General features: G+C 40.1%; 7 protein-coding genes across 15 annotated transcripts in view; 4 read left to right on the top strand and 3 right to left on the bottom strand.

The window, feature by feature from the left end:
• Positions 1 to 13,732, bottom strand: part of LOC311265554 (uncharacterized protein) — a 19,624-nt gene extending 5,892 nt beyond the window's left edge. The window contains exons 1-6 of one of the 4 annotated variants that reach the window (XM_084367328.1): positions 13,354 to 13,732; positions 3,842 to 4,067; positions 3,299 to 3,356; positions 3,044 to 3,122; positions 1,491 to 1,954; positions 334 to 447 (exon numbers count right to left, since the gene is read on the bottom strand). In XM_084367328.1, coding sequence (XP_084223454.1) covers positions 334 to 447; positions 1,491 to 1,954; positions 3,044 to 3,122; positions 3,299 to 3,356; positions 3,842 to 3,975 — 849 coding nt within the window. In that variant the 5' untranslated portion in view covers positions 3,976 to 4,067; positions 13,354 to 13,732. The remainder of the gene's footprint in view (positions 1 to 333; positions 448 to 1,490; positions 1,955 to 3,043; positions 3,123 to 3,298; positions 3,357 to 3,841; positions 4,068 to 13,353) is intronic. The other 3 variants (XM_084367329.1, XM_084367331.1, XM_084367330.1) reach the window with 3 other exon arrangements.
• Positions 13,733 to 16,220: 2,488 nt separating this feature from the next.
• On the top strand, positions 16,221 to 23,407 carry nkain5 (sodium/potassium transporting ATPase interacting 5). 2 transcript variants are annotated; one of them, XM_084366289.1, is made up of 7 exons: positions 16,221 to 16,432; positions 17,475 to 17,612; positions 19,236 to 19,316; positions 21,172 to 21,372; positions 22,468 to 22,528; positions 22,748 to 22,813; positions 22,914 to 23,407. In XM_084366289.1, the coding sequence occupies exons 1-6, from the start codon at positions 16,379 to 16,381 to the stop codon at positions 22,804 to 22,806; spliced, it is 594 nt and encodes a 197-aa protein (XP_084222415.1). In that variant the 5' UTR covers positions 16,221 to 16,378; the 3' UTR covers positions 22,807 to 22,813; positions 22,914 to 23,407. The 2 variants fall into 2 exon arrangements, with proteins under 2 accessions (XP_084222415.1, XP_084222416.1); XM_084366290.1 differs by lacking the exon at positions 22,748 to 22,813.
• Positions 23,408 to 23,890: 483 nt separating this feature from the next.
• Positions 23,891 to 31,320, top strand: ythdf1 (YTH N6-methyladenosine RNA binding protein F1). Its single transcript, XM_084367398.1, has 6 exons — positions 23,891 to 24,288; positions 24,693 to 24,720; positions 26,027 to 26,121; positions 26,213 to 27,877; positions 28,617 to 28,661; positions 29,783 to 31,320. The coding sequence occupies exons 1-6, from the start codon at positions 24,259 to 24,261 to the stop codon at positions 29,795 to 29,797; spliced, it is 1,878 nt and encodes a 625-aa protein (XP_084223524.1). The 5' UTR covers positions 23,891 to 24,258; the 3' UTR covers positions 29,798 to 31,320.
• A 6,428-nt stretch (positions 31,321 to 37,748) lies between these two features.
• LOC311265565 (voltage-gated purine nucleotide uniporter SLC17A9-like) lies at positions 37,749 to 48,025 on the bottom strand. Its single transcript, XM_084367358.1, has 13 exons — positions 46,480 to 48,025; positions 44,557 to 44,754; positions 43,890 to 44,029; positions 42,494 to 42,593; positions 42,279 to 42,403; positions 41,543 to 41,630; positions 41,351 to 41,447; positions 41,090 to 41,177; positions 40,964 to 40,998; positions 40,229 to 40,344; positions 39,459 to 39,514; positions 39,340 to 39,369; positions 37,749 to 38,733 (listed from the first exon to the last, which is right to left on the bottom strand). Exons 1-13 carry the CDS (start codon positions 46,596 to 46,598, stop codon positions 38,564 to 38,566), a joined length of 1,362 nt encoding a protein of 453 aa, XP_084223484.1. The 5' UTR covers positions 46,599 to 48,025; the 3' UTR covers positions 37,749 to 38,563.
• Positions 48,026 to 48,292: 267 nt separating this feature from the next.
• Positions 48,293 to 55,861, bottom strand: LOC311265566 (glucose-induced degradation protein 8-B homolog). 3 transcript variants are annotated; one of them, XM_084367359.1, is made up of 5 exons: positions 55,763 to 55,861; positions 51,146 to 51,273; positions 50,828 to 51,024; positions 50,313 to 50,510; positions 48,293 to 48,573 (listed from the first exon to the last, which is right to left on the bottom strand). In XM_084367359.1, exons 1-5 carry the CDS (start codon positions 55,858 to 55,860, stop codon positions 48,400 to 48,402), a joined length of 795 nt encoding a protein of 264 aa, XP_084223485.1. In that variant the 5' UTR covers position 55,861; the 3' UTR covers positions 48,293 to 48,399. The 3 variants fall into 3 exon arrangements, with proteins under 3 accessions (XP_084223485.1, XP_084223487.1, XP_084223486.1); XM_084367361.1 differs by lacking the exon at positions 55,763 to 55,861 and adding an exon at positions 54,115 to 54,188; XM_084367360.1 differs by lacking the exon at positions 55,763 to 55,861 and adding an exon at positions 51,612 to 51,765.
• A 76-nt stretch (positions 55,862 to 55,937) lies between these two features.
• On the top strand, positions 55,938 to 61,750 carry dnajc5aa (DnaJ (Hsp40) homolog, subfamily C, member 5aa). Its single transcript, XM_084367362.1, has 5 exons — positions 55,938 to 56,091; positions 56,967 to 57,089; positions 57,194 to 57,407; positions 57,502 to 57,673; positions 58,900 to 61,750. Exons 2-5 carry the CDS (start codon positions 56,980 to 56,982, stop codon positions 59,001 to 59,003), a joined length of 600 nt encoding a protein of 199 aa, XP_084223488.1. The 5' UTR covers positions 55,938 to 56,091; positions 56,967 to 56,979; the 3' UTR covers positions 59,004 to 61,750.
• Positions 61,751 to 63,495: 1,745 nt separating this feature from the next.
• LOC311264796 (tumor protein D54-like) lies at positions 63,496 to 68,226 on the top strand. Of its 3 annotated transcripts, none has more exons than XM_084365902.1 (9): positions 63,496 to 63,598; positions 64,053 to 64,171; positions 64,282 to 64,430; positions 64,706 to 64,753; positions 65,667 to 65,768; positions 66,668 to 66,694; positions 67,513 to 67,548; positions 67,689 to 67,737; positions 67,817 to 68,226. In XM_084365902.1, exons 1-9 carry the CDS (start codon positions 63,586 to 63,588, stop codon positions 67,898 to 67,900), a joined length of 627 nt encoding a protein of 208 aa, XP_084222028.1. In that variant the 5' UTR covers positions 63,496 to 63,585; the 3' UTR covers positions 67,901 to 68,226. The 3 variants fall into 3 exon arrangements, with proteins under 3 accessions (XP_084222028.1, XP_084222029.1, XP_084222030.1); XM_084365903.1 differs by having other exon boundaries at positions 63,497 to 63,598; positions 64,056 to 64,171; XM_084365904.1 differs by lacking the exon at positions 63,496 to 63,598 and adding an exon at positions 63,780 to 63,837 and having other exon boundaries at positions 64,056 to 64,171.
• Positions 68,227 to 69,397: the final 1,171 nt, after the last annotated feature.

The following is a 69,397-nucleotide window of genomic DNA, read 5'->3' as shown; positions in this document are numbered from 1 at the left end:
GTTTTAGACAAAAAAAAAATGGATCGGGTGACTATATGAAAAGTCAGAAGGTCAACTTTCATCGTGTGGGGTTTTATATGACTATATGTACCAAATTTCATGTTTCGACCTCATGGTGACATTAGAGGCGAGATCAGGGGATCATCCCAAAGTGTTTCAGTCCACAGACCAAGGTGGTTGACCAACATGATTGACTGACAGACATCGTCATCCATTTTACACTTTTAGGGCCTTCCTGGCAAGTCAGTGCATGAGGCATTGATTTAGTCTTGATCTTTGCTTTGTATGATCTCACCTCAGACCTCTGGAGAAAAACTAACTACACGACTTAGCTGTTAACTTTCTCTCCCCTCCAGTCATCACTTCCGTCTGCCCAAAAAACTGAATCCTGTTCACCTCTACACGATGATGCTGTCCAGGCTGATCAGGAAGATGTGAAGCTATTGCCTTTGAATGACATCAAATACAAAATGAATGGTTCTCAATTAAATTACATGGCACATATCACATGTTTTCTGTCCTGTTATCTAATCTCTTTCCATGAAAATAATCTAATCTAAAGACTTAATCTAATCCTTACCCACCCATAAAATAATCTCTCAATGACCTGTCACCTCAAAAGTTGCTTACACATATATAAATAGCACAACAGATCATATTCACACAGCAGCCTCTGACAACATTATTCCTCAGGGTGGGAAGCTCAAAGGTTGTAGTGCTGTGTTCAACTTTTAAATTGTGTAAACGTAGGGAATCAGATTTTTTTTTTTTCATTTTACTACTTCCTGATTGATCAGCAACTAAAAAGACAATGGAAAGGGAAAATCCGGAGGGACATCGAGCCATGTTTTGAGATAAAACAACATATTTGCTGACCCGTTAGCTTCTGTTAGCTAACATTAGCATTCAACCTCTACTTAGCTAATGTTAACTTTGCATTATAATATGACAGGAAAGGTTTATTAACTCAAAAATAACAGACATCTCAGAGACATTTATTTGAACCTAGTAGTGAAACACAGTCAAACGCTAATTTTAGCTACAAAGTGGTTGAATGCTAACGTTAGCTAATGGGTCATCAAATATGTTGTTTTATCTTGAAACAGGCCCAATGTCCCTCCAGATTTTCACTATGGCCATCTTTTCAGTTGTTTATCAATCAGGAAGCAGTGATATGATGACAATTTGTCAGATTTCACACGTTCAACCAACTTGAAACCAAGAAAACAGCAGGATAACATGATCGCAGCATTTAAGCTTCCCGCCCTGAGCATGACGTGAAAAGAAAATGGCCGCTATGTGAAAATGGTCTATGTTTAAACCAAACTTGTCTCAAACAAGAACTTTAACTAAAACAATCTTCACATGAGGTCTATTTATTAGATTTCAGCTGCATCTCGTGGTCTTCCTGCAGATGCAGCTGAACTTTTAAGCTAAAAAACTGTTTTGTAAACATCATCAGATTTAAAAACAAAAGTTCCTCTACCAACCTTTGGGAATGATGGGACATTGAAGGCATCCACGTTCCTGCGGGGCAACTTCGTGCTGTGAGGGTGTGGTGGAGGAGGGGCGGGATGCGACGGCGGGGCGTGTCTCGGAGGCGGCGCCGGCGGCTCCCCCATATCCGTCCCGCTGTCCCTCTTTTGGGGCGCCTTGTCTGCCTTCCTCAGCTTCCTGACGCAGGCGTACTCGGCCGTCTCTGGTTGGTGAGGTGGAGACATGACCTGGGCCTCTGGTTCGGGGAGCCCTCCTTCCACGTCCCCGTCTGGGTCGGGAGGAGCCGGGGTGTTGGCAGGGACGGCCGGAGGGGCCGGAGTGTCCGTCTGCCCAGCTCTGCCTACCATGGCGTAGAGGGCATCGTCAGTACGTGTGGTGGAAGAGCGTCGACCCACCTCAGAGTAAGTGTGCTCTCCATCCTCTCCAGTCCCAGAGGGGATCTGGGGAAGCTGCCTGCCTTGAGAACGGAGGTCAGAGTTAGACCGGCAGCTGAGCAGCAGCAGAAGGTCCATGCTTGCTGGACGTTTCTTTTTAGTTGCCTCTGCAAGGCACATACAGGACGCCCACCAGAAAACAGAATTCGCACACGTTTACTCTCTCGTACTGGACAATTCAACAAAGATGTTTGAACGTGGATAAATCTCTCGCTGGTAAAATAAAATCTGGAGCCGACAGTAAACTGGGAGCTGACGTGGATGTTTGAGAAAACGCGTCCAAATTGACTTCATTCCACTGCAGTGGAAGCAGGACAAATATGAAGCAGGACATATGCTTATATTTCTTCAAACGCTCTCAGGCTACTGTCACAGTGCCCACAAACACAGTTCCCTGTTGACTGTCAGTGATGGCGCTCCAGGACTCGTCTTGGCTCTCTGATTTCTGTCTTTGAGAGAGAGATGCATGTTCATAAATCTGAGCCTGAACAGTCCAGTGGAATAAGGCTGAGCTGTGAATGTGATGTGAATTCTGTTTTAGGGTAAATTTCTCTTCTAAAGCGTCCTTAAATTTTAATATAGAAAAGGTTTTGCATAAATTTAGGGCCGGATTAGAGACGGATCGCGTAGAGAAAAATGCGTGGTGACACTTTTATTGTTTGAAGATGATTTCCCTAAATGTTTATTTGTATTTTTAGGGGTTGTTTTTGTTGACTGGCATTAATGAAAGAGGATGAAGCACAATCAGAACATGTTCCATTTATGCATTTGCTTGTCATGCTATTGATCTGCTGCAAAATTAACCAATTAATTCTCCATTTCAGCCATTTCACAGACACATATATTGATTCTGTTGTGTAAAAACCATGTATCTCAACTGTTTTTTTTAAAAATTTTCATGCTTTCAAATGAGCTGAGAGATTACAAACTTTCGACTCCTGTGACTCAAAAATCTTTTTATTCCGACGGTGTCAAAAGTGCTTCGTCATGCAGCTGAAACAGGCCCCGTCTGTTCAGACTCATTAGGTATAGATACAAGGTTTTCACCAGAGTGGAGTGAGGTAGCGTTCAGAGCACACAGGTCAGGATTTGTATGTGAAGGATGCACTCACTTTTGCCATTGCAGTTCATCTTGTTCATCTCAGTGTCTGATTTGCTGATGGACCGCAGCTTCGACTGCCTGAGTATACCCTGACAACACACACACACACACACACACACACACACACAAAAGGCCGGTTAAACACTAATTAAGACTGAAGAGGTGTCCTCTGAATGATATTGTTCCCCGATGAATCGAGCTACTCCAGCTACCTCTGCAGCAACACAAAAACAAAACGTGGAGGAGAGCGTCGCCAGATACCTACCATGTCCATGAGACGGTGTTTTCCACCCTCGCCGGGAACATTGTGTGTCTTCCCCTTCCTGTGGTAAACACAACCGCTCTGTCACACAGGTTGACACTTACTACAGTGATGCACTTCTGTGTGTTTGAGTCATCGTCCATGTGTGTCTGAGTCATCTTGTGACTGTGTGTGTGTGCGTGAGAAGGACATACGGAGTATCTTTGCATGTGTGCGTGCCAGTGGTAGCGAGTAACTGAGCACGTTTACTTAAGAGTACTTTACCTAAGTACAATTTTGAGGTTACTTTACTTGAGTATTTTCATTTAATGCTACTTTACTGTATACCTCTAAACCACAACATTACAAAATCATATATCAATCTTAATTTTTGCTTTACAATTATAAATCCACTCCTTTTAATTGTAATTGAGTATTTTCACATACTTTTATAAGTACTTTTTCTTAAGTAAAGGATTTCCACTTCTGTTGTGTGCATGTGTAGATAGTCAAAGTATGCATGTGTGTGTTTGTGGTCATACATGTGTGCACAGTGCCTGCTCTCACCTCTGGCAGCCCACGCAGAGCACCACGATGAGGATCGTGACAACAAAGGCTGAGGCAGCAGCGATAGCACCCAGCAGCAGGACCTTGCCGTAGGGAGGAGCCGTGAAGTTCAGCCCGTCCTGCATGGAGGCCATGTGGGAGCGCTGGCGCTCACTTGCTCTCACACACTCACACTCACACCCTTACAACTCATGCACGCAGGGAAGTGCCACGGTGTCACTGGGATCTGCGGGCAAAGAGTGGTGCTTAATTACAAAATTATCTAACCTTTACAAAACATTAAGTAGGTTAACAAAGCAGCGGAACCAGAAGGAAAATATTCACAGTGGAGAGAGCAGAGGGGAAGCAGCAGTTTGTAAAGAGGAAACGTGAGAATTCCCATCCAGCGCTGAAGCAGTGAAGTGAACAGACATTCAGCCTCCGGCATGTGCTTCTGCTTTACCTTGTCTGAGGGATTACTGAGCTTTGTGTGTTACACTTACATAGACATCAACATTATATCTGTTCACCAACAAAGATTTTCAGGTATCTAGGTCTACACAGCATGAATGTGAGCCTGCACCGAAGGTAATCCAACAGTTATACATTGAACAGCTGAAAATAACCAGAAAACGTATATATGAAAACACAGAGAATCTCCTGCTCATCTGTTTGTCAGGTAGCTGCTACAATTCATGTGAGTAAATACAAATCTCCTGTGGTTTTAACCAGTCAAATAAGAACAAACATACATATTGAGGAGGTACAGTGAGTCACAGAGAAGCTGAACATGCCGGCAGCCAGAGTGGCCTGAACCACTGAAGGAGACGAGTATGAAAGCAGAGCGAGCCGACAGAAACATATTTCTTGCTTCTTCTCTACTCCATGCTGCTTGCCAGACAATTTCACATTTGGCAGTGTAATATGTTTCAAATAAACAATAAAAACAAAGAGCTGTAACAGAAAGACCAAACAACAAGCCCGTTCTAATCTCTGTCAAATCATGCCATCTGTCTACTGCGACTGTGTGTTTTCATGTGTGTTTATGTGCGTGTCGCTTGTCCATCAGCGACAGCGAGACTGAACGGCAGACTGCAGGAGTCGTGCTGAAGTGAAGTTTCGATACGAAACTGTGAGTTTATGTCTGATCCAAATGTCTCTCATGTGTTTGTTCAGTTTTAAACAACATATTCAGACGAAACTCTTCCTCCCTCCTCCTCGCTAATGATTAAACCTGAGACTTTAAACAACGGGCTTTAGGAATGGATTCCACATAGATCCTTCGCTTCCAGGCAGAATTAATTCTTCAAATAACAATTTGTCTGTAGCCTGGCGAACAATGTGTATCTTCTCTGACTGTTTGCATGGACACCTCAAGTCCACCGAAAGCTACCACATTATTGGGCGTTTCTGTCTTCATACGGACAGACATATCAGTCTGAAGCAGCTCAAATGACTTGCTGGTACGTTCTTCTTCATTCTAGCTTCTTCTACACTAAAATAATCGGCTCATGACCTTGTGATTTAAGTAAGGGATAGTGCCCGACGAGGCGTCCATTATCAGAAATTAATGGACTATGTGGAGGCCAGAACTGTGCAACGCAGCAAAAGACCGTTGCCTCCCACTTATACCATGGCCACTTGCCAAAGAAAACACCATTATTTTTTTATTTTCATGCATTTTGGCGATCAAAGTCTTTCACAAGCAATTACTCCATTTCCCTGCCAACATCTGAGATTTTACTTAAAGCTGGAACAATCACTATTATGTTGATGAAGGTTCTCGGTCATCCAGGTCATGGTAATTCTAAGTGCTAGGCAACTGGATGTGTTTCAGTTTCCTGAAGACGTTTTCACTTCTCATCCAAGATTCAGTTCTAACTAACTGGAGGGGAGTTGCAGGGTTTTAAACCCTGCGTGGGAGTGTCCGTACAGAGTCCTTAAGGACACGTGTGAGCTCTGAGTTTGGACTCTGGGTCGTTGTGGCCCTAACGACTCTGAAATGATGAGAGGTGAAACATCTCCAAGAAACTGAAACACGTCCAGTTGTAGGATCATATCAATATCAATATCAATCAATATCAAGATTTGCATGAACAAATGACAGAATCGAGTCTTCACCCAGACCATGGCATAATTAAACTTAAAGTGGGGTTCGTTAACATGCAGATTGAAAAGGCTAATATGCTAGCCTTAGCAGGTTTAACGTTCACCATTTTAATTTAGCATGTTACCATTTTACTAATAAGTACAAAAAATAAATCTGAGGCCATAAAAAATAATGGACAAATATTTCAGATGAAAAGTGATAGATCGTACTCGCTAGCGAAGGAGATGTTAAATGCTAACGTTATCTTATGGCTATTCTAATATTTTGTTTTTCCTTGAAATACGGCCTGATGTCCTTCCAGATTTTCAATATTAATTATCTTTTCATTTGCTAATCATTCAGAAAGTGGGATGAAATTTTAATAAATTTGTCATATTCTTTACGTTTATGCGACTCGCAACCTGGAACACAACAGCGTAACATTATCCTAGCGTTTGAGCGTTTGGGGAAAATGGCCGCCGTTTGAATATGGTTGATTGATCACCTAGCTGGTAAGCTTTTTAAATGTCTGTTTAAATTCATGTGAAATAGTTGAGGTGATATTTTAGTCTGAACCAAAGTTGTGGACTGGCAGACAGTCCGACATCTATAGAGCCAGGCTGCTAGCATGTCGGTCTGTGGTCTGTTTACCACAGCCGACATACACAGAAGTGCTCAAAGCTGCGTTGTGAAAAACCTCACTGGTCTTGCTCTAATGCACTTTGGCACAAAACATTACATAGTCACTCTGATCTGACTTCTCTGGTAAACTTCAAGGTGTTTTTTTACCAAGGATTTTACTGTGTTGACCACAGACAGAGGAGGGAAATAAAGAAACTAGCTTCTTCAAAGGAAAAAAAGTCCTTTGGAATTTTTTCACTGAAGGAAATTCTCTGTTATTGTTAACAATAGTTAAATCTGAAGGTCCATCTGCACACATAAAGAAAGCAGGTACGTGTCCCACATGGTGTGTCTTTAAAAAATGGTGCCATCACTCAAGCCTCAGTGAGTGACATGAGAGTCCAACTAAAATCTCATTAAGATCCTTTTTTGTTTGTATTGCTAAAAATCTTTATTAAAAGGAGTAAAGATCCTTGGGGAAATATCAGAAATGATCCTTTCTGTCTCAGATGGTTGGAGGTGGTGTCAGTGTCTGTGTTGGCTTGACAGCAGCTGGCAGGCTGAGCACCAGCAGGGGAACTAGAGACAAAGTAAACAAACTTGTGCTGAAGCCTTCATGTCGTGGGAAGATATTTGTAGTCATGTCTCATCTAAAATAAGTTATTACAGAAGTGGTTTAGTCTAGGGGTGTATCTTTAGCAGCATGGACACTACTGATTGACCATACATATATTATAGGAATATTATAAGAAGACTATAGACAGCAGTGTGTCTATATGACCCTCTGGCTTAATCCGTGACTACACTTTACAAGGTGGCGAGTATGTAGGCGAGTAAATATTATAAATCCAAGACCAAACTGACACAAGGGTGGGACCGAGAAAAAAAGACGTAATTACAGATCCATCTGCTTCTTCAGCATCATGGACAACGCATTAGATTAGGCTACTGATTTTTCAGAGCCTTGCTCAGGGTCTTAGATTCTGTTAAAACCTCAGTCAGAGGATCAATCAATCAGGTTATTCAACTAAACAACCCCTCTGCCTCTGTACTCTCTCTGAGACTAGGGGATCAAGGGGCATTAAGCTAACAAGGGGGGTGGCATCCCCATCCCCTACTGGTGGTACTGAAGAGTTTGGACCACATGTGATATTTGCAGACACATTTATAGGCTGTTTAATATTTAGCTAATTGGCTATCTAGCCTGCAAACTGATGTTAGCAGTGCACTTTTCTCAGGGAGGAGAAGGGAAGAGAACAGAGAGAACCAGGGTCTCTGGTGAGTGCTGAATCTAGTGAGGGATGACCTGAAATCAAACACACAGATGCAGTAGGAAGTAGCAACGTGCAACCATAAAACGCGCCGTTATCTTGAATAAACTTGTGGATTTCTCTGGGTTTGAACATTGTTGGAAACATTTGGGATAAAAAGGTCTAGTACCTACTTATTTCAGAAGGGGGCGTGGTCTGATTTAGCTATAATTTCCCCGTTTAGAGCAATAAAATCCCCACTGCTAGAATTTAATCCTCTACGCTGACTGAAGCTTTACCCATCTGGAACTTTTTCCTCAATCTTTTATTTTCTTCTTTGTGGATGTTTCTTCTCCCGTCTATAATATTTGACTGCATGACTTTACTATTTTATGTATTTGCTTTTCTATTATAACAGACAGAGTAGGGATGGGACGGTTTATCAGGCTCTGCACGGGAAAAGGTTTCGCAGACTTTGGGGTAATTTGCATTTCTTTTTTGTAGATCCAGCTTTGAACCCAGCTGTTCTCTGCATGAAATCCAATATGCACCAAATTTCACACCCAGACGTCTCAGTGGTTCTTTGCACGCTGCTCGTAGTTTTCTTTGTAAGTTCGGGGCGTCCTGACCAGAAGACAACTGCTTTGTTTCCAAATTCAAATTAGCGCCATGCTAATTATTATTAATATGATCTATCAATAAGTCATATTTTCATACACTGGATATCCAACATAATTACATCCTTCTTTGAGCATGTCTTCGGGAAGTGACAGCAGCAGTGAACATGTTTTCCCAGCATGTCTATCAAAACTGTTTTGGTGTATTTTACCAGGAGCCAGCAAACATTTCCCAGACTATGGCCTGCTTTTAATGCCACTAATTTATCTAACTGTGCTCCGACTTCACTTCCTGAGCGAGTAGTCTGAAATATTACGTTGGATTTAAAGAACCATATGCAACTGTGAGGCAATGATAATTTAAATTACAGTAGCAACAGTGTCAGTGTAATTATATCTGTGCTGATTTGACAACAGAGCTGAGGAGCGGAGAAGGAAAGGGTAATGAGAGAGAAGAGAGGGGAAAGGTGTAGGTGTGGAGGAAAAGAAAGGAGAGCGAGGAGGGGAGGAAGACGTGCGTGGGAGTTCTCGTGGCAGGTGTTTGAAGACGCTGAAAGCAGATGATGAGAAGAAGCTGTCACATTTCCCAACAAGGTTTTCCCGGCCTTCTTCCTCTGCCTTCCCTGTCTCAATGAGTGTGTCCACGCCTCCCCACCCATTCTTCTTCTCTCCCTCTATCCCCCTGCCTCCGCCTGCGGTGTTTCAGCCAGAGTGACGCCTCAGCACTGCAGTGTAATCTCTGGCCCTAGAGCTGCCTCGTCAGAGCCAACCAATTGGACGTAGCGCTCAGAGCAAGAGCAAGAAATGGTCCTCCCCCGGCTGCTTTTCTGCTAAACAAAGCCCCCCTCTACCTCAGCTACAGAGAGCCCCCACCACCACCACCACCACCTCCGCCTGTGGTGCTCAGCGTGCTCGTTACAAACTACCAGCGAATACCTGCAGGTGCAGATTTGCCAGGTGTTGCCCTGACCATGTATCACAGACCAGAAGGCTACTTACACTGAGAGGGACGAGGAAACTTGAGCATCATCGATCATTAATATCTGCTTTCTTCAGTGATTCACATGCAGCGTATGTTCAATTAAAGCAAAGTAAAAGTTCATTCTTTACCTTTAGGAACGGTGTACGCACCAAATATCAGCAGATGAAGACCGTAAGATGTGTCTGAAAGCTCTTAAAGCTTGAAAGTAGACCTTCGAGTTTACGTTATTTTGCTGCATCTGGAAAAGAAATTCCTTCACTACCTCCAGGTTATGTTTTCAAGCTTGTCCGTTTGTTTGTTGGTTTGTCAGCAGGATTACGCAAAAACGACTGAATGGATTTCCACAAAACTTGGATGGAGGATGTGTGGATCCACCTCACTTTTCATTGCAAAACATAGTGTTTTCCAACATTTTTGTTGATTTCTCAGGGAGTAATACGTGAATCCTGATGAAAAAAGTCAGGTTTGATGCAGATACGAGATCTGGTGATCAGTGATGGGTGGGCTGGAGTGATACAGGGTGATGGAGTTTGATATTGAATTAGACTTGATTGAATTACAGGGGACTGTTGAGCCTTGGCAGAGGTATGCACTCTGCAGAGTTTTGTTCTAGCTCCTTGTTTGTTTCTTTCTCTTCCTGAGTCAGTGGAAAAACAGAAGACAAGGACTGTTGACTGCTCAATTGATCAGAAACTAGTCAAAGAAATGATCGTCACAGTTTCCTAAAGCCAAAGAGGAAGTCGTCAAATGAACTGTTGTGTTCGAACACGGACACGATCATGAATTTTTAATCACATAAGACAAAGAAAGACAACAGAAGTCACTCATGAACAGCTGGAACTGAGGAATTTTTGGCATTTTTACTTTAAATAAGGACCAGACGATTGTTGGAGATGAAGTGAGGCACTTTGATGATCACATGACACAAAAATAATTTCTCAAAGGATGATAAACAAAACTGACAAATGAGGAATTGTCTATCAAATATGTGCAGATAACTTTTCTTTGGTGATCAAATAATCAATTAATCAACTAATCAGGTGAGTGAAGGAGTGGATGAAAGTTTTATTTACAAAAGCAAAAGATTTGTTCATTAACTGATCGGTCTGATTGGAAAATGAATCCACAACTATGACGACGATCAGTTACTCGTAGACGTCATTTTTCAAGCTACATTGCTTAAACTGTGAAAGGGCTTCAACTTACAGCTGTTTTCATGATGGACTCTGTCACGAGTTCACAGAGTTGCATCTTTTATTGCTTTGTTTTATAAGACATTCAGTTACAAAACAGAAAAAAGCAGATAATCCTGAGACTGGAGAAGAGACATGATGATGTTTCAGTTTGAAAAATGATTTAAATGATTAACTGATTATTGGTTGACCGGTTATCTGCCTGGCTGATCATCTGGGTTGTTGGTTTTTGTGTCCAACTGCTGATAAATAAAGTTAATTAATTAAAAATAAAATACTTCTGCTGTGATGAAGGAGGTTTAAAGCAGCAGAAAATGGAAATACTCAAGTAAAGTACCTCAACATTTAAGTACTTGAGTAGATTGACTGTGGTTACATTCCCTCATTGTTTATTCTTAATTTTAACGCTAAGATTTTTATTTTTACTACAAATGTATATTGGTTGCAAATATCAGTTATTGCTCTCCTTGATCACTAACAATCGGTATCAATATTTGACCAGATAAGAGATGTCGGTACATCCCTGTAATGTTTCATCCAAATAGTTTCCAATGAATTTTCTTTCACAGTTGTTTTAGCCTGAATGTGAGACTTTGCTGCGTTTCCTCTTCTGACTTCAGAGTCAATAGATTCTCTTTAAATTTCAAACTGTCCATCAGGAAATACAAGACACATGAAGACATTGCCTCATTGGATTTTTTACTGTTTTCTTGTGTGTTTCTAGACTAAAGGATGTTTTGATCAATCAGGAACATAATGGTTGGACGCAGTCGTATATGACAAAAACACGTCACCTGTTGACTTTGATCTGATCTCGACAATTAGATGCCTTCAGTGTGAAACGTGCCGTGTGAAACATTTGGCCAAGATTCAACTAACAGAAAAGATTGATTCCTTTTTTAAACAGACTCTCCTCGTCCTTCGAACAATAAAAACACGTAGATGGTTTCCGCTCACGGCACCTGACGAGGCCATGAAGTCAAACAAGGAATTATGCTGTAATCCTCATAAAAAATACATTCACAGGAACACATTTAGCCCTACAGTGTTGCAATTAACACCAGTAGGCTTATAATTTTCTAGGAACATGCACTGCATTTACATGCGTGTTCATTATTAATAACACTGGAGCTCCTTTTTCAACAAACCGAGCCAGCCAGCCAGCCAGCCAGCCGGCAGTGGCCTCTGTGCCGAATCTGCTCAGGTTTTGATAAACCACCTGGGAGTTCATGTGGAGCAAAAACCTCACCCTCTGTGTGACACAAATAACAGCAATGTGTGTGTGTGTGTGTGTGTGTGTGTGTGTGTGTGTGTGTGTGTGTGTGTGTGTGAGGGAGAGATGGGGGGAGAGAGAGGAGGCTGCTATTGTGTGAGAATGTGAATTAGGTCAAATGTTTGCTTGCAACAACGATTAACCATGCCCCTGTGAGGAAGAAAGCTGAGGCTCTGTCTTTATCTGTGCAACGCTGGCCTCTGATACAAACAGCGCCTGACATTATTCACAGCGAATTAAAGAATAATTATGATGTCTTCTTCTGATCACATTACTCACATCCCTTTCTTTTTTCTCCCTCCCCCCAGCTGCTCTGACAGAATAAGGGACCTTGAAACAGGCAGAACAACAACACAGATGCTGAAAGTTAAAAATGGACTCATCCACATCACCATCATCACCATGTTTTTACGCTTTAGTGGGATAAAGGATAAAAAAAAAAATGAAGGGCTCATGACTGTGTGTGTGTGTGTCAGGGGAGGTTGGATGTATGTGGCTCATGATGGCACCCACTCAGCAGGCATCAATCACACGCTGGGTGACGGTTCGGCTGCCCGGCTCGCCGCGCCTCTGGGCTCTGACACCTCCAACTGCAGTGATGCTGACAACAGGTTACCACCACGACTCAAATGAAGCCGGATGAGGCAGGGGGGGAAAAAAGAAAAAGAAAAAACACCATGAAGGGTGTGATGTGTGCAGGTGGAGGCTATAGGCGGCCATAGAGAATGAGGAATTTCAGGCTGATGCAGTGTGCTTTTCTATCATGTTTCATTAAGCCTGTAGCGCCTGAGATTTTTTTTTTTTCACCCCCCTCTTCTCTCTTTCTCTTTCTCTCCTCCTTTTCTTTCTCTAATCATCAAAGCGTTTCCGATTCATTTCCAGATCAAAGTGGGGATGGTAAAGGATGTTGTGTCCCTGAGGTCAGCTGGCAACTTACACGACAAAGCCAGTCCAACCCTCCCTCCTCTCCTCCTCCTCCCCCTCCTCCCCACACCCCCTATTTATGAGTAAGGGAGGGGAGGGGGGGTGCAAATGTTAACGGAAGGTCTAACGTTAATTATCTTTATGCTTCACAGTCGGCGCAGAGCAAACGCGTGATTGGAGGCTCCCTGCGCCTTCCTCGCGTCAAATCACAATGAAGTTCTCTGATCAAATCCGCTCATTTTTGGGGCTTAAATCACAAAAAAAAAAAAAAAAAAAAAAAGGGCGATGCAGTAAGGCTGAGGTGGGTTGCACACGTGTCTGTGTGTTAAATGTATGACCGGAGCAGATGAAGAGGAAAAAGGCAGGGCGAGCAACAAAGGAAAGCAGCCAAAGCGCGCACGGCTTCATCCCCCCTGGCTCAAAATAAAGGATGCCGTGCACCGACCTGCGTGTGCAGCTTATCGAACTGAATCTATAGGCACATATGAATGACCCCCCCACCATCCCTCCCCCTGCCTCCCTCCCTCCAGCCTGTCACATAGCCACAGGCACAGAGCATTGCGCTATAGCATCCCTGTACTCACTCAGCTCAGAGATTTTGGGAGGCGCAGCATCAACCCTGGTCGCGTCCTTCTGCTTCCACACGGACCAGGCGCTGCCCGCGAGCATAATCAATCAAAGGCGATAACTTGGCTTTCTTGGGCTTCACGAAACACGAATGCAGCATATTGCATGTGACATCCTCTGCGCGCCCGCTGACCCGCTTGTGCGCCCCGTCCTGCGCTTCCTCCGCTCCCCAGCCAGAAGGGGAGGCTGGGAAGAGTCCGACCTGCCGCCGCTGGATGTCCAATATTACCTCCAAGTGCCAGGTTTCTCCTCCACTGTCCCTCAAGCCCCCTCCATCTGTACTCGCATCCCCTCGGCTCGGCTACTGTGCTTCCATGTGACACAGGCAGAGCTGGAGACCCCCCAATTTTTTAATTCGTCTTTTGATTCTAGCGTCATCCCTCGGAAGGACGGGGAAGTGCGGGCGGAGCTGTCAAATGAGCGGGGCTGACTCCGGCTCAGGAGGATTTCTCAAAGCCTGCTAAAGGTGCATGAAGCGCATCAGAAGCATTTAGAGCGATGCAATCAGCGCGATCACAGTCCAAATTACAGCCAGCTCCGACTTTTACGCACGGATCATAAAGATAACCAGTTTGAATCGCTGTTATTAAATGTTTTTAATGACATTTTTTTTTATTTAAAAGTGAATATTTTCTGAAACATCTGGTTGATATGAGACCAGCATGTCACGTATTTACACTGACTTTATTAAACCATGGGAGGAAAAAAGGGTTCATCAGACAAACAACAGGTGAAACTGTTGATGTGTCAGAGCTCTTCCTGATCTCTTCAAACATGAGAGAGAGTTTAAAGTGAAATCACAAACACTTCATCCACTCATAACCCTCCCTGACCCCCCAGCTGAGAGACATCCTGACAGGCTGTCTTCTTTATCTCCTCTGCAACATAGTTTAAATGTTGTAAACATGTGAAAGTACTCCAGTTGTGTCTTGTTCTTCAGCTTGTTTTAACCTTGCCACTCTCTCACACCTTTAAAGCCCAAACCTCCACCTCTCTAACACCACCTTCTGGCGACTTCGGGGCATTGCTGGACAGAAACCACCTATCAGGTTGCAGGAGACGGTGTTGCTGTATGAGGGTCAATCCATGCCACAGCGAGGGCGAAACAGGAGTAATATAATTGTGGGAATTGTGCATTAACAAGTCGCTAAATCTTCTGGGATAGAGTCAGATTGTGAGGAAGGAAGTCTAACTAAAGCATTGCCTCGAGTCACATAAGATAGATTTTCATCACCAATAGTGGTTGTTTAAAGGGATAGTTCAGGTCTTTTGATGTGGGGTTGTATGAGGTACTTACCCGTGGTCAGTGTGTTACCTGCAGCAGATGACCGTCAGCTCTCCCCTGTGTGGAGAAGCAGCATGAAGCACTGACAGGGTGGCAGATCATTGTACTCTGGTCATCTACAGCAGCTAATACACTGACTAGAGATACGTACCTCATACAACCCCACATCAAAAGATCCAAAATATTGCTTTAATGCTGTGTTCACCACCAAGGAAGCAAGTTTGACCACAAGATTATTCGTCCCAAACAGCCAGACGACTTTACTGTACATTAGCCGTGAGCGAGCAGGAAGCTGGTGTCTGTGTCTCTGTATTTGAATTCAGGTCGACTCTCACTGAAGTCAGCACTCACCAAAGACTCCGGTTCCCTCTCTTCTGTCCCCCTCTCCTCTTCGTAACGTTATGCTCATTAAGTAAGGTACATTTCCCCTCCAGCTCCAGTCATCAGTCAACATTATGGTAAATAAACACCCGACAACAGAGGTCACCTCGGTGGATCGCTGCTGTATATAAAACCATGATAAGTGCAGCTTTAAACGCAATTATAATTCGACAAGTTCCTTTTTATCAGGTTCACAGAATCAACTACCTCTTTTCTTCACAAAACAAATCTTATTATTTAACAAAACTAACCCAAGGAATCATTCGTCAGACACCTCAGCCCTTCAAAACAAGCACGTTTGGTAGACGTTGCAGTTGCCTCAAGGATTACATTGCAGCCGTTTCGAGTTTGGCAGTTTGGAGTCGAGCCTTTACTTCTGTTACTTATGTATGTCACTAAGTAACAGGTGTTATATACATTTATATACTTATTATAAAATATATACACTCCAGTCAGTCAGCAGACATACAGTTGCTACTGCTTTAGCGCCGTTATTTTAGATCACACTACCTTGCACGGCACGACCCGCCTGACTCTGCCTCTGATTGGCTACATCCTGCCCGTTAAGTAATGCTCATGTGCAACTCTCGCCAAAGATTGAACAGAGGCAAGATGTCTCACTCTGTAGCTAAAATGAAGCGTTCAAGACACAGTGTGAAAAGGGGTGCAGCAGCAATGCACCATATAAGAAAAATAATGTGTTTTTTGAAAATTAAAGCATGTAAACCTACTCTACTAGGACTCCTAAATGAAAGTGTGAACTTGAAAAGTAGCATAATATGACCTCTTTAACACAATTTGTCCTTTTCCTTCCTCTAAAATGCCCAAATGTTATTCACTTGTTACTCCTCTGTACCTAACTTGAACCTCAAGTATTTTATTCAGACAATTAAATCACATTATGGTTTAATCGGAATTAGTGCCACATTATGATGGAAACTGACTAAAGTCAAAATAGCTCCTGGAGTTTCCTCACAGACATCACTGTCCACTATAAAAGCCCTCACAGCCTCTTGAAGCTCATCTTGTCCTTCAGGGTTTCCCCCTCTTTACTCCTTGTGGCACTGATCGCCTCTCATACAGCCTACCCTCCCCCTTCCCTGTAGTTTCCACACAGGGACAGCCTACGTGTTTTCCTCATGAGGTAAAGTGCATTGAGCGTTTCCTCACACGTCTGGTAATGGACCCAGAGCTCTGCAGGTTCTTCCCTTGTGTTTGAGCGATTGTAAAAAAATAAAATAAAATCCAGATTCTTCTTCACTGTTGTTACCCTCATCCTCATCATCAGACCCAGCGGGAGCAGAGAGGGGAGGAAGATGGGCTGCTGCTCGGCACGATGCATGCTGATCCTCCTGTGTTGTCTGCAACTGGTAAGATGTTTTTATTTTATTTTACACAGGATGCGTCGACACACATCAGGACTAACTTCTCCTCTGTGGTGGACAACTTCATGAAAAAAACTCCCAAAACTACAAATCAGAGCAACATTTTCTGATGACTTCAGACTTTTACAGATCTCCGTAAAGTTCATTTTTTTGGGTGCTTTGAAACCTCACTTTTTATATTGTTTCTGACCTTTTCTCACATTCAGACTACAGACTGCAATATGTTATTAATCACCAAACCAGCTTGTTGTTCTTTGGTGTTGCGTCTGATGACCTTCCATTCACATTGTCATTATCAAGTCAGGATTCTGCATAAACTGCAAACTAAAATGAAATAAAGACACAAATCTGAGCTGATTAGTGCTTTTATCAACCAGCTGATGAACATAAAGTTACGTTCATAACAGTTAAGTTCATCATTTTAGTTATTTTACATGCAAAAATGCCCAAAACAACTAGTTAAAATGTGAATATTGGCAAGTTTTCTTGGTGATCTGTAAAAGAAAACTGAATGTCTTTGTGTTTTGAATTTGAAGACATCACCTCGAGCTCTGGTGACTTATCACAGGGATGTTTAACTACTTTCTTACATCAAAAAATTGGCAGATTGATCAATATTGAGGATAATTCTTGGCTACAGGCCTTTTAAAGTTTATTTTTTTGTGAACTGTCCTCATAGGAAGCTTATTGTCGTTGGAGGCCCTCTGACCGCCCTCTTCTACAACCACCACAATGAAAGGCTGCACCCACTGTGTCCTCCTCCTCCTGTGTTTCCCACCCTGCCCCCCCTCTTCATCCGACCCTCAGAGGACACAACATTATAACCGCGTCTGTCTTTTCTCCCAGCATGCCTTGTCCCTCACGGCTCAGTTGCCTTGACAACTTATGAGAATGAAAAACCTTGAGGGACACACGGGCAAAGAATCAGCGCCTAACAGCCCCGAGGCTGCACCGCCTCACCTGACAGAGAGTCATCTTTTCTGTAAGTCATCATCAGGGTGTCTGAACTGTTTCTGCTCCCCAACAGATCACGGCGCTGGAGAGGCAGGTGTTCGACTTCCTCGGCTACCAGTGGGCGCCCATCATGATCAACTTCTTTCACATCATCGTGGTCATCCTGGGCCTTTTTGGCGTCATCCAGTACAGATCGCGCTACGTTATTATGGTGAGGAAACTGTCTGAGCTTGATAAAAGTTTGTGCTAACCCTGAGAGACGTAGAGTAATTTTAAGAGTGTGTCATACATCAGTGCCATTTGATTCAGGAGAGCCTTAAGTTTAAGTCTGGCTCATTTAAAGTCCCAATTTTACATTTCAGCATATCATCAGAGTAACGGACTGTAGCTTCTTTTAGCTAGTTAGCTTGGTTAGCCATGCATGTAGGGGTATGTTGGACTGGGACCGGTCAGGGCTAGCTAGTTTGCATGCTAACTTCAGTCGATATCTCTGCAACATCAATACGAAGACATCATAATGTCAGAACTGTTTTTTCTTCACGTCCAATTTGGTAGTTTTAGATATTTTTAAAAATGTTTTTTGACTAAAATGCTTACATAGTGCACCTTTAATGTGAACAGACCTCAGGACATTTTTATTTAAAGGATGTACTTGGATCATTTAATCGTCTACTTTACTTGGTAATTCTGAGGTAATCGATTTCCTGACTTTTTTTTTTAAAAGTCATGTCACATTTTAAAATGTACAGTGAAGGTCTCTGAGGGCTAAAGCACTGAACAATAAATGTTGGTTTACACACAACCTTGTTCGGCTTGTTATGAGTATTTCAACATTTTGGGAAATAGACCTGTCCGAGTTAAATGAGAAGGTTGAAACCGCTCTCATATATCTGTACGTTAAATATGAAGCCAGCAGCTGGTTAGCATAGCTTAGCTTAAGGACCGGAAACAAGGAGAAGCAGCTTGTCAGGTTGCTGAGAGCAGCAATACAGGAAGTCACCGAAAATAGTCCTACACATAACCTCTCATAAAACCACAAACTGAAGCTTTTACACTGTGTTTTTACAGATTAAACAAATAAGATAAATCATGTTATTACTGAGTTTTAATGCTGCTGGTAGGTGTATTTTGTTGCCTGTGGATGGAGCAAGGATAGCTGTTTCCCCCTGTTTCTAGTATTTGTGCTAAGCTAAGCTAACCTGGCTGTGGATTCATATTTAGTATAAAATCAAGGAAGTGAAATCGATCATCTCATCTAACTCTCTCTCTCTTCTTTTAAAAAAAGAAGTGAATAAATGCATTTACCAAAATATCCAACTCCTCATCACAGATGCAGATCAACCATAAGAGTCTCCCCTCTTATTTACATGACACAGTTGTGACATATAAGTATGAAATGGGCAGAAAACAAAGGAAAAAACCTGTTTTAATCAAGAGAAAGCTAGTAACTGGAGTATTTATTGATTGGATATCTGAGATGTGTGTTTGTTCATGTTTGTGTGCATGGAGGTGGTGTGAGAGCTATTTTAAAAAAATTGTATTTAACCTTTGTTATACCAAGAATGTTCCCATTGAGATCCAGAATCTCTTATAAGTTGTACTGAATAAGAAAACCATTCATTCATTTATTCATTCAAGGGTTTCTGGAGTCACTGATATGTCACAAGAAACACGCAACATTCAGAGAAACATCACCCTAATGGTGTTGTGATGTCTCATATTTATCTTGTAAACCACTCTGGTCGTGTCAGATTCAGGACAATTGTTAGTAAAAAAGAGCAGCCCAGAGTTTAATCCATTTTCTTTGTAATGAACGTACCTTTTGTCTTCTCAGTACCTGCTGTGGATGCTGTTGTGGGTTGGCTGGAATGTCTTTGTCAGCTGTCTCTACTTGGATCTGGGAGGGCTTTCAAAGGTAAGTCACGTTAAGTGTCAGATAATTAGAGACTCGGGCAGCTTCAGCTCCTAAATACAGTGTTCAGCTCAGGACCTGCCTTCGGAAACAGTCGCATGAATAAACAGCATGTTGACTGTATGTTCCTGTTCTCAGGTACGAAACGTTTAGTGTTGAAAAACATATTGAAGTGGCATTTTTTTGGTCCTGATTGATGCTGAAGACCCAAAGAGTGGTGACAACAGTTCAGTATTTGTGGTATAATTGGTTTGAGCAGAGATAAGTCCTGGTGATGAGTGGAGGAGATACAATAATGATGCAATCATAGAGAAAACTTAACTTTTCTGAAGTAATTTCTCATTTATCAAGTGAAAATACAAAACGTTGGATGGTTTCGACGTGACAAATACAGCACTTTTAATTGTTTGACTGCAATTTAAACACATTTGTGTCTGATAACTTCTGACAGGCGTTAGTTGTTATTTGTTGATATTTTATACAAACAATTAAATCGATCCATGCAGCTTTTCTTTCAAACTGTCTTCCAGTTTGGTCTCTTTCTACCGGCAGCTCGTCTCGACAATAGAGCTTTTAAGATCCATCATTCTTATCTTTCTCTCCGGACTCGTCACTGTGAAGTGAAGCATTAAATTTCCATAACTATGCAGCACTTAACTGGTATTAATCTATTATATCAATTACATAACTGCCTTCTTCTTTTTTCACTTTGGGCTGTTTTGCCAAGACATAACTCTGTGAGACGAGACAAACAAAACGATTAGAAATAAACTGAACCCTTCTTTTAATAATAATACGACTGGTAATAAACTTTATTTATATAGTACAATACATGCTTAAAATGCAACACAAAGTGATCACCATAAAAGCAGATAATCATAACATTTTTGATAAAACAATAAAGTCAATTTTAATGAAACAGACAGGAGGGGACAAGATGAAACAACCATTATGTAAAAACACTGCAGGAGAAAGCCAGGAGTGTGTCACGGCTGCCTCTCTGTGCCTGTTAGTCCTGACCTCAAGAACAATCAAGAGGTTTGAGTCAGAGGATCTGAGGGGAACATATATAATACAAAGTCCAGCCCTGATTGCATTCAATATATATTCTCTGTACTGTTTTCAGTTGAGTATATACCACTTTGTGAAACACGAGTGTATAAAGGATGTTTCTACATGAGATCAGGAACACATCGTGAGAGACTGCATTTTGTTTTATGTACACAGCATCCCGACTCTTCTGAACCAGGGCTGTAATATAGTTTCAACATCCTTTTTTATGAACATTTAACTGTGGAATTAAATCCAATATCGCATTACAAAAACTCCTTTTTTTTACAGTTTGAAACATTCACACAGATAATTTACGTCCTCTGAATCAAAATTATCACCAGATCAATCCCTTCAAATGTTGTGCAATTCACTGCACACGCTAGAGAAAATACCAAATAATGAATTGTTTTTATAAACGTTTCACTTCACAGCCCTCATATATGAAAAATGTTTTTTGTCTAACTTGTTAATTTTATTGTTTCTGTGCTTTCTATTGTTTTATGGCTTTTTGTCCTCATTATTTCAGACACACATTTAAAACTGATGTTTTTTATACAGTAATTAATAATAGAATTACATGAAATAAAAGAAAAACGATAGCTTAATAGATGATGAAAGTAATCGTTAGTAGTGGCTCCAGACAGGAAGCGAGGCTCATACTAAAACATATCATGTTCTCACTGCACCTGATCCTCGATGCAGGTCAGATTTCTCTGTGCTCGGTCTATTAAAGCAGAAATATCTTCAAGAACCTGAGAGCTCAGGAGTCGTCTTCACGTCTCCTCTGCCTGTTTTGTCCTTGCAGGACAGCGATATTCTCTCCCTGGGAGTGTCGTCACATCGCTCGTGGTGGATGGACAACGGGCCGGGGTGTGAGAGGAGCGACGGCCTTCCCTCCGATGGGTGGCAGAACCAGCAGAACCCGGAGCTGAGCACGGTGCTGAGCTGCTGGCTGGAATACCAGTACATAGAGATCCTGCACTGCATCGTCCAGCTCCTCGTATCGGTGAGAGTCTGATTAGTCGGATTAGTCCGTCTAACTCTAGACTTTTGTTACATACAGTATATTGTGTCGAGTTGTGTGCTTACATCATCCCAGATGTTTACAACAATGTTCAAACCCAGAGAAATCCACAAGTTGACTCAAAGTAATGATGCATTTCATTTGGTCACATGTCGCTACTCCTGAGATAGGAAAGTCAGCTAATGAGGCTAAACTAAACATGACTAAAACTTTAAAACATTACCTCTTCTGTAAAGCAAGTCTGATCTCACTTGCACGAGTGTATTCGCCCCAAACATCCAGATCATTTTACTGTACATCGGCTGTAAGGATGCTGAGTGCAGTGGCCACTTCAAAATACAAATCAAAGAGCCACTGCTGCACCGTGGCGTCCGTTCAAGGTTCTTTTGGCTTTCATGGTTTATTTTTCCAAAAAAGCAAGCGAGCAAAGAACAAAAGGATCCTGCATGTCTCTCCTGCACAGGTAAAAAGAAAAACATAGGCCCACCCAGGTGCATCATGGTCCTGCAACTATCCTTCTGCCTATATAACCTAGGGACCACACAGTGCATACAAAATATGAATGAGACAAGACTAAACATGCTAAACAATAATTGAACTAAACAAATAACTTGCAAAGGAAAATGCTATCACACTCCTAATGTAAAACAACTAAACATCTAGAAAAATCTAACAACAAACTGACTTTGCTTTAGATAATTACACAGACCTGCCTGATAAGAGGAAAACATAGCAAAATACTCTTGTTTTGAATCGATGTACTGGGCATTTTTACACAAGCTGGTGTGAGTTTTCTCTCACTGCACAAAGATTGTATATCTGCAGACACACCAGACATTTTGACTCGTCATAGTAGGAAAGAACACAGGTGTTTCTAAATATAACATGAACAAAGCAGCTAAATTTAATTCTGTCATCATTCATTTATTATTTACACCTGTGCTGTCCCGTTGTCAGGAGAGCATTTCTAAAGTGTGTTTGTGATGAATAATGCTTTTTAGGATCAAAGAAAGAACATTAGTTGTGCGATTAACTGTGCGATTCACTTTTAAACATTTTTATGTTAATCTTTTGTAGCTCCTGGGATTTGTTTACGCCTGCTACGTCGTCAGCACTTTCTCAGATGAGGAGGACAGCTGTAAGTACGCTGCTGATCAATTATAGACACCACAGATGTCATTTATTCTGCACATATTATTCATTCGAAAAACAATATCCATCAAGACATTTTAGAGTTATTTATCCCCAAAATATAACAGAATGCTTCCTGCATAATTTGCCATTCCACTTTATGTTTTTGTTAACACTGAGGTTGTTTATCATGTTTTTACGTTTTTCTTTCCTCGCGTTATTTCAGTTAATTTCATTGGTGAATTCCATCATCCATCCAAACCCTCTCAGTTGCTCTTCTACTGACCTGCTGGTATGTTTAGCGGCACGATAGCTATTACTTTTAATTTCATTTTCCACCTTATTTACCCAACATTTTACGCGTAATGTATTTTTTCTGTGTCTTTGCATAGATTATAAATAACCACAAAAAATGGTTGAAGAAAAGCGGAGAAGAAGCCGGACAGAAGGAAACAACTGAAGATCGTGAAATTGCTTTTGCCTGTTTGTCAAATAAAACATCATGTGAACCTTTAGTGTACACACTGTCTGGAGTCAAGAGGGGAATTATCAGTATATTACTATATGATGTGTTATTCCTCCGACCTTAAATGCTGTAAAGCTAAATGTAAATCTACCTCTCTGCGTGTGTGTGTGTGCATGTGTGAACGAAAGAGATAGAAATCACTGGATATTCAGCACTCGAGTACAAAAGAAAAGTGTTTTAAAAGATGTAAATAAGTAGCTCATTTTTAAATGTTTTTTTTAATGCATAATTTAATAATGTGTCATTTTAGTGTGAAAACCACCCAACTTATTAAGTGTGCGATGAAATAAACCACGTCTACAACAGAGTTTGTATCGAGGTGTTGTACACAATTGTTTATTATTAAACATTTATAAGATATGTAAAGTGATTTTGTTTTTGTTTTGTTTTGTTCTGGGTACCTCCTTAACATTAGACTACCTCATTTAGCCTACAGCACGAGGAAATAGTGTTTTTTTGTTTGTTGCTTGTTTGTTTTTGTTTGTTCTGAATGGCTACCACATTTATAGCACAAGAATTTTTTACTAACACTGGAAACTAAAATATTACACTGCCGCTGTTTCATCGGCGTGAAGTTGATCTTATATTCATTTTTAAAGCTTAAATAATGAGAAACTAGTGTTTTTGTTGTGTTTTAACATTACTTCATATAATTAGCCCCTGTTAGAAAATAAGATATTGCACTGCCACTGTTTTATAGGCTCGAAGTTGGTGTTATATTCATTTTAAAAGCTTAAATAATGAGAAAATAGTGTGTTTTAGGTAGTAAATGTGATGTAAACACGGTTACTATGGAACGCACCGACTGCTGCTGCTAGGTAGCCGTTGATGCGTCGGCTACGTCACCGACGTCAGTTCCGCCTCGCAGACCCCGGATGAAGCTGCCATTGGGGCAAGTGAGCAGGGCCACCGAGGCTGGTTGGATTTTAATTTAACGGTGAGGGGGTCGGAGCGGATTGAAGCCCCGCAGGATTAATGTCGACAGGGCAGCGCGGAGTGCCAGCAGGGCTACGACGAGCAAACTGTCCGCGCCGAACAGAGACAGCGGCTAACAGCTGCTGCTAACTGTGTTTAACTGTTAGCAAAGTAACGCAGAGGAACAGCTTCTCTCTTCTGTCTCAGCTATTAGCCTCGGCACACAGCGGAGTTTGTGCGGCTCGCACACTGTACGTCTTGTCGAGGCTTCAACTGACACAACACCTGGTGGATGAATGATGTCTGCCGCTAGTATTGACCCTCAGGTAAGCAGCGAGGAGAAGCGCTCCGGGTTTTTATTTCTCCAGAGAGGCGAGATGTGTGCGGTGTGTGCATCCCCCCCCTCTGAAGACGATGCCTGCTAGTTAGCTAGTTAGCCATCTGAGAGGGGAGGTTAGCTAGAAAACTGGTCTCTGCTGGTAACCAAAGGCCTGGACCACAGCTCCCAGTGGGTATCTCTCTGGCCAAATGTTGTCACAACACACCGCCCAGCATTTTTTTTTTTTTTACTCTTACGTTATGTGTCAGTCACGTTTTCAGACGAGACGTCAAAACATCTCAATGTGTAGCTAGGATAATGTGTGATGCCTTGAAAAAACACTGGAGACCCATGCAAGCTTTCTTTATCCCTCCTTTCACATGTGTACCTCCTTTTACTGCGACCACCAAGACATCGAAAGGACAAGATGCAAGCAAAGGTAAGAGGCGCTCCTCTATCCAAGGATTATACACATACCTGTTTACATACCTGTCACCTGATGCCTCGTGTGTCATGTACTATAGCCCTTATGTCAACAGGGAAGCCCAAACAACATCCACATAGCAATAAATAATGTATGAGCAGCAGTTTGGATCACACGTTTGCTTCACAGTTAAATGAAGATACATCATTGTGAGAGCAAACAGCTCATCATTGTAAAACACCTCTCACTTTTCAAAAGGTCAGCTCCACTAAAGGTTACATTTGGACAGGCAGGATAATCTATTTTTAATCATTACACATCGTGATTGTTTTAAAGGGTAGCTCTACCAATTCTACACATTTAAGTGTGTTTAGAGGTCTTACAGGTTTACTTCTGCATATGTGGAGAAAAAAAGTAGAAAAAAGGCCTTTTGTAGCTGCATGTAATCTGATAAATTGCCTCCAGTGATACTGCTCAGTGGCTAAATTGCATTGTGGGTAATGTAGGCACCAGGTTTTGAAAAGGAAGAAGAATGCAAGGGGGAAAAAAAAGGCATTTTTCTGCTTTTCTAAACCTGGCTCCCTCATTACCCTCAATGCAACGTAGCCACTGAGTGGCATCGCTGGAGGCAATTTATCAGATTACATGCAGCTTCCTCATACTACTTTTTTCACATATGCAGTAGTACTCCCGAAGACCTGTAAACACTATTAAATGTGTAAAATTTGTGGAATTGCCCTTTAATTCTCTGACTGTATCTTCACTATAGCTTTAATGGGGTTCACACGGCTCTGTTGCTGTGTTGTCAGAAACAAATTAGTGGCAGTTAAAATAAGCAGATAAAATTAAAGTTGCATTTTTCAGTGATGATGTGATAAATCTATGATTTAACTAGAACCGGTACAATGCAGATATGTTAGACTTCATATTAGAGCTGGCAACATTATTGTTGGGGTGCAATTAATCGAAATGTTACCAAAACTGTAACATGGCGGAGTGAGTGCAATATCCAAATCGCAAGAAGCTTCAGTTTCTTGTTAAAGGTAAAATGTGTGACAAATGTGTGTGTATTGAAGTCCTGTAGTGCTGCAGAGTCCTTGTTCTCAAGATTTAAGACATGTGTGTTTTTAATCCTTTAATCAGTGAAAATGAAAATTGTGTTAGATAAACATCATAATTCCATTGAATTGAGAATCATAACGCACTTGTAATATCAGTCAAAAATAATCGCAATGAGATTCATTTTTTTTACCATGTCGTGCAGTCCTATTTGGAAAAATTCTGATGGTCCAGCTTTGACAACAGCTTGATTTTATTGCAGCCTTTCCAGTTTCAGTGCAGAATGGCTCCCTCCACCAGAAGGACACAGTCCATGATAATGACTTTGAGCCTTATCTTACCAGCCAGTCTAATCAGGTACTGTGAACCTAAAATCATTTTATTTGGTTTAATTCCTGTCGCATTCTGCCGCCCTAACAAATTATCTTGATTCTATTTCTGTTTGTAGAATAACAGCTATCAATCCATGACAGACCCGTACCTGTCCAGCTACTATGCCCCCTCCATTGGGTTTCCATACCCGCTCAGTGAGGCTCCTTGGTCTACAGGAGGTGACCCACCGATCCCCTACCTGACACCCTATGCCCCTCTCAGCAATGGGGACCATCACTTCATGCACGACACAGTGTTTGGGCAGCCGGGGGGGCTCAGCAGCAGCATCTATCCTCACAGGTTTAACTTTTTCCCTGAGAACCCAGCCTTCTCAGCCTGGGGCACCAGCGGTTCTCAGGGTCAGCAGACTCAGAGCTCAGCCTACGGGGGCAGTTACAGCTACCCACCCAGCTCTCTAGGAGGCACCTTAGTCCCTGATGGCCAGACAGGTTTTCATAGTGACACCCTGAGCAAGGCTCCAGGTATGAACAGCCTGGAGCAGGGCATGCTGGGCCTCAAAATAGGTGGGGATGTGACAGGAAGTGGTTCAGGTGTGAAGAGTGGTTCTGTGATTGGTGGAGGTGGCGGTGTAGCTGCGGCTGTCGCAACAGGCAACGGTGGCACACCAATTGGGATGCCCCCTCCGAAACCTACGTCATGGGCTGCTATCGCGAGTAAACCTGCCAAGCTGCAGCAGCAAAAGACCAAGAACAAACCTGGACCACCCCTCGCTGGAGGAGGTCTGCCTCCACCCCCCATTAAACACAACATGGACATTGATACATGGGATAACAAAGGGACCATTACCAAGATGGCCCCTCCTTTACCCCCCCACCATCACCACCACCACCACCACCAACAGCACCAGCACCAGCACCAGCACCAGCCCCAGCTTCACTCCCATGCTCCCAGTCTCATACCCCCCCTCCAGCAGTCCCTGCAGTCTGCCCAGTCCCTTGTGCAGCAGATGACCATGCAGGGACCTCCACCTCCTCCTCCACAGTCCTACCAGAATCACAACTCCGCTCCAACACCTCAGACCCGCTGGGTAGCCCCACGCAACCGCAACTTGTGCTACGGCGGTGGAAGCTTGGACAGCAGCGGCTCCTCTAACGGCGGCGGTGTTGGTAATGGAGGTGGAGGGGGTGGGGGTGTGCCTCAAGAGCCGGGAGCAGAGTCCCACCCCGTGCTGGAGAAGCTGCGTGCGGCCCACAGCTACAACCCCAAGGAGTTCGACTGGAACCTGAAAAACGGCCGCGTGTTCATCATCAAGAGCTACTCCGAGGACGACATCCACCGCTCCATCAAGTACTCCATCTGGTGCAGCACGGAGCACGGCAACAAACGTTTGGACTCAGCCTTCAGAGCTATGAACGCTAAAGGTCCCGTCTACTTGTTGTTCAGCGTCAACGGCAGCGGCCATTTCTGCGGCGTGGCCGAAATGCGCTCGCCTGTGGACTACGGCACCAGCGCTGGCGTTTGGGCGCAGGACAAGTGGAAGGGCAAGTTTGATGTGAACTGGTTGTTTGTAAAGGACGTGCCAAATAGCCAGCTGCGCCACATCCGCCTAGAGAACAATGACAACAAGCCAGTCACCAATTCACGTGACACTCAAGAGGTTCCTCTGGAAAAGGCGAAGCAGGTGCTCAAGATTATCGCCCAGTACAAACACACCACCTCCATCTTTGATGACTTCTCCCACTATGAGAAGAAGCAGGAGGAGGAGGAGGTGGTGAAAAAGGTAGTGATTTCCTTCAGACTTAACACATGACACTTTTCAATTTTCAATTAAAGATATACCAAACTATAATGACTGAAGTGGAGAATACTTTGGCTCACTTTGTGAAAAGTAAAGCAAGGTCCTCCACAGAGTTATATAAATAATAGGCAAATGCAAATCCACAGACCTGAGTTTCCCTTTCTGAATGACAAATATAGACCACTGTCGCCTCGTGGTATGGTGAGTTATCTCACAGACACTGAATGTGCGAGCTAGTTTCGTCATACTTACCTGAAGTCTTTGCGATGTCTTCATGTGCAGCCTTTTTTCCGAGACACAAGCGACTTGGGCTGACACATCAGTCAGCTACTTCTTTAATATTACTCCGGTGTGTCTCGGCCCTAATGATGAAAACAAAACCCAGGTACAGGCAAAACTTATGTATTTTGTATCCAGCAAACACACCTTTATGACAAATGGCACACATGAAAGCCGTCTTGTTGATGTAACTATTTTATCTCTTCTTTTATGTATAAATGTCAGAAAGGAAGGCAACTCCCTGCTCTCACACAATAGACCACTCCCTCCCTTCAGCAAAAATAAAAATAACCATCCCTTCCCTGCCGAATGGTATTTGCACAGTCCGTCACTTATTAGCTTGTCGTTCTTTTTATTTGAAAGGTTTTCTGGTGTTAAAAGTGATGAGATGTCTTTTTCTAATGTGACTCTTCAGTAAGACTTTGTGTGTTTTTTTTAACAGAGCTATGAGCCTGCCTCAATACAGAGCCGATCCCGACTTGATCAGGTAATGTTAACTTATTTCTCTCTCTCTTTCTGGTTTTGGCCTGATATTGACAGATATCACTGTATGACAAATGTGTGCAGAATCACAGACATGAAGTCGTAAATTTGATATATGATGTAATTAATTGTGTTGCACTGCTGTACATCTCACCAGACAAAACTCACATTGTGAAAAAAGAAAACTTCCATATCTCATTTTGTTTGTCTAGAATTACAGTTTGCCTAAAATCATTAATTTATGCAAAAATGATAACACATTATGGTAAAATTTTCAGGAAAGCTAAGACTTTTGTAATTTACTGTTATAAAAATACAGCCCTGTCCCCTGCCATAGTGTGTAAGAGACCCTCCGGCTCCACTAGAGGTCAGTGTGTGAGGACGACAATTCAGCTCGCCTAGGTGTGAAAAATACAGGCGAGGGGTCGATAATGATGTGAGCAAAGGACGACCACAATTGAAAAAGCCATTAATTAGTCTGCGTTGGGAGGTCAGGGATGGTTAGGTGGTTCATTCATTAGGGAGGGGTATCATTAGGATTTCATCGATACTACTAATCTTATTGATACTTTCTATCAGTTTGGTTCTATGTTGGTATTCTTATTGGTTATTTTTCATAACGAAATAGTTTCTTTTTAAAAGATACATTATTAAAGAAAAGGAGAGACTAAGCTCAGAACAGGAAAAGAACAAAATATTTGAAATATAACTATTGCTTTAGAGCAGCAACAGTTATATTTACAACAGTAAAAACTCAATTCATAAGCTCATCAAAATACTGAGTGAAGTTTATAACGTCAATAGCAGGTTTCTGTCCCATCCCCATTATTTATTTATAGGAGTTTCATACAGGCGACCAGCATTTGAGTTCTGTGTGAGACAACAGCTGTTGGTGTTTTTGAGGAAGAGGTTATTTTAACCGAAACAATGGTCCCTTCTCGTAAACCTAACCAAGTGGTTTTGGTGCCTTTGTTTTGAATATGTCAAAGCCAGCGGGTCTGTTACACAGGCTGGCGTGATGCCTGGTTGAAAAATGAGTCTTGTCCTGGAGTATTACAGGTGTGGGTGATGTGATACTGATTAATCTGTCTAATAATTTCTTGATATGTTTTATTTCTCCCCCAGGATCGTCAGAAGTAAACAGAAGACGGCTGCCGACGAAATTTAGATTAAAGAGGAAACACAAGGACATAAAGAAATTGAAAACTAATATTTTTTTCTAGTTCATTTTGTTGACTTCGGCCCACGTCAAACTCTTGACCCACGTCGCTCCTGGTTCCTAGTCTTCAAGATGCGTGCAGGGATGAAGCTAGTTCCACCAGTCGAATCGCTTCAATAATATATATTTTCTTGTTTTTTCTGTATTTTTTAGCCTTATAAAACTCTATCGCTACCCCGGAACTTGCATTCTTAACTAAATATAAGTAACAAATATCTGCACGTCTGTTTTTTGGAAATCTCTTGACAACATGCTGCTGATATTCAGTGACTGTTCACTTTGTGGTTTGTGTGTTGGAGAAATGTTAAGTGCTTGTATTGGTTAATCTTAACGAGTGAACAACACTTTATTGACAAATGTCTGCTATCTGTGTGTGGCCAGTTGTATTTTATATTATCAGAAGAAAAAAAAACTACTTCTATAAAGCCCCTTTTTTTCAATGTGAGGGGGGCGTCTTACGTTGGTGGAGGAATGTGTACACTGAAAGTTTCTGTATGCATAGACTTAATCGTGCAAGGTTGTGACGTTAGAAAGCGTAAATGTTAGAAAAATATTTTGAATAATGTATCACCTGGCTTATAAACTGATTTAAATTTAGCGGAGAAAATGTGGGATTTCGTCTCTCCAGAGTGGAGCCTTAACATTTCTTTTCAGCACTAGTACAAATGAAATTTGTAATTTTCGTTTTTTCCAGAATTGTACCTCAAAATTTTCAGCTATAGAGATTCAGGGAAAAGACGTCTAGAGATCAATTGCTCTTAAAGGTGGTCCCTCTCTTTCTTATTTAAAGGATGGAAATACAAATATACTGTATGAGTTCTGGTTTTTATCAACACAAAAATTTGCTTTCTGTCTGATTCCCCTGTGACTTTAATTTCCCTCTGTTCCCCCGCTGTTCCAACAGAGGTCTCTGTTAGTGAAATTCTGGAGGAAATGTAGCATGTACTGCTTTTAAAAACTCAAGCCAGGCCTGTCACTTTTTTTTTGTTTCTTGTTCTCTCTTAACATGATTATAATCTTGGCATTCTCATCATTTTCATAGCTATAATAACCTGTCCACATCATCCTCAGACAATGTAAGCTTTAATGTACCGGCATTTCTAACTGAGATCGCCTCAAAATGTTTAACTGTAGCATTATACTTAACTGATTTATTGTCAAGTGTATGAAAACCCAGAGACTAGCCTATATGGTATATGTTTGTGACTTTTCTTTTTTTAATTGCTTGCTGTATCGTGTGTATGCAAGAGTGAAAGAAAAGAGAGGGAGTATGATTGTGGAGCAATCAGAGTTATATTACTGGTATTGGAATATAGAAAATTTATGCAAAAAGAAAAAAAAAAAAAATTTAAGTCATCCCTGAATTAAATATCCGTTGTATCAGAGGTCACCATCACATTCTTAGATTTGATCATGATCATTATTAAAGATATACTTATCTGTACTCTGTTGGCTTTTTATTATGTCAGATGTATTATTAAGGCCTCCGCTCATGGAGGTTATGTTTTTACCCGTGTCTGTTGGTTTGTCAGCAGGTTTACACAAAAACTGCTGAACGGATTGGGTTGGAGGATGGGTCTGTTTTTGGTACAGATTCTTTCTTTAATATTGTGCGAATCACCATTTTCGTTCATTTCTCAGGGAATAATGTATGAATCTTAATTTTAAAAACCAGCCTTATTTAGGTGGCTGGTATCTACGAGTGAGTACAAGAGGAGAGCACTTTCAGATATTTAGACTTCACTCTCAGCAGCAGCAGGTGTTGTTCAGTTGGGAGGTACGACAGTCGTCAATCATGACATTAAACATTCAACAGCCGCACACCAATTTGTAATGTAATTAGTTTTTACTTCCCATGAAACACAAATAGTGGGAGAATGATTTTACAGCTGATGTGTTGAACTTTATTCACCAAACACTCCCAATCCTCTCCGGTTGCAGCTTCTTCACTCTGAGGACTGAATATCTTAAATCTGTCTTAATCTGCAGAATATCTTTGGGGTTTGGACCGTTGGTCAGACTTTGGTTTATTTTGTCTGACCAGCTGTTGGAAACCAAAGATATTCAGTTTACTTGTCATATGACAAAGAAACTGAACAAACCTTCACATTTTAATTCAGATATGTTTGGTTTGAAAACTGGCTGAAAAGACGGATCTATGAAGATAGCTGCAGATTAACTATTTTGTTGATCAAGTAAATTAATTAATCAACAAATGTTTTAACCTGAGATCACCTTGGACCTTGTAAGTTAGGATTTCACCTGCTTACTTTCTGATGTAAACTACATCGAAGGATTGATAACTTAATAATAATTAGGGATAAACTGATTATCAGTATCTGTTTGTGTGTGTGTGTGTGTGTGTGTGTCTGGTTGCTTATAAAATAGATTAAAGGGTCACTATGTAGTTTTGGAGAAGAGTATATTTTACAATATTAATGAGGTAATAATAATAACAATAACTGAATAAACAAGCTGTGCTCAGAGGAAAATAGAGTCCCCAGAGCACTGTTTGAAGCTAGAAAGGTGGCAGGGTCCGCCACATATAAACAAAGTAAACAAAATGAATTTTGTTGTCCTTTAAGGTCAGTTTGTTTATTCAGTTTATTCAGACGTGAAAACAAACAGTTTGTTTATTTAGTTTGTTTAGGCATAAATAAATCAGCCAGTGAAAATCTTTCTCTTCTGATTAAAATGTCCAAATATACATCATGCACCTTTAATTTAAAAATGTCCTCTATGTCCCGCCCACATCACTATCTGACTGGTTACCGGTAATAGCCTATCAATAATGAATAATCTGAATCTACTAGTCACTAAAGTTACCTAGTAAATTTGGAGGAGTGGAAGTATAAAATAGCAGAAAAAATGGAAATGCTCAAGTTAAGTACATTAAAATTGTACATAATTGTTATATTTCATCACTGATTTTTTTAAATTTGGACACAAAGATTTTTATTTTCAGTTAAAATACAAATCAGTCCAATTATCAGTTAACAGTCATCTTGATCACTGATCATCAGTGTCAGTATCGGCCCTAATAAAATCTTTTTCATACTCCACAATCCATCCTGAAATAAAGAAGCACTCCTGGTTTATGTGACAAACCTCACAGAAACATCAACATCTTACAAAATGATACAAAACCTGCAAGAAAATCAACACAGTCTGGTTACATTTAGCTGACGGTCGCTGATGAAACACTGTTTTCCTGCAGATGTTTTAAACCTCTTCGTGGATGCTGCAGGACGGGGGGATGGTGGAGGTGGAGGTGGTGGAGGGGGATTCCTCTCTTGGCATTCACCGCGTGCCTTAATTGTATGGCTAATAAATCAAGGTCCGCCGTGAACACGAGGAGCGGCACCCTGGTCCCCTGATCGAGGGAAGTTGGAGCTTTATTCGCATCTGATTGTGCCCATCACGCACTGAAACACACAAACACAATGACTCGACAGGCCTGAGCGCCATTAAAACGCGATGCATATTTAAAATGTCCTCACATGAGATCTGTATTTCATAGGCCACAAATCAAACAAGACTCGAGCGCAAACATCACATTTAAAAACACACATCAGTCAACCTCCTCCTCCTCTTCTTCTTCTTCTTCTTGTCCTTGTTATCACCTCCTCTCTCTAACGCCATCATAATGAGCTCCTCGGCTCCTCGGCTCCAGCTCCGGTGTGCGCAGCTGCGCGCCTTCATTCCGCAACACAGCAGCTGTTGTTCAGCTCCACAGCTGACAGTCCTCGGTGGAAACATCCCTGCGCATTATGTGATTTAAAAGAGGCGGACATGGAGGTGAAGCAGGCCGAACAATAGCGTCCACAGTGCTGGCAGCGGTGCAGAGAGGCGCACAGGCCCGGTGGTGGTGGTGTCCTGTCAGGGTTTGTTGTCAGGAGATAAAGACGCGCTTCAGTCCGATCACACCTGCAGGATGAAACTGCACATCACACTATTTGTTCTGCTTTCTCTTTATATTTAACATTTCTCTACATCAAAGCCTCCCTGTCCTGATTTGCGTGCTGCCGGGTCCTCATAGGCTGAAGCGATAGCGTCATGACGTGGATCCACTCCTCGCTGTCAAACGCTAAACGCCGCCTGCCCCCATTAAAGCGTCAATCAGACCATCCTAATGTCCTGTATGTGTTCATGTCTCCATCAGACCATCTCAATGTCCTGTATGTGTTCATGTCTCCATCTGACCATCTTAATGTCCTGTATGTGTTCCTACGTGTCTCCATCAGACCATCTTAATGTCCTGTATGTGTTCCTACGTGTCTCCATCAGACCATCTTAATGTCCTGTATGTGTTCCTACGTGTCTCCATCAGACCATCTTAATGTCCTGTATGTGTTCATGTCTCCATCAGACCATCTTAATGTCCTGTATGTGTTCATGTCTCCATCAGACCATCTTAATGTCCTGTATGTGTTCCTACATGTCTCCATCAGACCATCTCAATGTCCTGTATGTGTTCCTACATGTCTCCATCAGACCATCTTAATGTCCTGTATGTGTTCATGTCTCCATCAGACCATCTTAATGTCCTGTATGTGTTCCTACATGTCTCCATCAGACCATCCTAATGTCCTGTATGTGTTCCTACATGTCTCCATCAGACCATCCTAATGTCCTGTATGTGTTCATGTCTCCATCAGACCATCTTAATGTCCTGTATGTGTTCCTACATGTCTCCATCAGACCATCCTAATGTCCTGTATGTGTTCATGTCTCCATCAGACCATCCTAATGTCCTGTATGTGTTCCTACATGTCTCCATCAGACCATCTTAATGTCCTGTATGTGTTCATGTCTCCATCAGACCATCTTAATGTCCTGTATGTGTTCATGTCTCCATCAGACCATCCTAATGTCCTGTATGTGTTCCTACATATCTCCAGCTGAGGACAGAGGAGCACTGCTGGCTGCACCGTGCGCTGACCGGGGTGCTGAAACCAACCGATAACATTTATATGGAAGACCATTTCTGCCAGAAAACAAAAAATAAGATGACAACAGCTGATAACAGCATATTCCCATATAAAATCATAATTATCAGATGAAAAGTCACATTTTAAGCTAAAAGGTCAAAATTTTGAGTAAAAAAGACAAAACTATGCGACAAATAGTAAAAATTATGAAATTAAAAAAATCAAAATGATGAGCTAAAAAGTGAAAATTATGAGATTATTTTTTATTTTTTAGCTCAAAATTTTGATTTATCTGATAAATTTGATTTTTTCTTATCTCTTAATTTTGACTTTTCACATCATAATTTTCGGCTCATAATTTGATTTTGATTAATCGCATGATTTAGATTTTTTAAATCTCAAGATTTGGGCTTTTTAGCTCCTAATTTTTTACTTTTAGCTCATAGTTTTGAATGTTTGAGCTAAAAAATATGATTTTTCATCCCACAATTTGATTTTGATATCTCATAATTTAGATTTTTTTTGAAAAATCTCATAATTTTGTATTTTTAGCTCAAAATTTTTGACTCAAAATTTGGAATTTTTAGCTCAAAATTTGGAATTTTTAGCTCAAAATTTGGAATTTTTAGCTAATAATTTGGAATTTTTGTACCTGAAAAATATGATTTTTCATCTCACTATTTGATTTGTTTTTATCTCATAATTTGGGGGGGTTTTTAGCTCGAAATTTAGATTTTTTTATCTCAATATCTTTTTAGCTTTTCAGCTCAAAATCTTTTGATTTATCTCATAATTTTGTTTTTTTTGCTCATAATTTTGAATTTTTTAGCTGAAAAATATGATTTTTCATCTCACAATTTGATTTTGATTTATCTCATAATTTGGTTTTTCTAGCTCAAAATTTTGACTTTTTAGCTCAATTTTTTTTACTTTTTTTTATCAATATATTTTAGCTTTTTAGCTCAAAATTTTGATTTATCTCATAACTTATATATTTTTTAAATCTCATAATTTTGGCTTTTTAGCTCAAAATTTCCAGCTCATAACTTGATTTTGATTCATCTCGTAATTTAGATTTTATTTTTTAAAATAGCTAAAAAAATTTGACTAAAGCTCAAAATTTGGAATTTTTAGCTAATAATTTGGAATTTTTGTACCTGAAAAATATGATTTTTCATCTCACTATTTGATTTGTTTTTATCTCATAATTTGGGGGGGTTTTTAGCTCGAAATTTAGATTTTTTTATCTCAATATCTTTTTAGCTTTTCAGCTCAAAATCTTTTGATTTATCTCATAATTTTGTTTTTTTTGCTCATAATTTTGAATTTTTTAGCTGAAAAATATGATTTTTCATCTCACAATTTGATTTTGATTTATCTCATAATTTGGTTTTTCTAGCTCAAAATTTTGACTTTTTAGCTCAATTTTTTTTACTTTTTTTTATCAATATATTTTAGCTTTTTAGCTCAAAATTTTGATTTATCTCATAACTTATATATTTTTTAAATCTCATAATTTTGGCTTTTTAGCTCAAAATTTCCAGCTCATAACTTGATTTTGATTCATCTCGTAATTTAGATTTTATTTTTTAAAATAGCTAAAAAAATTTGACTAAAGCTCAAAATTTGGAATTTTTAGCTAATAATTTGGAATTTTTGTACCTGAAAAATATGATTTTTCATCTCACTATTTGATTTGTTTTTATCTCATAATTTGGGGGGGTTTTTAGCTCGAAATTTAGATTTTTTTATCTCAATATCTTTTTAGCTTTTCAGCTCAAAATCTTTTGATTTATCTCATAATTTTGTTTTTTTTGCTCATAATTTTGAATTTTTTAGCTGAAAAATATGATTTTTCATCTCACAATTTGATTTTGATTTATCTCATAATTTAGATTATATCTCATAATTTGGTTTTTCTAGCTCAAAATTTTGACTTTTTAGCTCAATTTTTTTTTACTTTTTTTTATCAATATATTTTAGCTTTTTAGCTCAAAATTTTGATTTATCTCATAACTTATATTTTTTTTAAATCTCATAATTTTGGCTTTTTAGCTCAAAATTTCCAGCTCATAACTTGATTTTGATTCATCTCGTAATTTAGATTTTATTTTTTAAAATAGCTAAAAAATTTTGACTAAAGCTCAAAATTTTGAATTTTTAGCTAATAATTTTGGGATTTTTTTGCCTGAAAAATATGATTTTTCATCTCATAATTTCGGGGAGTTTTTTGGCTCAAAATTTCGTTTTTTTTTTATCTCAATTTCTTTTTAGCTTTTCAGCTCAACTTTTTTGATTTATCTCATAATTTTGTTTTTTTTGCTCATAATTTTGACTTGTCAGCTAATAATTTTGAATTTTTAAGATGACAAATGTGACTTTTCATCGCACAGTTTGATTTTGATTCATCTCATAATTTAGATTATTTTTTTTTATCTCAATTTTTTTTTTGCTTTTCAGCTCAAAATTTTTGATTTATCTCATAATTTTGATTATGTGTTTTTATATCATAATTTAGACTAGGCCTATCTGTTTTTATCTTATAGGGGGGGTAGCTCAAAATATTGGCTTTTTTTTCTCATAATTTAGAGTTTTTTGAACAAATTTTTTTTTTCATCTTATAATTTTGAATTTTTAGTCTCGTAATTTTTTACTTCAGCTCAAAATATTGAATTTTTTTAGCTAAAAAGACAAAATTATGAGACTAAAAATGTTAAATTATGAGCAAAAAAGTCAAAAATAATATTGGGGAAGACGCCCCATCCATAAAGGATAACTCATCATAGTGTGTTTACAGGTCTTGGGAAGAACTACTACATATGTGTAAACAGTAGTATCAAATGTTTGGCTTGTGGCTCCAGAGGAAGCTGCATGTGATCTGATAGGATTCACATAGAAAACAAACATTTCTTCATCAAAAAGAGTCTTTTTGGATAATAAAGGTCGTTCTTCAACACTTTAATATATTACAAACACACATGTCAGAAAATGTCAGTTTACAAACACCATAGCCAAACTGTACAATACCACAAAGCTTTCTTTAAAAAATGCTCAGTTGAATAAATATTCATAAAATATGTCATTATAAATACACATACAAAAGATTGTTTTTAAAGCAAAGCACACGTCAGAACACAAATCTTTGTTCTCACCTCGCTCATGAGTAGCAACGCACTAGTTCCAGTGGATTTGAGCATTTTGCTCTGGTTTGGTCTTAAAGTCTTCGTTCAACAAAGCCAATAAATAGATCGTCTAAATTTGGCCTTTTAAAGATTTTGCTACAATTAATCCACCATGTTTTTAGATTCAACCAGCAACTCACATCGATCATGAAATCATTATTAATGTAAACGTTTCTGTGGGCAAATCAAACTTTCTCCAATAAATATCAAACACTCACAAACATTTGTACAATGTAGTCACATTTAGTAGACGGTGTTTTTTCTAAAGCGACTCTCATTAAACACAACAGAACAAAACCTTGTGTGCAATGTTCAATTTCCTTCATTTTCAGGAGAGGAAGTGTGCAGCATTTCCACCTTTTATCATCACCATAACTGATTTTCCTTTGTCCAAACACTGATAACAAAAGCCACCCAAAACTGTCAATCACCGTAATGTGTTTCTAATTATTTTTGCATTGTTCACAGCCAGTTTCAGCAAAGAATACGTCCAAATTTACGTTAATTTTGACAGAATGCGACTGACTATTGATACAATCAAATACAGACTGGTATTTGCTACAGAAGGTCTGGGTCAAAACACATCAATCTTTCCGTATTCGTCCAAGTCGACACGATGAGCATCTCCGAAGATGAGGAAAACACCGAGGCCTGTGAAATTTACTAAAATGATGAGTGAGAACACGTTGACCCACGACAGCGTGACCTCGATCAGGTAACCTGACACGGAGACCAACACCAATCCTGTGAAAAACACACCAAGGAAAACAGAGTCATGTGAGAACAGCGCCAGAATTAACAACAGGGAATTTCAGCCCAGTCACCAGGATAAAATGTTGGCAATTAATGTTTCTGCAAACCACTGATTCGATTTGTACGTCATAGCAGCGTGCCATGCGGACACTTCAACAAAACATGTCAAATGACGTTCACGTTACATAGGCCACAAGGCTGACAAGGGTTTGAGACGGTGTTTCAACATCTGCAGGGGTGAAACCACTGGATACTTTTGACAAGGGGGCCAAGCGGTTTCAACATTTGTAAGCCTGTTAGTGTTTTTAACAGGAGCTTGGGACAATTTCCTGCCATGTTTGTGGCAAGCCAAAGCCAAAGTATCTTCTCTTTTTCTAACCTTAACCAAGTGGTTTTTGTGCCTAAACCCAACCAGAGCATAAGTACAGCATCGACACATGATAGAAATGAAAATTGAGCATAACATTTTTTTATGTTTTAGCAAAATTTGTGGGGTTTTTTCAGAAATGTCCACTGCCAACATTTAGTAGTAAACAAGTACAGACACTTCCTGTATCTTGAAAAAAGTAAATACAAATAAAAATCTTAGATACATACCCATAAAAGCACCACACATATTCATAAAACCTGTTGCAGAAAAGGAAAATTGATTAAATTTCTGTCAGCAAAAACTATCTATTGTCACAGTTTCATGAAACATAAACTTAAAGACTCACCGTAGAGAGCACCAGCACATGATGGGGTCAGATCCTGTACATTCACAGACACACCACTGAAACACAACAAAAAACAGTTAAATCAACAACAAATTAAATAAGGATAACTCTAATTTACCTATTTACAACACTATAAAAATAATGTGTATAAAAGGTGTGTCTGGCAATATTTAATATTTTTATCATTGTCAGTCCACCATTTTGTGAGGTGCAAACAAAGAGGTCATCGGTGTTGAGATCGTCATCATTCGGCTTATCACTCTTAAATATTTCGTTTTGGCCGGCGCTAACGTAAAACCATGATGAAGTGGTGCAGTGAAGGGACCTGCGAGAACCATCATCGGATGAAAAATGAAGATGGGCGTTACAAATATGCATCTCTTAAATTCCTGAGCCATGAATAAGAGCCTGAGAGAGGAGCACTGTGGTTGAAAGGCTGCTCTAGAAAAGATCCAGTCAAGCAGAGGCCATACCGAGTGATCAGTACATCAGCCGCTCATAGAAAACCACAAACCGGGAGTGTCAGTCAACAGTCTCAAATATCTCTGTTGTCAACCGGTGGAGATTCCTGAGGATCATTTAATTAAATGTCACCAACGACTTTGTTGGAACAAACCTTCAGTCAACAAACGTGCTCGAAAACAGACTCCAGATTTTCTTTTCATGCTCATAAAAGGTATCTCTGTGTTTGCACCTCCAACAATATGGCAGATAATATCATGCACTTTTCCTTTAAGCACACACACAGACTCTTTCTAACAGTAACATACCCGGCGGCGAAGGCGTACAGACCGGTCGCAGAAGAGACGAGAATCACACTTGAGGGAAATGTGACAGCTCCAGGCAGCAGCATAATGAACAGACTCGATGCACCCATGGCAAAGAACTGAGGATGAAGAGACAAACAGCACGTGAAATGCGAAGACGACTCGGATCACTTGCAAATAATAGTGCAGACACTTTATTTTTCTAGTTTGGACTTGAGGGACAAATCGGACTTGTCTGCTGTGTGAATATAACCTTTGAAAACCACATTTCATTGCAAAAAAGGTGCATATATCAGCCGTTAAATCAAATATCAGAGTTTTTTACTCTGGTATCAACATTGGCCCCAAGTATCAGTCGGGCTTTACAACAAATCAATAATTCTTTACCACTTTAATACTTGTGGTTCATCATGAATGGCAGTGTGACAACATCGGGGTGGAAATACCTTTTTGTTTTGCTTGAGCTTCTCCCCCCTCCAAAATATCTGCACACATCCCTGTACATGTAAACCTCATTTGGCCCATATAACGACTTACACACTTGCGTGTCCCAAAATGTAACAGTGGTTCACAGCTCTTCCACACGCCCTCGGGAAGCTTTAAGACTTGTATTTACATGTTTGAAACGCACACAAAAATTCAAACATAAAACACCTACACAGCGAGTCAGGACAAACCTTTACACCACACACAGACTTGAAAACAAAATTATACGCCGACTGTTTTTCCAACACTTACCTGCATTAACTTTCTCACATATGATACACGGTATCCTACAGAGAAAGAAAAACAGGAGATTTGAACATATTTGTTTTTATGAAGAGAGAAACTGATCTAAAAATAATAAAGACTCTTGTTTAATACCTTGGTTTATGAGATGATCTGAAAGCCATCCTCCAACGAGTCCTGATGGGATTGCAGTAAACCATGGAACTGTGTTATACACCCATCCCTGCAGAAACAGTCGGGTTGGAGAGAAACATTAATCACTTTTCTTAAAGAATTGAATCAATGTAGTAGACTCGACTCAGTCTAGAACCTCGAGTGTCAACGTGGAACAATCAAAAGATACAGATCAGCATCTTTATAGGCTAAATAACAACATATGGTGGAGAGAACAAATACCTTGGCATGTGGGAATGATTCTTCAAAGTACGTCGGCAACCATGACAATAAAGTGTATAAAGTGCTGGAGACGCACATGTGAGCAAACACCATGGCCCTGAGAAAGAAGAGAGGGAGCTGGGATCAGGCTGGAAACTCAAACTCAAGCACGTGTTGGATGAACACTGAAGGACTGAAGAGTGTGAGCTTTACCAGATAGGTGGCTGCTTCAAAAGCCTCAGCCAGAGCGCCAGTGACAAATTTTGTCTACTCGACTGCTTCGGTTTGGGGGCGACTTCACCTGAAGCACACACGGCACATTATGTAACACTGCTGCATAAAAGTTGGGATGACTCCAGGAATGTTTTCTCACTTTCTTTAACATTGCGAGATGAGTGGGAATTTTTAAACATTTTTGCTAAGTTCTCAGGGAATAATGTATGGATCTTGGTCAAAGAAAAATCAGGCTTGTTTGATTTAAAGGGGACTGTAGGGCCTTAGCTGAGTGCTAATCTAGTTTAAAAAATGCATTACTTTGGCTCTGATGATGCTGTAGTCTCACTCAATGTCCCACCTACTCTATCTGATTGGTTACACATCACAGGTAATAGCCTGCCGACACTGAATCATCTGGATCTGTAAAGTAAGTACAAGTACTTGAGTAAATTGTATTAACTGTAGTTACACTCCATCACTGATTATTCTCAATTCTGACACAAGACTTTCATTTTTACTGCCAATCAGTTACAAATATCTATCATCCGTCTCCTTGATTACTGATAATCAGTATCTGTATCTGACCTGAAAAAACTATATTGGTCAAAATTTCATCGAAAATCTTAGCCTGTACACCCAAGTGGTGGACCGACCGACACTGGCATCCATAAAGCCATGTTGCTACTGTGCGAGTGTGTTATTCAGGAATGACTGACACGTGTAGCTGATGTACCTTTTAAGAAACACCTCCAAACAATAAATGCCCAGAGGCCAGACAGAAAACCAGAAGCATAGAACATGCTTTCCCAGCCATACCGGTCCAGCAACAGGGATGCCATCCCGCCTGCCAACAACATTCTGACAAAAAGAAACAAAATGCAAAGATGAAGATGTCACCACAGGTGGATGGTGTGTTAAATTATGGATTAAAGTGTAAGTTTAACATACCCAAGATGGCTACCGCTGTTCATAGTGCTCATTAAAAACCCTCTCTCTCCCTCCACTACACGCTGTGAGCAAAGGCTGGCCAAGGACGGGTAGAAAACACCTGTAAGACATTACAAGATATGGAGAAATCTGTGAGCTGGTACAGTTCAGGCACCAGTTGTGATTCACTGGAGCATTTATTAAAAAGTTCCACGCTTGGAAGAAATGCTTATTCACTCAGAAGTCGGATGAAGTGATCGACACCACTCTCATGTCTGCACAGTATGAAATGTAAAGCCAGCAGCTGGTGAGCTTAGCATAAAGACTGGAAGCAGGGGGAAACAGCTTGCTTGGCCAGGAACAGTGACTTCCAGTCCTCCCTGCTCATCGCCTGGAAACTGCTCTCAGTCCAGTTATAATCCTGCATATGTTAACCATTTAGTTTTAATACAGATGAAACAAATAACTGGTTAATAGGTGAGCTGCACAGGTGCTGTTACCACAGGGCAGCCAGGCTAGCCACTGCACCATGTCCCCCAGTCTTTATGCTAAGCTAAGATAGCTGGTTGCTGGTTTAGCTCCATCATTACTGTAGAGACATGACAGTGGTATCGATCTTCTTATCTAACTCTTAACAAAAAAGTAAACACACTTATCCAACTAAAAGGGAATCTCAGTATGTCTGACTGTCAATAAAGTCTCTTGACAACCGTTCATCCAATCGACTCCACACTTGGCTGGTGTACAGAGAGGCATAGTCCCTCCCTTTTTTCAGAAAAAACATGTATGGTATTATGATGAGAGAGACATCATTTTGTTATAAAACAAATGACAGGTAAGACTGTGAAAATATGTAATCAAGACTACACGCCCAGTAGTCATGTAAGCGACGTCATCTCATTAAACGTTCACCGAAACCCTGTTGAACCTGTCCCGTATCTCAGACAACTCATCAAGCTGACAAACTCTCCTTTCACTTAACCGCAGTTGTCAGTGTCGCCAGATTTCTTGCGATTTTCACTATTTTTAATACTTTTTCTGTGCCGAGTTGGCAGCCATGTTGATGATGATGTCGTATGTTGAGCGTAACAAATGTTTTACAGTTTTACACAAAACTAAATGACACTTTACTTGAAGAAATATTTTTTTAATTGACAAACATAATATGTGTAAATCATGGCAAAATTCAAGCAGGATCAAAATGTATTCGTCTCTCCTCATTGACTCATTGACTTCTGTACAAATTTCTTCCAAAATAAGGTCCCATGGTGCAAACCGGAGGGGGCGTGACTTCGCCTCTCTAAAGTGCAGTGTCGAGTATGAAGTGGTTTGGATGAGCGGTTTTCGAGAAAGCTGAAAAATGTTGTACTACTCCTTTAATTGCTTATCCCTATACAGTAACTGGCACGGTGCTCACCCTGCAGTAGTCCCATTAGGAATCTGGCCACAGTCATGAGAGCGACGGTGTGAGAGCCCATGCGGCCCAGCAGAGGAGTAGCAGCTGTGATGAAAGCCCACGAGGTTGCAGACATGAACAGGACGCGCTCTCCTCCCACTCTGATAAACAACAAACATCACAGAGTTAAAGCATGAAAATCCAAAACCTGAATAAACACTGACTAAATAAACTGAATAAACAAACTGAACTTAAAGGACAACACAGTTTTTACTTTGTTTATATGTGGCGACATTATTTTCCTCTGAGAACAGCTTGTTTATTCAGTGATGGAAAAAATAAATATGTCTGAGTTTGTATTATTACCTCACTAATATTGTGAATATTAAAATTCTGAGTTTGAATTTCTTCTCCCAAACTACATAATGCCCCTTTAAACTACCAATAGTCAAGTTATCTTGGATTAATCAGCTAATTAACTGATTCATTGATTGATATTCTGCAAAAAGTGAGAAATGTTATCACTGCAAAAATCTTACTTTGTAAAGTAACTAGTAACTAAAGCAGTGAGATAAATGTAGTGAAGCACAATGTTTCATATTTCCCTCTGAGATGCAGTGCAGTAGAAGTAGAGAGTAGTAGTAAATGTACTTGAATACATTCGAACACAGGCTGCTGACTTGCTTACTTGTCACTGGCATGTCCTCCCAGGATCTGAGTCAAACAGTAGCCCCAGAAGAATCCACCCAGTACCAGCCCAATGTCGATCTTACTCCAGTTCAAAGAGGCTGCCATCGACACTGCACAGACCGGCATGATCATCCTGGCACAGAGGAGCAGGCAGGTGCCCATAAACAGTGTCGGGATCCATTTCCTTGCCAGATGTCTACAAGCATGAAGGGAAACAGGTTTTACTTAATGATACGAATCATAATGGTTGAAAGAAAAAAAAAAACTGTAACCAAAGTAACTGTAACTACAGACGTAAAGGTCAACAGACCCACACACACAGATCGGGACGGTACCACCACATGTGCTACCTGATCTTCAGCACTAAGCAAAATGCTAACACCAGTTGCTAACATGGTCACAATAATTCTAGCATGAAGCTTATGAAGCAGATGTTTTTTCATTGTTCACCATCTTGTGAACATGTTAATATTTGCCAAATAGCACTAAACACTGGGAACAGGTGAGTGTCACGAGAAAGTCATTATTTTTTCAGATAATTGTTCATAAACACAAGTATCGGATGAATTAAAACACTGACCTGATAAGGTTCAGGGGTAAGTTCAGTCAAAAATGACAATTTTAGTTATTAGCTACTCACCAATAAAAAGTCAGGTGAAGTTTTGTAGTCCACTACGGAAGCCCTAAAGGGCCATGCATTCATACATTTTATTTCCTCTGTTTTCCCGTGATAACGAGTTAATTTCATTTGTTTTCTCGAGATCTCGAGTTATTGTCTCGAAATAACAACTGCCGTTTTCCCGAGATAATTTTCTCGAGATAACGAAACTTTGTTTTCCCGAGATAACGATATAATTAATTCGAGATCTCGGGATAATGACTGTGATACTATAGGCCTGAGATTATGGAGACGCCCGGGACCTCGTAGCTTGTCAGGTTACATACCTGTTAACGACGACATCAGGCTCACTTAGATTGCTGAAGCCTTGCTAACCGTCTTTTTAGATTAGATCTTGTAGACGATGGATGAATTTTCATTTTTGGGTGAACTTATCCTTTAACCTTATCTGGTCAATGTTTTAATTTGTCCACTACTTGGGTTTATGACCAATTATCTGAAAAAATAATGACATTCTCATGATACTCACCTGTTCCACCTGTAAGAGACTGCACGTTTTTCCTCTGAGGGCCGTGAAAATCCTCATAGGTCGAAGGTCATAAATCAAGACCAGGGCTTGTCACCATACGGTTTAATTTGGTCCAACAGATGTTTCTAGTGATTAAATAAATACAAATTATGATCATGTATGTGCTGTTTAATTTTTGTGAATGCTCTTCATTCATGTATTAACTTGTTGTCATGTTCTCAGCCTGGCAGGCAGAGTTACAGTTTGAGCAGGAAGTCAGGTGAGGCAACTTAGTATCTCTTTGCACCTCAACAATACAAAGTTTCGAGTTTCAGTTTTGGCCCTCGAAGGGAAAAACTTTGGCCACCCCCAATCAAGACATGTCAGCTGACTGGTGGTGCTACAGAATAAATCATCGGATTACTTCCTTCGGGGAATCATACATTTTTGTTTCCCAAAGCTTTATTGCAATTAATCCAAATATCAAATCAAATATTTCAGTCTGGAGTAAAGCGACCATCCACAGAGCAATGCCACCAGCATAGCTAAAAACAAAACAAAGCTCTACTCTTCCAGGAAACTACCAACATTGCGTGTCAATGTTTGTCTTTGACGTGGCAGTGACGCATCAAGGTATCTATTCATTTCAGTCGGCGCACATGGTTTACATGCTACTCATTTAACAGCAGTTGTATTTCAGCTCAGAGTACAACTCAGAAGAATCTCATCAGGAACCGCAAGACAGTGTGTAAACTAAATCTCAGCATGGTGTTTTGAGGCTGTCTTAGTCTCACCTGGGCCACAGGTTTGGGTCTTCCGCTTCCTCTTCTGCATTAGCTGGGCAAGCCTTAGGATCCAAAACAGAACCAATGTAGTCGTTCCTGCCGTTTCCTGATGTGTGCTTGTCGGCCATTCAGACAACACTGGTTTCCTTTCTGTCGTCTGTGAAACTCTCTTGCACGGAGAGAAGTGCTGCGGCTTTACCTCATCTCGACAGGCAGACGAGCCGAAACAGGTCAAACTTGTTGGGACAAAACTTAAATTGAGCACCTGATTTGCAAGGCTGATGGCTGAGGTCAGGGCAGGGTTTTTACTGGGTATAGCATTTGCCTATTTAAATGTCAGAAGTGTATTTGTTGATTTTAAGTTGTCAGCTCTTAAAAACATTTTCAGTTTCTGGTTTATTTGACAGTACATCTTTAAATTATCAGTGGCACTTCCCTTAAAATCTGCACACATGCACACTCAGAAAATGGAGAAAAAAAAACAGCTCTTGTATGGTTCACAAAAGTTTTGTTTATTTTAATAATTGCAAATCTGATCTTAAAAATGTTGAATAATAAAAGGGATGTGAGCTCTCTGGGTCTCAGTATTTGTCAAAGCCAATATCTATAAAGACAATACAACCTTAAAAGAAATTAAGGATGGACAACTAGCAGCAAGTTTGTTGTTTTTTTTTATAAAAGTAAACAAACAAAATAAACAAGCACAAGTGCCTTTCCCCATTGAAACAAAAAGATACACTTACATGCAGATAAAGTGAAAATACTAACGGCTTTAAAAGTGGCAAAATGGACAGCTAGTTCTGTGACCCTTCTCAAGACGCCTTCACAATTTAAATGCATTTGATCGCTATATGAATTATCAAAACAAAGCCAATGAACCAAAATCAATCTAAATAGATTTGAAATATTTCACACTTCAGAGTTGCTGTTATTGGCCCTGTCATTCATTTGCATTTCTTAATCGGAGCAGCCCTTTCTCTCATCGTCCCCCCCTTCAATGGGTTTTGGCAGAACTTTTGTCCTAACCTCAACCCCTTGTCACATAAAACCAAAGATAACCATTAGGAGCATGTTGGGGGAGGTGCATGCTCAGTCAGAAAGCCATCTCTGATTTCAACACGTCAGTCAGGACGGATTTCACTCTCAAACATATGTGAAACGATCATTTTGCAAAGCAGTTTATCCCGTAGACGTCGTACTGTAAAGGTACAACCAAATTTCAAGGTGTAGGATGCAAGTGGTTGATTCTTTAGCAAATCTTCAAACATCACACTAAATAAAATCGTAAAATATTATATTAATTAAGAGTATATTACATTAATAAACTGTGTCTTTCCATTAATTGAAAAATATTCACATTTTGTGTAAGAAATTTAAATTCTTATCTTATTTCTGATTCGAAACAATCTAGACTCTTGCACTGTGTCATCTCAATCTAAACATATCTTCACTAGAAAAGGGCAGTCGTGTGTCTGCTGTTTCAAAGTTTAAACCATTACAGTTGTTCTCCCCTCCATCCAGAGGAGCTCAGCTTTTGGCTCCACACATGCCACACTGTTAACATTGTTCATTTATACCATCATCTCTCTTCCTGGCAAAATAAAGTCTCGGTGGGGAAAATGGTCACAATAAATAATACTACTGGCTTAGGCATTAGAAAGACAAAATATAAAACAGCAATTTGAATTTTGTTGTCTCCGAGATCTAGCTAAAAATCCAGGATCAGTATTTAAACTAAATAATTTCTGTGAATTTGCAAATAGAGCAATTTACAGTTTGCACAATGAGTTAAGTCTTACCTGTCATGAATGAAACATGAAAAAACAATGTAGCATTTGTTTATACATATATGTTACCTGGTTGTCACACAGTCACTGACTGATCATAAATTAAGGGGACGAGGAAGGTGGCTGTTCTCTGCGGTTATGTTCACTTGGGGTCCTCGATGGTGCCCGTGCTAAGGTCAGTCATTTTGGGATATTTCACCTTCTTCTGGTCCAGCTCGTTCTGAGCCCACAGCAGCAACTTCAGGAGTTTAGCCAGTTTGGGCGTCGACTCCCTGTTTTCATAGTCCAGCACAGCTTGGTTCACCTCACTCCACACCTGTGCATCAATGTTGGTCAAAATTAGAGAAAATGTGGTCTGACACACCTCGGCCACAAAAGGAAAGAACTCAGTCAACCCGGTTCCATTAAAAGGTGCTTTCATGATCAACCTGTTCATGGTCAAACAAACTCTTGTGTATTTTTTGCATGTTTGCTTTAGATCTGGTATAAAAGCTGTCAACTGAGGTGATTTGTGTATTTATTTAAAAGCTAAACTACTATTAAATCTATCTGCTGTTTGTGAACTGTTCAGGCAGCGATTATATAATAAACAAGTATTATAAATGATTTGTGTGTCAATAATGTGGTAAACACGGTAACATGTTACTTGTCAGTACTTGAGTGTAAAGTATTTTTCCCTGATCAGAAAGTGAAATGCAGCTGAAACAGCAGTGTGCTCTGGTTGTGTCCTCCTCTGTGTGATCCCACAATAATACCCCCTGTAATAAAGTCGCTGTACAAGATGCTTCTTCCTGCCCTGCCTGTGTTTGTCGTAAGTAATAATATGTAGTACGTACTTCATCTGGGGCCTACAGACATATTCGCACGGGACTAGTTTTACCTGGGGACGTCATGTGATTTAGAAACTACTACCTTGTTTGCGTTTCGTGTAGTGCATTCCCACTGGATAAAACTCGTGTCTCGTGACATGATCTCTTGGATGTGATGTTGAGGCTCTGTGCCACTTCCACTTTCAGAAAGCGAAGCATCTGATTTTTAACAGCCACATTATTGATATAGCGTAGAGTTGATTTGTCCACTTTCTGCTTGTGTTACAAACATAAATACACATATTGCAGCTCAGTTAGATTAAGTTACACACTGGTTGTGGATGCACTTGACTATGACAACTTTTTATTGCTCCTAACTTTCTCTAACATCACTGTGAAAGGTCAATGTCAATGATCTCACAGCACAGCTGTTGACTACTGTTCAATATATCAGGAGCCCCAATCAAATTTCTTATGCTTTCAGTTGTTTGACAACAGAAAATAATATGACCCACAATCACAGAGGTGCCAATTTGCACAGGTCTAAGGGGGATAAAGATCACAGATGTCCTCTACAATTATTATAGATTACTGGAGGTGCCTAGGTAATACTAGTCCCATGCAAATAGGGCTTTGAGTTGTACTGATATGATAATATCAGTCCCATGCAAATTAGCCAGTGGAGATACAAACATCTCTCATATTCATGTACAGCCATACTGTAAAGCATCTTTGATCTTTTATGCTTGTAACACATGCAGAAAGTGGGCAAAGTAACTGTAAACTACAGTAATAATTTGGCTTCTGAGGAAGAGATGCTTCACTTTTGAAAGTTGTTAAACAGACCCTTGACATCGCATCCAGGAGATTATGTCAGTAAATACAAGTAAGATACAGTCTTCGCTTATCCTGTGCGAATGCACACACAACACAACCATTTCTTCATGAACTCTTTGTGACAAAAGGGAACATAAATATGAACATAAGAAGGGCGGCATGATTTTCCCACTCCGTCCACATAACATTGAGCAGTCTGTGGATCAGAACTAAAAAGCACAGGTGCTCAGATACAAAACCAAAAGTAAAAATAAGTATTTGCACCATAATATTACAGGGATAACTTAAGATGTGAAAGCACCCTAAACCTGCTGCCCACATTTCTAGTTTTTTCTGTAAATCAACTAATGAGGTGAAACATTAAAGTGTAACAAAACATCTGGGTAAGAACTCATAAAAACAAACCAACCTTTTGCCGCTGCATCATGTTGAGCAGGTCTCCAAAGGGTGACTCTTCTGGGTTGTCAAAGGCCAGAAGGGCTAATGTTCTCTCCATCTCTGTCAGACACTCGCGGCTCTCCTCTCCCTGCTCAGCCAGCTGCGTCTGGGCAAACTCCAGCGCTGACTCAGTCTCCCTTAGCCTGATTAACTCAATCAAATGTTGCTGCTGCAAGAGTGGAAATGAAGCACAGGCTGTGGATGATGAAGTCACAGCTTTATCTAGATAGAATATTTACCTATTTAACCAGAAATTAACTCATTATGTTAAGTGATGGCCTGGCCTGGGTTATTACCTACAGGGGATGACGGGTCTTAGATGTTCTTAATAAACTTCAATACTTTTGCTGTGCCTCAATCTCACTTAAGCGAAGATCGTACCATCACATGAAATGCATGATTAGGTACGGGCCACTTTCCAGCTGACAGAGGCAGATACTAAAAGGAGAACTACTGATGTGATCACAAAGCTCTGTGCACATGTACCTGAAGATGAAAATACAAGTATCGATTGGTGTCCAGCAGCTCTGGGTGTAAGCTGTTGATGAGTGCAATAGCTTCCTGTATCTGTCCCTTCAGGATCATCTCTCTAATCTTTATCCTTTCATCCAAAGAGTCCAGGTCCACACTCGGCTCGATTCCAGACTCCATCCGAAACTTCTCCGCAGCCTCTTTGAAACCCTCTTGAAAACAGATGTGAAACAGACACAGACAAAGACATTAAGGACAGTAATGATTTTTTCCCCCCTTACTTGTACAATCTGTACATTCAGCTCACAACTGCCTTCAAGCTACATGCCTCACCTGTCACCAGGTAATTCATAATGAGCCTATTCATGTCCGCCCTCTGTATGTGAACATTGTTTAATTTGTCCATCCACTCTTCTTTTGTGATGTCTTCTGGCTTTTCAGCATAACTCATCATTGGGATCCTGGAAAGAGGGAAAGCCATTTGGAAAAGCAGCCAAACGTGAGCAAGACTGACACAGCTTGGTCACAGTTTGTACCTACACGAACAGCAACGTTGCCACCGTGCAGAGATAGATATTGAGGATTGAACACACACATGGACGACACACACTAATGGCAAAATCACAACTTAATACCAAAACAACAGACCCGATATTTCTGCGCGTAAATAACGGTTGGGAGCTTGCTAGCGCCACTAAAAACTGATTTGGAAATTCTCCGAGGCTTCCAAAACAAACCCATTTCCTCCTGGGCAACAGACCGGGCTAGTTAGCAGACTGAGTGCGTTTACACAACTTACCGTGCAAACACAAGGTCCGGCGATTATCCGTTCTCTGCAGGCGTGAGAAGACAACAACCCAAACAGCAGTGCGCGGTCCTGACAGTGCTTTAAGAAGAATAAAAAACTGTAAACCGCGGCTACACGGTCAAGCTTTTCGCGGCTAGCTAACTAACCAAGCTAATGTGATAACCTCGCGATAGCAACGTCAGCCCTGCGAGCTCTGCGATTGGTGGGGGCGGTGACGTCACGGTTGCCGAGGAACAGTTACAGTCGGTGCAGCGATGTGATCTGCTGCGAGGACGCGATGTCCGACTTTTACACGCTACGTTTGTCTGTTTATCTATATTACAGGGCTTCATCTACCTCTTTACAGGTCAACAAATGAAACAGCAGTAACACAGATGCTCCCGCACGGTGTCTGAGGGGTTCACTGAACGGTTTCATGGTGTGATTTATCATGCCCATGGCCCTCACAGTCACGACCTCGACCTGATCTCAGCTCAACTCCTCATTAACTATCCAGGCAACTGCCCCAAGCCTGAGACCCCGAGGGACCCCCTCCAAAACAACCCAGGTTCAGGCTTATGCATGTCATTTTCTTGGCTTTGGGGGAGTTAATTGCCTACTTGTATTTGTAAGGAAAGATGCAACACAAAAATACAATATACTAACCAGTAAATGTAAGTAGTAAGAATGATGCTAATGTTGTTATGTTGCACTCAAGAAATAATTTGCTAAAACAGTGACTTTAGAGGGTCCTGTGGCCCGAATGTCACCTTTGTTCGAATAGGGTTGAATAGCAATGCAAGTCCTAGGAATTATATTCATATTGGATGATTCTGCACTTCATTGTCCAAGATAATGTAGACTATTCAATCTAATTACAACAAACTAATGTAGGCTAGACACCATGAAGTGCAGATTCAACCAATATGAATATAATTCCTAGGACTTGCATTGCTATACCACCGTGTACGAAATACAGCACAACAGTACATTTGGGCCCCAGGACCCTATAAAAGTCACTGTTTTAGCATATTATTTCTTGAGTGCAAGATAACAACATTAGCATCATTCTTACTAGTTACATTTACTGGTTAATATATTGTATTTTTGTGTTGTGCCCTTTATGCAGGGGCAGAGAGGAGGGTTATGGTGGTTGGGTGTGTACCGCATCAGACTTTCTTGCAAAAGACAGGAGATTGCATCCAATCACAGACCCACAGCTAACCATCACTACAATTTATTTCTTTAGCCTAATCGCACTGTAGTTGTCATACACAGATACTGTAGAATGGAGAAACTTAAAAAAGCGGGTTGTCAATTGAACACTACCTGGGTTTTGTTACAAAATCAACCTGGACTTTCTAGCATACATTAGTTTGTTGTAATTTGATTGAATAGTCTACATTATCTTGGACAATGAACCACATGAGCACAAACTATCTAGATTACTAAAGAAAAATAGTGTAAAGTGTCACATTTAATGCAATGTTAAGTCTGATTAAATTAAATTAATTCAGATTTCTATACACCCTATGTGTTTATTCAATTAGCTATTACATATAAATCACACATCTAGTTTTTGAATTTACAGTCTACACATTGGCTCAACAAGATAGAAAAACTTTGCATTAAATATAACCCTTTACATTGACTTTATGGAATACATTCAGATGGAAAATGTACATGTATTTATAATATTTAAACGAGCTCTGTGGAACGTCTGTGTTAATCATTTTTCACCATGTAGGCCAATCAATCCATGCCTTCATGAGAGACTTTGGACTGACATGTCAGATAGCACTCTTCAACACTGTCATGACAACAGCAAAATAAGAGAAAGTCTTTTGGAAGAATGATGTTCAACCCTCCAGAGTTCAGAGACATTAATCTATCTCAAGGAGCACCGAAGCAGTTCTGGCAGCTCACGATGCCTCAACACAACCCCTCCCACCTCCCATTCGTAAAGAAAACTCTCGAGGTCAAGGATTCAAATACTTTTCTTCATCACATGCACAACACAGGATGTACAATGAAATTTAAAGCGACAAGAATCACAAGACAACAAGAACAAAATGGGCTACTGCTGCCAATCCCTGACTAAAATGTGACTCAAATAAACTGTTAAATTACATTTTGTGTGCTTAAACAATGCACTAGGAGTAAAAAATAAAAATAATCTCCATTAGTTTGTATTTCAGGGAGTACAACCGGGAGTGTCAGGGTTTGTAAGCTATGTGTGAGTGGGATATTATGATTTGAAGAAGAAGGAAGTACGACTAAGTTTCCTATGAATTATTAATAATAGACATTTTTCATGGCAGACATAGCAGGAAAACCACAGGTGAAACTATTAACATCAGTGATGGCGTCAGTGGCTGTGGTAAACAGGCTATCTCGTATCAATACTTCTCTGTATATTTGTGGAAACATAAAAATTAGAAAGGTGTTTTAAAAGATAAGGTAGTGTCTTTCAAGGGCACTTGGTTTGTTCATGGCTCCGAGGCATCTGCCCTACTTTTCCTGTGGATTATCCAGGCATGACACCCGAGTTGGTTGACTGTCCCACTCACAGCGAGTCGGTCAGATATTTGATAGCAACTGGAAGATTAGAGACACAGATGAATTGTTACAGTTAAAATCATAGGAGCATTAATTTTTTATAACTTTTGCTTCAAGCTCAATGTGAGATTAGTTTCTATGGAAATACAAGACACAGACAAAATCAAATAAGACCCTATGTTTCCTTTTAGTATCAATAACTGTAGCTTGAATACCTTCCACATCTCAAAACTGCACTTCATCTGATTTGAAATTGGGGGGTAAAGTAATGTGTTTCCTTCAGATAATGGTCTCAATCTCGGGGAGTAGGCCTTTGATAATGAAACTCAGTCCAATAGGTCTTTCTCATAATAAAGATTTTGTACAACCCTGAAACTGAAGCACCAAATGGAGGTCAGCCATCATACAGTACATTTTGAAATAGGCTACATCTGTGCTTTTCCTTCTATGACGCGTGTCATGTTTTGGTCCAGCTCATGCCTTAATCAGTCTTTGGATGTGTGCGAATGCTATGCATCATTTGTCCCTCTTTAAATCAAAATGTTTTCAGTGACAAAGGCCTTTACAGTAGATGATGAACATACTGCATGTTTTCATCAGTGGTCTAAAATTCAATCAGTTGATTTTACATTTCCAAAAATATATTTTTACACAAATTGAAATATTGTTTATTATAATATTAGTGAGCTTGTGCTGTACATTTGTTTTACCATTTGACAGGTAATTGGGCTAGCTGTTTCTAATCTTTGGACATATCACAGAGACTGATAAAGCCTGTCATCTGCAACAGAAAGCGACTAGCATATCTCCCAAAATGTGTAACTTTTGCTTCAAGTCTATTAAAGTTATGTGACTGCAATGTAGTCTGTTTGTAGCCTAACAATAGCTTTTTACTTTGAGCGATTTAATTTACGCTTCGAAAATCACAAAAGTGGCGTTCATCTGTGAGGATTATCTTGCTGAACAAAACGTGTAAGTATCAAAAACGTGTGTTCGCCACAGAGCTTATTTTTCAGTGATATTCCAAAATCCAATTAAAAAGTCCTGTTGGCTTTTTGAGAGGGGACCATGGCTATGCTAACTTCCGGGTTGATATGAAGCTTAGCAGAAAAGCTGTATGTAAACAAGAGCAAACACCTAGCCTGCCTCTGTCAAACCTGTGTCTCTTAAACTAAATAATAAAAACATTATATTTAGTTTGCTTAATCCATGTAAAGTGATAATTTGTCTGTATTTGACGGTAGTGATACTCTCTGGCTCTGGGCCAGATTACCTGCTCACTTCCTGGATCTCCTTTGGTTGCCTGGCAACTGCTCAGGGTCCGGAAATATGCTAGCTCGACACAAGCTAACCCTTGTGGTCGATTTTACACTTACAAAAATACATTTTTACACAAATTAAACTATTGTTTATTATTATTATAATATTAGTGAGCTTGTGCTGTGGATTTTGTTACCATTTGACAGGGCCAAGCTAGCTGTTTCCAGTCTTTATGCTATAACGGACATCTGCAACAGAAAGCGAGTGGCGTATTTCTGAAAAACGTGTAACTTTTGCTTCTGGTCTGTTCAATCAGTGTTAAGTGGTCTTAAATAATTCCCTACTTGAAAACAGTATTAACGTTAGCGACTGCGTTTGTCCACAATAAGCACATTTCAGCTCTGCTCCGTGGGCTCCTCGGTGCTGTAGCTGCACTTTGCATCCAGCATCCTCTCCATCATTCCCTGCGCTACCGTGCACGCGCACGTCGGGTCGCCATGGGGCGTTCGGAGGGGGGCGGAGCCAGCGTACTGCTGCAGCTGTCCATGGTTGCGTAGTGGGAGCCAGAGAGGGTCCGGGTACGTGCGAGATGCAGCCATAGTCACGCTACACTGTCTAAAATTATAACCTGCTGGGATCGTTAGTGTTGCAGCGCATCAGAGCCGACTGAAAGGTGAGACTGAAACGTGCATTTCGACCATTTCTTTTTCCTCGAGACGCTGCCCCTTGCCCTTGAAAATTAGTGCTGACGATCCATCCCCCCCTTCTTGCATCAAGAACAGGCCAGGAAGCAAACCAACATGGATGCTGTGCGCTATAGCAGTGCTGCTGATGATGCTTGCAGAGAGATTATGCTCCTAGCATCGTATTCACAGACTTTAATCCTTCTTGTAGACAATTGACATCGGGATGCGATTCGTATGAAAGGGAAATTTGACACCCACATGATATAAGAGACAGTTTTTTGGTAAAAATGTTGAAAAAAGGGCTGCACAGGGCTTTAAATAGACCACTGCCTATTCATTTGTGTCAAGATGACACCCATCTGGAAGCAGCTACATTTTCAGGAATGGCTTTATTCTTTCTTTTCTTGCAGCATGAGTCAGATAAATCATTTTCTTTTGCAGCATGGTCGGCTGTGTGGATGTCAGTTACTGATTTACTTCCAGCAGCAGAGGCAGTCAGTGATCCTTCCAAGGTGTCACAGTTTAACTATCATCATGTAGAAATGTAGCCGGACGACTGACATCATCGGTGCAATTACAGTGGAAACGTCTGAAAATTGAATGAGTGCAGGGAAATGGAATAAACCCAGTATGTTGCAAACAGAGGTGGATCTTTCCTCATATAGCCTGTGCAGGACAGTTGTATTTAATGAGACGGACCAGCTGTTGCCTGCAGTCAGGAGGATTCAATCACACGGGCCTGACTTTATTCGAAGGCCGGATGTATGTCATGATAAACAGGCTTTCTTAACAATTAGGCCCTGCTTATGAAGCATTACATGCAGCCCGAGCAGCGCGTTTAGTCTCCTGTTTCTGTTCCCAGCTTGTGAGACATCATGGCTGAGCACCAGAGGCAACGCTCTCTGTCCACCGCTGGTGAGTCTCTCTACCACGTGCTGGGAGTTGACAAGGTGGCCACATCAGATGACATCAAGAGATCTTACAGGTGAGGCATCCCTCTTCGACTCAGCCTTCCTCCCGACACGGACAATGTGCGCTGTGATTCTTTTTGTCATTATTTCATTGTCTTTTTGCCAACTTTCTCCACAGGAAACTGGCGTTGAAGTTCCACCCTGACAAGAATCCTGACAATCCAGAGGCAGCCGATAAGTTCAAGGAGATAAACAACGCCCATGCAATTCTGAATGACCCCACAAAGCGTAATATTTATGACAAATATGGTTCTCTGGGACTATATGTGGCCGAGCAGTTTGGAGAGGAGAATGTCAACACTTACTTTGTCCTTTCAAGCTGGTGGGCAAAGGTAAGACTGAGTGAAGGCTTTAGTCAATTTTGTGATTTCTTGTTTCAGCTTGTTATTTGCTCACACATTGACTCTTCACTTCCTCCTTCTGCAGGCTCTGTTTGTATTCTGCGGCCTTGCCACCGGCTGCTACTTCTGTTGCTGCCTGTGTTGCTGCTGTAACTGCTGCTGTGGAAAATGTAAACCACGGCCTCGGGAGGGACAGGACCAGGAATTCTATGTGTCCCCCGAGGACCTGGAGGCTCAGCTGCAGTCTGACGAGAGAGGTGAGACTGAATCACCTGCGTCGCCCTTCCCACTTTGAATTGGTCAGAGGGGGTTATTAACAGGAGGGGGCTCAATGCAAAGGTGCGTTCTGATCGCCTGGTGATTCCCTGCAAAGTGGACTACACAGGGTGTTTAGCCAATGTTTAGTAAGATAGCAAACCGTAGGAAGCAGAAAATGATCAGTTCCAAGGTGCTAACTGTGTAGGGAGGAACTGATCAACTGTTCATCACTTGACAAGCAAGATTACCCATCAGTCATTGAGCTCAAACCATGGAGCTCACAAAGGAGTTTACATATGTCGCTGTAACTAATGTTATCATTATTAATTTGACCATTTAAAGCTGCAATATGTACAATTTCAAAAGAATAACTTAAAATTATTAGTAGAATGTGAAGACATAACAGTTTTGACATTGTGATGCCAAGTTATCTAATGAAGAAAGCATACTAACCAGCTCGCCCGTCCGGGTCCAAAGTGTCTCTGCAAGCGGTGTAAACACCAACACTTAACTGCTGCTCTGAGCTCCCAGTCAGGACCGCAAGCTGTACGGCTATCTGAGTTTACCAAGGATGTTACATTAAATCTGGACACAGTGCTGGAGGCAGAGCCACATTTATTCCTATGAAAGCTGTACAGTGGCGCTTTAAAGTCTAAAAAGCTCGACATCCCGGTCATGAATATACCTGGATCTGCCGTGTTGTGCAGCCCATAGAGCGTGTGCACTAGAGACTTCCACCAGTGGGCCGGCTACCTTCAGTTTTGGCGCCCGACTAACTTGAATGGGGATAAAGCTATTTAATCATGCTACTCTTCTAGACTTTAAACATTTTATTGGCCCGAATGGCTCAAATTGTGATGCTCTTTCTGGGGTCTTTGAGTTTACTAGCTAATGGCAATTAAAGTCAGCAGCCATTAGTGTTTAATCTGGTGATATGCTGCCACCTATTTGTAATGAGTCTGAATTCTGCATATGGCCAATTCATACATATTGCACCTTTAAGTAGTTTAGTATTCATCATTTATTTATTCATATATATTCATTTTTATATTTCTCTATGGTGGACCTTTTAACTAACTACCAACCAGTTAACAATTGTTAACTGTGCCACAAAATCACAGATATATGGAGGAATTTTGTTGAATTTCCTAAACAGACTTTCCTTGAGCAGGACGCAGGGATTGCAGTTCGCAGAATGCAGCTACTGAAAATGTTTCTGTTTCAGAGGCTGGGGGTGACCCTATAATGCTGCAACCATCAGCCACAGAGACGACCCAGTTGACATCAGATGGGCACCACTCCTATCACACCGACACCGGCTTCAACTAACCCCCCATTCCCGTCAATCCTGGCCTGCGGCCCTGCCTGCTTCCCTGCTCCACCTCGATGAGATGAACGAAAAGAGCGATCCATCTTTTCACTTCAGAAAGGGAGCCATGCGGAGGAGAGGGACTAGTAAGCATGGCCCATGAAAGGAACTTATGAAGTCACACCCCTTACAACCCTCCCCGATTGGTCCGCAACTTATTTCCCAAGACAAGAGAAACATTAAGTTGTTTCCTTGTCGTTTCTTTCTTTTTGTATTTCTTGGCCTTTAACCACACAGGTCGCCTGCCCCACTTCCCCTCTCCCACATCTTGCATCATGGTGTAGCATGCACTGTTTATAAAACATGGTCTCCAGATTTTCTTTCATCTTTAGCAACATTTTTACTTTGCAAGACTCATAATGTAGGTGCATACATATGTGCAATATGTTCAAATAGTACAGTTCACAAGGAGGAGGAGGATATTGGGGTTTTGTGCTAAAAGAAAGGAGAGCCATGGCTCAGGGAGGTGCTGGTTAGAGAGATTTGTTTATTTGCGAAGGCGGTCGGTGCCGTCATTAAACCTTCAAGAACAGAGCTGTCATATATTAGTGCAGTTTTTACTTGTGATTTGCAATCAGCACTGTTTTAGTTGAAGATACCACCTGCCATCGTCAGATCCACAGTACGTCTTTGGCACTGTGTTTGTCTTTAGTGTGCCCCCTCCGAGTGTTTTTAATGTGAATCATGAGGTTTGTAAAGGCACAGAGCTTTATTTGCAGACATGATTTCATGAATGCCTGCTGGCGTCACATTTCTACTTTAGTAATTAATTAGTATTGGCTTTTCTCTTCTCTGCCTCAGCTTTAGTTCAGCTCATTCTTGCAGGATAGAGCCTACTCTCCTGTCGTTCCTGCAGCACTGAACAGTCGTCATGACAGTTGTTTTTTATGTAACGTTCATGTTGGTTCATAATATCTTGAATTCTATCTATTATGGCAGGTTTCAGCCCAGGTGGGTTATTTAAAGTGTCATGATTTTATGTCGATATGCTGTTCTCAGACAAACCTAAGAAGAATTTTTGTTTCATTTTGTTTTTATTTTTTATGACATTTGATTGATCAGATTTGTTGACATTGGATCCCTTTGTCTGAAGTTTGTAGGGCTGAGTATCGAATTGATACTTGTATGGCACCGACCACGTTGCCTGGATACTATCGAATATTGAAAAATGTCTTGTCATTCGTTACCAAATTTCAATACCTAAGGAGTTAATATCATCAGCGTCAGTGAGCCAATAAGCATGCAGCATGCTTTTTGTGCCAAGAGGTAAAAGTGCTGGTGATTGGCTGTCTCGAGGCATGCAGGAAAACACGAGGTTACACCCAGAGACAGGGCTCACTACATGATGTCTAATTGAATCTTTTGTTAAAACAGATTTCATAAAATTGATATTGAAAATCTTTCAGGAACCGCAATCAAAGTCGAGGTATCGATGTCGAAAATTTTAACGATACTGAGCCCTGAAAGTTTGGCAAAGCATCTCCGATATTAACAATATCATGAATTTCTGCCATCTTTTCCTTTTTCGTTTGTTTGTTTAAAACAAAAGCCAAAAGTTTTTATTTCATAGATGTCATAGAGACTGAAAGATATTAATTTCATCCAGTTACTGCAAGTATTTTTGTTAATTTATTGATACTGAGCTGTATGAAGCCAAGGAGCTGCAGGTAATCCAGTCAGCTCTGCTCAGAGGGTGACATGTTTTTCACTGTGAGCTGTCTTGAATATGTTAAGTAATTAATGTCATGTGGAAAAAACATGTCACACTCTTCATAGCTGGGAAATAAAGCTGACTACAGAGCAGATATATATATATAATATTTTATTATATTATAATTCTAATTATTATATATGATATTTTAGGTGGTGAGGTATATGATTTTCATCATGTTTTTAGTCCTCGTGTTTTGAACTAAAGTCTGATGACATTTTTGTCCGATGCTGTGATCGTTTATCATTATTGACTTTTTTGAATCCATGTAGATATAAGAAGCTCGTGAGGCATATCATCCGTGAGCCAGCGCTACAGGCAGCTCCAAGTTAAAATGACTCTATAGATTTTTCATACGACTGAATTTGCATATATTGCCACACATTTGCAAATTGCCATAAATTGCCATGAACATCTTTGCCACTTTTGTCAGTTTCATAACTGCTAATAATGTGTTTCAATGGTTTACAATTGGTGAGCTCCCGTTGCCCACCCTCTGCTATTAATGGTATGGATGTTGACCTCTGTGGCCCTTGTATGATGTTTCCTGTAACCCTTGATGAAACATAGATGTTCCTGTCATGGCTTTTTCATTGAGATACTGAAAAAAGCTACTGTAAATGTTCTCAGTTGAATGCACTGTGTGTTTAAAAAAACTATAATGGATCAATGATCAGGAAACGACTCCATAAAAAGACAACATAGTATATAGTGTAACTATAGTGAAATGGTTATATGATGCATTTTTGGACTTTTATTTATTTCATATGTTTCAAATGATGATTGGCTATAATTTTAACTGGTATGATGTTGTATTGTAACCATTAAATTTAGCAAGGAATGGTTTAATGGTTAAGGTTGCTTGTACATACACTCGGCCTATATAAAGTATAAACCTTAACGTTTATGTTGTAGCATGGTAATTGTGTGTCTGGAAGAAAACAAGTGGATCATTGATCTGATTTGCTGTTGTTGAATAAATGTTCCTGAACATTGCGTCCTTATCAGATTATTTCACTACAAAACATGTAACACCCAATATGTTACAGTTGGGAGGAGGTTTGAATGTGACTGACTGGATTTATGAAGGCAACAGTGACTTACGTTAACACAAAAACACATTTAAAATATCAGTAGAAGACAATGTATTCAGTAGTACTTCAGAAGTACTAACACCACACTGAAAAATACTCTTTCACAAGTCCTGCAGCAAGAAACTGACTTAAATAAAAGTATCTCATTATAATCAGAAAAATGAACTTTTATGTTCATTTTTACTTTTTAGTTGCATTAAAAGAAAAGGTGGGTTTTTAGAGAAAAACATACCCGGTGACTGTATAATATTGTTATGTAATTTATCCTTAGATTAATATCTCTGGCTCTGATTTATGCGAAACAACCACAGAAACCAAAAGCTGCAAAATCATTGTTGACTTGCTTCTATAGGAGTCTCATCACTCCGCAGTGTTGTGGCTTGTTTTGCCAGCAGGTGGAGACAAGTCTTTGATTTTACCAACTTATTGTTGGCTGCTAATTATAGATGAGAGTCCACAGACATTAAAAAACAAAACAAAACTGTATTTCATTTAACAGTGACAGTGACGGGAGCCATTCTGTCTGTATATGTACAGTGGTGTAAGTTTAACTTGATAATTTAATTATAATTAATCTGAGATTCTGAATCAAGGACAGGTAAGGAGTATTTTTACACTGTGGTATAACTATTTTTACTTAAGTAGAGGATCAGATTATTTCCTCCACTACTGATTATTTGGGAACTATTTTGGTCTGTTTGGGAAGTCATGACTCACGATTAGGTGCGAAAAAAAGTACCAACCACTGGGTCAGCAATGTTGTTGCTTGAAGAAAATTGAATACTGTTATTCATGACAGTTACATTACGGACATATTACTCAATTACAAGTAAAACTCAAACTCAGTATTAGTATTAGTATTAGTATTAGTATTATAGTTATTTTTTAACCGTTGATGTTGAATGCATTATCAATAGCAAGCATAGATGACATGGTGTATTAAGGAAAAGTAAAATTACAGACTTAATACTCTACACTCAGTACAAATACCCAAAATGACTTCATTACAGTAATATGAGTAGATAGTAGGTAGTGATATGTTACTTCCACTCCTGCATGTGTGTGTTAATGTGCAACAGTGGAAAGTAATAAAGTACATTTATTAAAGTCGGCTACTGTAAGCTCCTTGTACAATTTTGAGGTATCCTACTTATACTTAACTCCACTACCATTTAGAGGCAAATATAGTACTTTTGACTTCACTAATTTATTTGATAACTTCCCTTACCTGTTACTTTAAGGGTAATAATATAGAATCAAGTATATATTACTATGTGCAGGCCGCTGGTTATATGTATTATTATAGGCAGTGTTGTTAAAAAGTAGCCAAAAGTCATATTTGAGTTTAAGTAAAGACATCATGTTAAAATATTACTTTGATAAAGGTGAAAGCCACTCATACATACAATAGTACTTTGGTAACAGCCTTAAAGTATCTGATATTAAATGTATGAAGTATGAAAAGTAATTTTATGGCGATAAATGTACTTTAGTATAAAAAGTACAAGTAGAAGCAAAATACTACATATGTTACATTCCATCACTAACACTGGATAAGATGGAGGGAAAGCTAGAAGTAAACAAATTAATTATAATGAGATCCTGTGTGTGTGTGTGTGTGTGTGTGTGACATGTTCCTGCCTCCTGCGTGTCTCTCGCGCGCTGATTGGACGGAGGCAGCAGGCTCAAACTGAACGAGCTAACCACTGAAAACACTCCGAGGTGAGAGTGGCAGCGATGAACCGACCAGGTAAGACTTTTCTCACAATAGCTTTACAGCGTACTTTACTATGAATATCTGTTTACAAGGGTCTTAGTTAGTTTTGGTCGCCAGATAACGTGTTTAAAGTGTGTTTATGCTGCTAACGTTAGCTCCGTGTGCAACAAGTAGCTTCTAGCTGTTAGCCTGTTAGCTTCAGTTAGCCTGTCAGACAGAGTGAAGTTCAGCACTGAGGACAGCTCCTAGCTCCTGTGTGTATTTACTCTTATGTGAGATATAAAACTGATCTATCTATCTATCTATCTATCTATCTATCTATGTGTCTGTCTATCTATCTATCTATAATATATAAATTGATGCTTTTAGAGGAACTACTTCATACATCAATGCAAAATCAGTAATAATGTCAAATCTATCTATCTATCTGTCTATCTATCTATCTATGTGTCTGTCTACCTGTCTGTCTGTCTATCTACTTCCTCAGCAGGTTTTGGTGGACCTTCCTCATCCATGAGCTTCTCCACAAGGATACCAGAAAATGGCTGTTCACCCTCAGACCTAACCGAGGAAGACGTAGACCATCTACGGATTGAGCTTTCAAAGGTGGTGCAGCTTTTTCGTGGGCGATTCAGTACAATATATTATAAAAAGCCGAAAACGTTCATATGCTTACTGTTGTCTCTTTTTGCTTGTTTGTTTTCTCTGCGGTACAGATGGAGGATGAAATTGAGACTCTGCGACAGGTGCTTTTTGTCAAAGAAAAATATGCGGCAGACATCAGGAGGCAGCTGGGCCTGAGCCCCCTCAGTAACCTCAAACAGAACCTGTCCAAAGGCTGGCATGACGTCCAGACCTCGGCCCCGTAGGTTGCATGTTTATACTGGAAGTATAGCTTCCTATGTGAGATTGTCACTGTTACTTTAAATAGCAGTAAGCTGTAAAAACTCCACTACGCACCTCTGTAGTCTTACCTGGTTTAAGACACTCACACTTTCCGCTGGCAAAACATTTGCCACGCATTGACTTCGTGTGACGCGGTTACATAACTGTGGAACGCACGCTAATGACTCATGACTGTCGTGGTCCTAAGTCGATGTAATAATCTGCCAACTTGTGCATCGTGTGCTCTTGTTTCAGGTATCTCTCAGCCTCTGCCACTTTGGACGACATCAGCCACTCAGACATGTGAGTGTTGGTCGTCATGTTTGCATCCTGTCCTATGAAAAACACTTTTACGGCGTTTCGTGCAAAGGGGTTTCCCAACCTGTTTGTCCTGTGCTCACATGTTAAAGAGGCATCTCTTCTAAGGAACAAGTGATGGGATTTTCCGGGTCAAATAGGATCGGTGCCCTGTTAATAGCCTTACAGCCTGACTTAGCACAAGGAGCAGTAGTATTAACAGGCAGTGGCAGGGGTAGCCAGATAGTCTGTAGCCACTGATGTACACGGGCCTGTTGTTAACTGTTTTATTTTTGTTACGAGTGTGTTTGAATTCATACATTTGTGCTCTTCTGGGGCCTCAGTACAGAAAAATGTCCCAGATGTTTGTCCAATCTCAGCTCAAGTTTCAAAGACAGGAGAAATCCAATCTTCCTAATCTCATGGCTGTCCTTTCCTACCACAGACCTCGCATTTTATATTTCAGATATCCTTACTAGAACTGTAAACTCGAACCTTCGATCGGCACTCAACCTGTCATGCCTGTATCTGTACTGGCTAACAACAGAGTTAGCTTCTCCAAAAGGTTAACATCAGCGTTAGCTTCTCAAACAGGCTGACAACACAGTTAGTTTCTCCGATCACAGTTGGAGAAGCCTTTCCTTTCATACAGATCCAACAACAGTTAGTGGCAGTTATTTTTAATGTAGGACAGGTAAGCCATCTTAACTTAGGAGTCCTGACTAAAAAAATCATTAGTTAGGAAAGTTCTGTAGTAAATACATTTGTGTCCTAAATGGAGTTAGGAAAGATGATTCTGTGCTACCAAAAATCCCAAATATCATCTTAAACCGAACTAAGTTGTGTCACAAGTGTGTTGGGAGTGTCGTGACTTGCCTCCATTCAGGTTCTGACTCCTGCTGCTTCTTTCCACCTGTAGATATATGAGGACACGAGATGGTCTCTCTCAAGCAGGCCAGGTGACAACTTCTGCCCTGTCCAGTATGGGCATGGTCCTCACCAGCAGACTGGCAGCAATGAGGTAACCTCACGATTTTGACCTGGCTCCTACCACCTAAGTTATGGGAAAAAAAGAAAAAACAGTTTTCCAATTTTATTTGTCAATAAAATGATGAGTAATGAGTCACAACAAACCAAAATGAGCAGACGAAATTAGTTTAAGATGGTAATAACAACACCAAACTCTGCACACAAACAGTGCAGAAGCTACTGTTGAGGTGCCTGGTTGGAAAATCTGTCTTTGGCTAATTCATCCAGACAGATGGACGAGCAGGAGACCAACAGAGAGACATCACAAGTAGACAAAATGTCAGAGGGATGCTTTAAAATGCAAACTGAGGTAACTGTTACAGGGACGTTTGGTCTTTTCATGGGATTCATTTACAGCTTGACATTTTTAAAAGGGAACTCTTGTCTTTTTAAAGCTGTAAGCAATTGATGTCCTTTCATCAGCCTGCATAAACATTTCATTTCAGGATCCCTTTTTATTATGTGATACTGCTCTCAAAATCTATTTTATGGTAATCAAACAGTCACGCCCATGATGGCTGAACATTTGCTGTAAATGATGTGTAATTCTTTCTTTTGATGCTTTTTCCACTGTAAAAATTGGTAATTATTGTAACAGATCTTTGAAAACAACAACAAAAACACAACCTGGGCTCTTTAAGACTCTGTGCTCTGAAGTGAAGGACACCACAACACATCGTTCATGACCACTTTTTGAACTGGTTGCATGTTTTGAACTTCAGCTCGAAGGCCTCCCGTCTTGTGTTTTTGTTGAGCCAGTAAGCGACCGTAATCCAATCACACTAGTACAGCTGGACATCAGCAGCAGTAGCTGATAAGTCTGTTGTTCTCGTCTGTGTGGAAACAGAAGCTGGTGTGACGTTATCTGTGTGTCTGTTTTTATCTCGACAGAGCTCTGCCTCTCCCGAGCCCCCCACGGTAAGATCTGTGAGTGCTGAGACTGAACTGAGCTCAGTGTTGTCGAGCTGAATGGTTTGAAGAGTGTGTGTGTGTGTGTGTGTGTGTGTGTGTGTGCGCTCCATTATATGTTTCCTGACCAGAACATAACATTTAAAGTTCAATATATTGACTCTAAAGTGTGTTTTATCTTTGTGCAGCTGTGGTAGCTGTTAGATGATCATACAGTTCATATAAATAAGATATTATCTACTGTATTAAACATAAAAGTTAACAACAATGTAAAATATTTTGATAGTTGATTCATCATTTTATTACATTGTTTATCAAGGAAATTACATTTATCATTTTTAAGATAACAATTATTAAAGAAGAATAATTATTTCATATTAAAAATAAATATTTTCTGTGTAGTACTTCGCAAAATTTGAGGATTTGCTCTTTTTCTTAGTTTTATATCCTTTGAAATCAAATTTTTTATATTAACTCCTAATTTATAATTATGTTTCTGTGTCATTGCCATTAAGTTTTCATTATTATCTGTATTTTATTCTATTTGATGTTTTATACTGTACTCAGGTCTCACTTGTTAATGAGATCTCGATCTCAAAGTGACAGCTCTGGCAAATTGGGACGGACATTTTTTAGTAAACTATTAATCCATTAATCATAAAAGACAAGTGACAGATTCATTAATAATCATTAGCTGCAGCACTACACAACTGATATATAAAAGTTTGAGCAAATAAAAAGCTTGTTTTTTATGCTTTTGCTGCTTCTGCATGATGTTCTTTAATGCTCAAACTTTCTTTGTTCTGCCTTTTCCATGTGACACCCAGCTCCCTGAGCCACAACATAAGTGTGCCGACTATGAGGTAAAACACCATGAATGTTTCTCATTATTAACTGTTTACTGCTGTGTGATTAAATAAATGTTCAGTTTACTTATAACTTGATTAGATTGTCTAAAATATGACAATATTAATAGTGTAGTTTTCTTCACGTTTCTCCGCAGACACTCCTCCACATTTAAGTCTTTTGAGGACATGGTCGGCAACGTGAAGGTGAGTTTGTCCAAACAGGCACAAAGTGTTTCTTACTGTGTTTCTGATTATTGATCATCTGTTCGTCTGGACCACACAGGACAAGGTGACTGGCAGTCTGGCAAATAATGGTGACACCTCTGGGTTTGAACGAAGATCCTCACGCCACAGCACATCACAATAAATGATGTTTCATACCATGTAATGTAAGAATGTGATTTGTTCCCTTGTCTGTGTGAATTTCTCCAGTTATTTCTGACTGTTGTATTAATACAATATGACAAATAGAATGCATAATGTAAAACTTTAATGTAAAAAATAGTCGTTTAATATGTCAATGTGTTATATTTCTGCATGTTGGATACATTGAAGACTTATTTATTTTGACCTGTGAGTGCAGTGAACATATTTTCCCAAATAAGCATTCATTGACAATAATTGTGGCATTTTACAAAACAGAAAGTATTTTTGTACTTTGAATCTTTTTCAATTAAAGTCAATCGAATGGTGTGTGGTCTTTTGTCATTGATGGTCAATTGCCGGGCTGCAGTCAGTGGTGGCCTTGTTTCATGTTGAGCCTTTGGGTGGCGCTAGAGGCCACAAATGTATGAACAGTTTTATTTTACTATGGAAACTAGATGCAAGTGTCCATGTCTCCTAATACTGTGCATCCACTTGTACTGAAAACAATAGATTTAGGTTTAATTATCAGTGATGGAATGAAGTACTTGTACTTTACTTGAGTATTTTCATTTTCTGTAACTTTATACTTCCTATCCACTGCATTTTTGATTTTATTGGGAATTGGATAAAAAAAAACTCAGATTCTGTAATGTGTACACACAATTACATATATACACATATAGTGCAATTGTTTTTATTCTATTCTCATTTAAATACACTACTCAAAATGAGTTAGGGATATTGAGATATTCTAGTGTTTCACTTAATCGTTTATTGTGTGACATATCTGAATTGTTATTTTGTATTTTCTGAATATTTTTGGTCCCCAAAAAATAATGCGACATTATATTGCATATCCATGCACATGCATACATGCGCCCATATACCAATATCCCTTACTCATTTTGCGTAATGTGCATATTTTCTGTGCACCTTCCTGTATTGTATATTGTAATATACGTACAATATGTGCAATATAGCTATACATTTTATGTCTGGCATGTGACTGAAATCACTTGCATGTGGCAGCCGTTATCGTTACCAAGTATACACGTGTTTTTCTGTTAAAATGAAGGTCGTGAGTGCGTCCTCTGTGGTCCTGACGCGAACTACTTTATCAGAGTCAAAGTAGCACATGTTTAAATCAGTTTATTGGGAATTGGATGAAAAAATAAAATAAAATAAAAGAATTATTTAAAAAAAACACTTAGGGCTTATTCTGATGATCATCAGATCGAGTAATTATCGACCCATATTATACACACTATATGGATACATGTAAATATATATAATTTACTTTTCCTTGTACTTTTTAGTTAAGAATAGTTAATATCAGATACGTCTGTTTGAGTTCAACTGATACAGGAGACTGTCACTTTTCCCTAAGGATTATTTTAAGTGTATCTGTACATCCTCTACAATCCTGACGCCAATTTTAAGTAATCAACAACATCAAGCAAGAAAAACATGTCGTTCCCTGACCGGGAATCGAACCCGG

Source organism: Pagrus pagrus (genome assembly GCF_965226575.1).
Source record: "Pagrus pagrus genome assembly, chromosome: 11".
NCBI classification, from domain to species: domain Eukaryota; kingdom Metazoa; phylum Chordata; class Actinopteri; order Spariformes; family Sparidae; genus Pagrus; species Pagrus pagrus.
Note: the sequence above shows the minus strand (reverse complement) of the source record. Positions and strands in the feature narration are given on the sequence as shown.

Bases quoted from the DNA above. Each gene is read 5' to 3' on its own strand.
- nkain5 (XM_084366289.1), top strand. From the start codon at position 16,379: ATGGGCTGCTGCTCGGCACGATGCATGCTGATCCTCCTGTGTTGTCTG. The intron at 16,433-17,474 runs GTAAGATGTTTT...GCTCCCCAACAG, and splicing joins TCCTGTGTTGTCTGCAACTG to ATCACGGCGCTGGAGAGGCA. The intron at 22,529-22,747 runs GTAAGTACGCTG...GCGTTATTTCAG, and splicing joins CTCAGATGAGGAGGACAGCT to TTAATTTCATTGGTGAATTC.
- LOC311265566 (XM_084367359.1), bottom strand. From the start codon at position 55,860: ATGCAAAGTGCAGCTACAGCACCGAGGAGCCCACGGAGCAGAGCTGAA. The intron at 51,274-55,762 runs GTAGGGAATTAT...CCCTCTTTCCAG, and splicing joins AACGTTAATACTGTTTTCAA to GATCCCAATGATGAGTTATG. The intron at 48,574-50,312 runs GTTGGTTTGTTT...ATTGATGCACAG, and splicing joins ACATGATGCAGCGGCAAAAG to GTGTGGAGTGAGGTGAACCA.
- LOC311265565 (XM_084367358.1), bottom strand. From the start codon at position 46,598: ATGGCCGACAAGCACACATCAGGAAACGGCAGGAACGACTACATTGGT. The intron at 40,999-41,089 runs GTATTAAACAAG...CTTTCTCTGTAG, and splicing joins AGATCATCTCATAAACCAAG to GATACCGTGTATCATATGTG. The intron at 39,515-40,228 runs GTATGTTACTGT...GTTGTGTTTCAG, and splicing joins CTGTACGCCTTCGCCGCCGG to TGGTGTGTCTGTGAATGTAC.
- LOC311264796 (XM_084365902.1), top strand. The intron at 64,431-64,705 runs GTAGGTTGCATG...CTCTTGTTTCAG, and splicing joins GACGTCCAGACCTCGGCCCC to GTATCTCTCAGCCTCTGCCA. The intron at 65,769-66,667 runs GTAACCTCACGA...TTATCTCGACAG, and splicing joins AGCAGACTGGCAGCAATGAG to AGCTCTGCCTCTCCCGAGCC.
- ythdf1 (XM_084367398.1), top strand. From the start codon at position 24,259: ATGATGTCTGCCGCTAGTATTGACCCTCAG. The intron at 24,289-24,692 runs GTAAGCAGCGAG...GCGACCACCAAG, and splicing joins CCGCTAGTATTGACCCTCAG to ACATCGAAAGGACAAGATGC. The intron at 24,721-26,026 runs GTAAGAGGCGCT...ATTTTATTGCAG, and splicing joins AGGACAAGATGCAAGCAAAG to CCTTTCCAGTTTCAGTGCAG.
- dnajc5aa (XM_084367362.1), top strand. From the start codon at position 56,980: ATGGCTGAGCACCAGAGGCAACGCTCTCTGTCCACCGCTGGTGAGTCT. The intron at 57,090-57,193 runs GTGAGGCATCCC...CTTTCTCCACAG, and splicing joins GACATCAAGAGATCTTACAG to GAAACTGGCGTTGAAGTTCC. The intron at 57,408-57,501 runs GTAAGACTGAGT...CTCCTTCTGCAG, and splicing joins TTTCAAGCTGGTGGGCAAAG to GCTCTGTTTGTATTCTGCGG.